At 36.9% G+C, this 72089-nt stretch overlaps 1 protein-coding gene across 5 annotated transcripts; it reads right to left on the reverse strand.

Moving 5' to 3' along the window:
- Positions 1–13214: 13214 nt before the first annotated feature.
- Positions 13215–51348, reverse strand: SREK1 (splicing regulatory glutamic acid and lysine rich protein 1). 5 transcript variants are annotated; one of them, XM_079703323.1, is made up of 10 exons: positions 51256–51348; positions 40669–40833; positions 40347–40525; positions 39029–39159; positions 38039–38153; positions 32835–32954; positions 32086–32466; positions 27650–27745; positions 14803–14944; positions 13236–13713 (listed from the first exon to the last, which is right to left on the reverse strand). In XM_079703323.1, exons 1-10 carry the CDS (start codon positions 51316–51318, stop codon positions 13564–13566), a joined length of 1542 nt encoding a protein of 513 aa, XP_079559449.1. In that variant the 5' UTR covers positions 51319–51348; the 3' UTR covers positions 13236–13563. The 5 variants fall into 5 exon arrangements, with proteins under 5 accessions (XP_079559450.1, XP_079559449.1, XP_079559448.1 ...); XM_079703322.1 differs by having other exon boundaries at positions 13244–13713; positions 14803–14947; XM_079703324.1 differs by lacking the exon at positions 14803–14944 and having other exon boundaries at positions 13215–13713.
- Positions 51349–72089: the final 20741 nt, after the last annotated feature.

Raw genomic sequence — 72089 nt, forward strand, 5'->3', positions numbered from 1 at the left:
ATCATGATCTTTTGTATTTCTGCAGTGTCAGTTGTTACCTCTCCTTTTTCATTTCTAATTCTATTGATTTGAGTCTTCTCCTTTTTTTTCTTGATGAGTCTGGCTAATGGTTTATCAATTTTGTTTATCTTCTCAAAGAACCAGCTTTTAGTTTTATTGATCTTTGCTATCATTTCCTTGATTTCTTTTTCACTTATTTCTGATCTAATATTTATGATTTCTTTCCTTCTGCTAACTTTGGGATGTTTTCGTTCTTCTTTCTCTAATTGCTTTAGGTGCAAGGTTAGGTTGTTTATTCGAGATGTTTCCTGTTTCTTAAGGTAGGATTGTATTGCTATAAACTTCCCTCTTAGAACTGCTTTTGCTGCATCCCATAGGTTTTGGGTCATCGTGTCTCCATTGTCATTTGTTTCTAGGTATTTTTTAATATCCATTTTGATTTCTTCAGTGATCACTTCGTTATTAAGTAGTGTATTGTTTAGCCTCCATGTGTTTGTATTTTTTACAGCTCTTTTCTTGTAATTGATATCTAGTCTCATAGCATTGTGGTCAGAAAAGATACTTGATACAATTTCAATTTTCTTAAATTTACCAAGGTTTGATTTGTGACCCAAGATATGATCTATCCTGGAGGATGTTCCATGAGCACTTGAGAAAAATGTGTATTCTGTTGTTTTTGGATGGAATGTCCTATAAATATCAATTAAGTCCATCTTGTTTAATGTATCATTTAAAGCTTGTGTTTCCTTATTTATTTTCATTTTGGATGATCTGTCCATTGGTGAAAATGGGGTGTTAAAGTCCCCTACTATGATTGTGTTACTCTCGATTTCTCCTTTTATGGCTGTTGGTATTTGCCTTATGTATTGAGGTGCTCCTATGTTGCGTGCATAAATATTTACAATTGTAATATCTTCTTCTTGGATCGATCCCTTGATCATTATGTAGTGTCCTTCATTGTCTCTTCTAGTAGTCTTTATTTTAAAGTCTATTTTGTCTGATATGAGAATTGCTACTCCAGCTTTCTTTTGGTTTCCATTTGCATGGAATATCTTTTTCCATCCCCTTACTTTCAGTCTGTATGTGTCTCTAGGTCTGAAGTGGGTCTCTTGTAGACAGCATATATATGGGTCTTGTTTTTGTATCCATTCAGCCAATCTGTGTCTTTTGGTGGGAGCATTTAGTCCATTTACATTTAAGGTAATTATCGATATGTATGTTCCTATTCCCATTTTCTTAATTGTTTTGGGTTCTTTATTGTAGGTCTTTTCCTTCTCTTGTGTTTCTTGCCTGGAGAAGTTCCTTTAGCATTTGTTGTAAAGCTGGTTTGGTGGTGCTGAACTCTCTCAGCTTTTGCTTGTCTGTAAACGTTTTAATTTCTCCATCAAAACTGAATGAGATCCTTGCTGGGCAGAGTAATCTTGGTTGCAGGTTTTTCTCCTTCATCACTTTAATTATGTCCTGCCACTCCCTTCTGGCTTGTAGAGTTTCTGCTGAGAGATCAGCTGTTATCCTGATGGGGATTCCCTTGTGTGTTACCTGTTGTTTTTCCCTTGCTGCTTTCAATATGATCTCTTTGTGTTTAATTTTTGACAGTTTGATTAATATGTGTCTTGGCGTATTTCTCCTTGGATTTATTCTGTATGGGACTCTCTGTGCCTCCTGGACTTGATTAACTATTTCCTTTTCCATATTAGGGAAGTTTTCAACTATAATCTCTTCAAATATTTTCTCAGTCCCTTTCTTTTTCTCTTCTTCTTCTGGAACCCCTATAATTCGAATGTTGGTGCGTTTAATGTTGTCCCAGAGGTCTCTGAGACTGTCCTCTGTTCTTTTCATTCTTTTTTCTTTATTTTGCTCTGCACTAGTTATTTCCACTATTTTATCTTCCACCTCACTTATCCGTTCTTCTGCCTCAGTTATTCTATTGATCCCATCTAGAGTACTTTTCATTTCACTTATTGTGTTTTTAATCGATGCTTGATTCATCTTTAGTTCTTCTAGGTCCTTGTTAACTGTTTCTTGCATTTTGTCTATTCTATTTTCAAGATTTTGCATCTGGGAAATAGAATCTTGGATCATCTTTACTATCATTATTCTGCATTCTTTTTCAGGTAGACTGCCTATTTCCTCTTCATTTGTTAGGTCTGGTGGGTTTTTAATCTTGCTCCTTCTCCTGCTGTGTGTTTTTCTGTCTTCTCATTTTGCTTATGTTACTGTGTTTGGGGTCTCCTTTTTGCAGGCTGCAGGTTCGTAGTTCCTGTTGTTTTTGGTGTCTGTCCCCAGTGGCTAAGGTTGGTTTAGTGGGTTGTGTAGGCTTCCTGGTGGAGGGGACTAGTGCCTGTGTTCTGGTGGATGGGGCTGGATCTTGTCTTTCTGGTGGGCAGGTCCACGTCTGGTGGTGTGTTTTCGGGTGTCTGCGGACTTTTTATGATTTTAGGCAGCCTCTCTGTTAATGGGTGGCATTGTGTTCCTGTCTTGCTGGTTGTTTGGCATAGGGTGTCCAGCACTGTAGCTTGCTGGTCGTTGAGTGAAGCTGGGTGCTGGTGTTGAGATGGAGATCTCTGGAAGATTTTTGCCGTTTGATATTATGTGGAGCTGGGAGGTCTCTTGTGGACCAGTGTCCTGAAGTTGGCTCTCCCACCTCAGAGGCACAGCACTGACTCCTGGCTCCTCAATTTGGGATGATTTGTTGTCTATTCATGTATTCCACAGATGCAGGGTACATCAAGTTGATTGTGGAGCTTTAATCTGCTGCTTCTGAGGCTGCTGGGAGAGATTTCCCTTTCTCTTCTTTGTTCTCACAGCTCCCGGGTCTCAGCTTTGGATTTGGCCCCGCCTCTGCGTGTAGGTCGCCGGAGGGCATCTGTTCTTCGCTCAGACAGGACAGGGTTAAAGGAGCAGCCTCTTCGGGGACTCTGGCTCACTCAGGCCGGGGGGAGGGAGGGGCACAGAGTGCGGGGCGAGCCTGCAGCGGCAGAGGCCGGCGTGACGTTGCACCAGCCCGAGGCATGCCGTGCGTTCTCCCAGGGAAGCCGTCCCTGGATCCTGGGACCCCGGAAGTGACGGGCTGCACAGGATCCCCAGAAAGGGGGCGTGGACAGTGACCTGCGCTCACACACAGGCCTCTTGGCGGCGGCGGCAGCAGCCCCAGCGTCCCACGCCCGTCACTGGGCTCCGCGCTTTCAGTCGTGACTTGCGCCCGTCTCTGGAGCTCCTTTAAGCAGCGCTCTTAATCCCCTCTCCTCGCGCACCAGGAAACCAAGAGGGAAGAAAAAGTCTCTTGCCTCTTCGGCAGCTCCAGAGTTTTCCCAGACTCCCTCCTGGCTAGCTGTGGTGCATTAGCCCCCTTTAGGCTGAGTTCTCATCGCCAGCCCCAGTCCTCTCCCTGCGCTCTGACTGAAGCCCGAGCCTCAGTTCCCAGCGCCGCCCGCCCCGGCGGGCGAGCAGACAAGCCTCTCGGGCTGGTGAGTGCCGGTTGGCACTGATCCTCTGTGCAGGAATCTCTCCGCTTTGCCCTACCCAGGTACGTGGGGGAGTTTCTTGCCTTTTGGGAAATCTGTGGGGAGCAATAATAAAGTTTAAGCTTCAGGAGCCATCACTTGCACCAGTCCTAAGACTCTGGTCATTTCTCTGTGTGTGTGTGTGTGTGTGTGTGTGTGTGTGTGTGTGTGTGTGTGTGTAGAGTAATATAATATAGATTATCAGCAAAAAGTATGTAGCCAAAAAATGTAGGTTGAAAAATATTACAGCAGACGTCCACTTTTGGCCAAGATGGAATAACAGAAATGTGTTTACCATCTCACTTGAAACACGAGAAAAACAAATATACATAACCATGGTTTTCAGATATTGGACATCAGACAACAATCAGATCAGGCCGGTGGTCTCTGATCAACAAATGAGGTGAGCCCTATGATTTCCCCCAGCTTACTGCCTGAGGGAAGTCTACAGGCTGAAGCAAAAGAAGGGGAAACCAAGGCAAAACCCAGTGGTCTGAGTTGAGGAGATGCTGGGAGCCCACTGAGGACAAGATAGCCGCAGATCACAAGAGCAGAGTATGGATTAAAGAGCTGCACAGAGGAACAGCTCTGAAGATCTGCACACTGGGATGTTTGTGTCTTCAGTTGAGTAATGGTCAGCATATGCATGGGAAGAAACTACCGGAGGCTCAGGAATAAACATCAGAAAGGATCAAAGGGGAAAATCCCCAAAGCTTAAACAGATTGTAAACTGTTGGTGTTCCCATGGGCCAGGATGGGGGTTGGAGTAGAGCATAATTCATAGAGCATCAAGTACACAGAAGAGTATCACTTCAGTAGTAGGGTAAATTAGCCCTAAATGGCTAATCTGATCCTTACAAACAGTTCCTAAGTAACTTAAAAGCATCTCAGAACAAAGCTAAAGAATATCAATAGGATATTCAGAACCAAAAACATTCAGAACCAAAAAAAGGTAATATTCACAAGTTATATTTTATATGCTTGAATTACATTTACATTTTAACATGTAAAATAGACATGGAGGATACAAAAATGACTTAAATTGAACTCCTAGATTTGCAAAACATCTTAGACCTTTTTAAAAAAGATACACTGGATAAGATGAACAGATTAGATTCTACAGAAGAAAATATTAATAAACTCAGATATAGCAATAGAACTATCCAACATGAAACAAAGAAGGTTGAAAAAATGAACACAGCATAAGTCAGTGAGCGGTGGGACTCCAAGTGGCAATATAAATGTAATTGAAGACTATAAAGTGTCGAAGAGAAAGAAAACATATTTGAAGAAATAATGGTTGGAAATTTTCCAAATTTAAAAGAAACTCAAAATACACAGGCCCAAGAAGCTCAAGGAAACAGAAGCACATAAAACAAAAATAAAACAACACCAAGGCACATCATAATCAAATGGATTAAAACCAGTGAATGAAGAGAAAATCTTGAGAGTGGCCACAAGAGAAAGTCTGCATTCTGTATATTGTTGGAACAATGATCAGAATGATAGCAGGCATCTTGATGGAAACAAAGTAAACCAAAGGACACAGACAGGCAAACACATTTGCCACATTTTTAAAGCACTAGGAAAAAAAAAAAAGTCAATGTAGAAGTCTATATCCAGCAAAAATATCTTTAAAATATTAAGTTGAAATAAAATTCAGCATGCAAAAGGTGAAAGATTCCACCACTGACAGGCCTGAACTATTAGAAATGTTAAAGGATGCCTTCAGTCAGAATGAAAATAGTACCAAGTAGAAGTATGAGGACTTCCCTGGTGGTACAGTTGTTAAGAATCCACCTGCCAATGCAGGGGACACGGGTTCGATCCCCGATCCAGGAAGGTCCCACATGCCGCAGAGCAACTAAGCCCACAGGCCACAACTACTGAGCCCGCGTGCTGCAACTACTGAAGCCCACAAACGCACAGCCTGTGTTCCACAACAAGAGAAACCACCGCAATGAGAAGCCCGGGCACTGAAACAAAGAGTAGCCCCTGCTCACCACAACTATACAAAGCCCATGCGCAGCACCAAAGACCCAAAGCAGCCAAAAAATAAAAAAAAGAAATATGAATATACACAAAGGAATGAAAAGCACCATAAATTGTAAATCTGTAGGGAAACAGAAGAGACTTTTTTCTTCTTCTTTAAAATCTCTTTAAAATTGACTGTTTAAAGAAAAAAAAATTACACCATATTGTGGACGTTTTGACACGTTTTAAGTAAAATGCATGACAAAAACAGCACAAACCTGAGAGTGGGAAAATGAAAGAATATTATTGCAAAGTTCTTATACTATACATGAAATGGTATATTAACTTACACATACACTGTGATAAATGAAAATACACACATAGAGTAAACCCTAAAGCCACTCAAAAATTAAAGAATTATAGCTAATAAGCCAACAGAGATGATGATATGGAATAATCAGTACTGAGTCCAAAAGAAGGCAGATCAAGAGGAAAATACAAACAAAAACACAGGAGATAGAGGATAAACAGCAAGATGACAGATTTAAACCCAATGAAATCCATAACCACATTCAATGTAACTGGTCTAAACATTCCCAACTAAAGCGGAGGTCGTCAGACTGGATTTTAAAAAAGCAAGACCAAACTACATGAGGTCCACAAGAAGTACTCTTTAAATATAAAAACAGTGAAAGGATGAAGAAAGATAACACCATGCTAATGGGTTTTTTTTTAATTTTTAAACTAGACTGCTAGCATTAATATAAGAAAAATATTTCAAAGCAAAGAATATTACCAGGAATAAAAAGAGTAATATTAATAATGATAAAAAGGTCAATATGAGAACATAACAACCCCATTTATGAGCCTAATAACAGCTTCAAAATACATAAGAGCCAGATAGAACTGAAATGAGAAATAAACATATCCACAATCTAGTTGGGGATTACAAGACCTCTTACTAATTAATTGACAGATAATGAGTGATGACAGGCAATGGCAGACAGAGAATCAGTAAGAATATAGAAGACTTGAACACCCCCATCAACAAACATGACCTAATTGGCATTATAGATTTTCACCAAACAACTGCCAGAAGATACATTCTTCTCAAGTGCACATGGAACATTTATGAAGCTGTATCATTTGTGGGCCATAAAGCAAGTTTTAGACAATTTAAAAGGAATCAAACCATATGAACTATTTCCTAACCACAATGGAATTAAGTTAGAAATCAGTAACAAAGATCTTGGAAATTCCCAAATATTTGGATACTAAGTAACACACATTTAAAACAACCTGTGGATCAAAGACAATGCCAAATGGAAAATCATGAAGTGTCTTGAACTGAATGAAAATGAAGACACAACCTATCAAAATTTGTTGGAATGCAGCAAAAGCAATGCATAGAGGGAAATTTATAGCACTAAAATACCTCTATTAGGGAAGAAGGTCTCTCAATGTCTTGTAATAACCTAAATGGAAAAGAATCTAAAAAAGATATGTTTATATATGTATAATGAATCACTCTGCTGTATGTCTGAAACTAGTGCATTGTCAATTAACTGTACTTCAATTTTTAAATGGTTAAAAAAAAAAAGGTCTCAAGTCAGTGATGCCAGCTCACACTTTAAACTAAGAAGAAAAAAAAAAAGAGCAAACTAAGTGGAAATAAGCAGAAGAAAGAAATGAGTAGAAATCAGTGAAATAAAAAGCAGAAAAAAAGAGAAAATCTGATGAAAACAAAATCTGATTACTGGAGAAAATAAAGCTGATAAATCTCTAGCCAAACTCATCAGGATAAAAAGAGAAAGACGTTAACAATATTAGGAATGAGAGAGGCTATCACTATAGATCTCATATATATTGAAATAATAAGAGAATGTCATAACTTTATGTTGACAAATTCAACAACTTAGATAAAACGGACACATTCCTTAGAAGACAAAGGACACCAAAACTCACTCAAGAATAATAGCCCTAAATCTATTTTTAATGTTGAATTTGTATCGTGAAAAGGAAATTCCAGGCTCAGGTTGGTCTTCCTGAGGAATTCTACCTAATATTTCTGAAAGAAACAGTGAACATGACACAAATTTCTTCAGAAAATTCAAGAGGGAACAATGTCCAACTCATTCTCTCAGGCCAGCATGACCTGTATACTAAAACAAGAAAGACATTCCAAAATTACAGACCAATGGAAAGGAAATTAATCAAGTAACAAGTTTATGTTGAATAGAATTTGGAAAAAAGCCTGAAGTGAAAAGATGTCAGCGCTGGCGAAAAACAATAAGGAGCAGAGGCATAGATAGACCTGGTATTGGAAATTGAATGTTTTGTTTGGAACAGGATAAATGGTGCTAGTAAGATATCCAGTAATGTAATAGCTAATAATCAGTGACTTCTTTGTGTCAGGTGCTACACTAAACAGAAGGACTGGAGCTCAGTAGAAGGAAAAATAGTACTAGAAGTCATGCCTGTATAACTGATACCATTTACCACCTCTGATTTTCATACTGTGGCTATTACTACATTAAACAGAGTGGCATACTTTTTTTTTTTTTTTGCGGTACGCGGGCCTCTCACTGTTGTGGCCTCTCCCGTTGCGGAGCACAGGATCTGGACGCGCAGGCTCAGCGGCCATGGCTCACGGTCCCAGCTGCTCCATGGCACGTGGTATCTTCCTAGACCGGGGTACAAACCCGCGTCCCCTGCATCGGCAGGCGGACCCTCAACCACTGCGCCACCAGGGAAGTCCCAGAGTGGCATACTTTTTAAGAGACTTTATTTTTCAGTGAATCTTATTTTTCCCAAGGTAAGAAAATCATCATTATAAAAACTAAATGTACTCTAATTATACTCCTTAATTACTATTTAGAAATCATTCATAACAAAAATAATACAACATGAGACATTTTGTCTGGAAGTCTACTGTCAAATGTGACTGCCACTCCAATCTGGCATTCCTTTAGGAAGTCCTGTGGAGGTCACACCTGGAGAAGTTCAAACTCATTATTGGCAAGGATCTCTCCTCTCTCACCCCCAACTCATCCGGAAACCAAAATGGCTCATGGTTTAACCACAGAAGGCAGCTAAAACAGGGGGCCTACACAGAGAAATCAGTGTGTACAGCCTCACCATCTCTGCACCAGCTAAACCACCAGGTCATACAGGGTTCTAAATTTACATATCTGATAGCCAATGTTGTTTTTTTTTGAGACACTTCGAATAGGCTGTCTCACTTAAATGACCACCCCAAATACACAGCTCATTCACCAAATGGAGAGTTATACTTTTGATATACTGGAGAAGGCATTCCACTTGCTGTTAAAAGACAAGTAGTGGCAATTTTCATTGTGCAAATACCATAGTAAGAAGTTGATTCTGAAAACAAAAGGGAGATTTAAAGGGCTGCTATCACTTACTGGAACACTACAGAATGCTGGAGATGCAAAGCTCTGACTAGAGTTATTGCCACAACATGAAGTACGCCCAACGATGAAAAACCTCTATTTTGGTGGTAATTTTGAACCCTAAAGAGGCTGTTACCAAACCTTTCAGTTATAAAAATAAGCTGTAAATATGCAAATACATGTCTTAGAATTTGGTGAAATTACTACTCAACAGTGGAAAGATTTTAAGATTTTCATTTTATTAAAAATATAGCAACACAATAGCAGCAGCATCTGATGTTTACTAGTACCATATGGAAGTAGTCCTACTCACATAATATACACCACCTATGCAGCACCTTTTTGTTTACATTTTGAACCCTTCCCTTGATAATCCATTGCATTATGTAAAGAATAGCACTACTGTATTAACCTAATTAAGATGGAGAGTAATATTTAACTATTAAATTAAACTACCTATACAACTACACAGTACACCCAAATGTAACCTTCTGTGGAAATCAGAGAATTCTGTAGCGTGTTTCCTAACAGTATTTTGCCTACCAGTAACCTTAAACTGGTGGAACTCAATCTCTTCAACTCTAATTCAGCATGAATTTCATGAGTTTGAACTTACATATACAGTTAAGAAATTATCTATCTAGCAAATAAAAGTTAATCAAGAATGGAGAGAACTATTATTCTACTCCAATCCTTGGAAAATAAATCTTAATGGTAAAATTAGTGAAGTTTTACAAAAGTTGGCAATTCTCAAAATTAAAATGTTAGCTAGATACAAAGTAAATTTAAAAATCAGGCAACAGGCTAAAAATCTGCTTTTAAGAACAGTATGTTAAGAAATGTATTATATATAAACTAACAATTGTAATAAATTAATTGCTAGAAACTGTAAAAGTACCTTAAATGGAATAGAAAGAAATCTAGTTATTAGTTACTAAATCCAACCTAGCTTGAGCTTTAGCTTTTATTTTTAAAATAATGTACCACTCTTTGGCAGAATCACCAATAAAAGTGTATTTAAGAAAAACAAATTCACCCACAAACCCAAGTTTAAGTAGGGAAGTGAATTTTATTTTAAAAGATTATTTTATTACATTTATGCTCAACTCCTGCTTCCAGAAATATCATTTAGCCCTTTGAGAGCACTAACTTCTGAAATTTGAAAATAAACAATTTAATTTTAAATGACTATTACAATAGTAAATAAACATGAGAACATCTAAGTATATAGGTAGTGAAATTTTTAAAAAAAATATTTAAAACACATAAGGAACATAATTACTTTGTGGAAACAGCTCTACTTCATAACTTACCCAGTTAAAACCAGACACTATCTTTCAGTGAAAATATAAGAAATGTCCCACTGAAGTGTTACTTAATGCATCCCTCAAAAAGAATTCATTTTAACTGCTAATTAACTACTAAAGATTTAAATCAAATCATACTATTTCAAATAGGTTTTAAAAAAACTTTAAAAAGCCGTTAGTATATATTATAATCCTTAAATTTGAATAATATCTTCAGTTGAGACCAGATTTGGCTCAAGGTTTTTTTTTTCCTTAATTTCAAAGGTAGCAACCTATATATAGGAATGAATGAGAATCCTGAAGATGACTAATACCACAAAAGAAATTATTTTGACCAAAAAAAAAAAAAATTGATTCTAAATGCCGTTTTTTACTTTTAATTGAGGCATGTCAAAATTTAAGTCTCTATGATACTTCTGAAGATCAACATAGCATATACTGAACCCCTTGGAAAAAAAGATTCTAAACAGAAAAATCACAAGCTGACTAGTGTGTTCGTAACTATAAGTTAATTAGATTCAATGGAAAATAATAAGGAGATAGCTGTGGAAGTTAAGGGTTTTATACTTGTTTCCTCAAATGAAACTGGCTAGCTTATGAAGGACCACCTTTTATTACCAGTTAAGTGCACACTGCTGAAAAGCAAGAACAAGAGGACCAAGAGAATTTGTCCAGAATGATGAATAGCAACTACAATTTAAGGAACAGAATGTACTCGCTACATAATCAAGATGAAAAAGATAATTTACAGAAGGTATTAAGTGTAAAATGGTTGTCTTCTTGGCCTTACCTCAAGTTTTCCTGACAATATCTACCTGGGATGAAAAAGACCGTTTTAAAGAAATAAAAAAATACCTTACAAGAAAAAAATAAATGAAAACATATCAGCTCTTAAAAGTGAACAAAAAGATCTCTCTCTCTCTGTCTCACACACAACACACACACACACTCACACACTCCCTCCTTCCCTCCAGTACCTCTAGACCCTAGAAAGCTTTGCTTCCATAAGCCTGTTTAAGAAAATGATTTCAATTTCTCTGGACCTCTTGTATTCCTATTCATGCCCAATTTTTATAAATCAGTGTCTGTCAAGATTAGTATGGTTGTTTTAAAGATGAATAAACCTCATCAAGAAAAATAACTGGCAGCAGGAACCAAATAACTATGTTAATTACCAACATAAAAAACATTTAATAGCGTCCAGAGTACAAGAAAATAAACTTTAAATGATGGCTTTAGACACCACACAAACATGCACTCTCCATATCAAAACAATTTCTATGCCAGCTAAAACAGAACAGGACAAACCTAAGATGCTGTTTTGAAATGCATGAACAAATACTTTCCTCTAAAATACTTAGCTTTATTAGAGAAATAGCACTAAAAATAAAGATTCAAACAACATTTGCTCTATTCTACTTACATATCATAAATAATAAGCTTTGATGCAAGACACACACACTCCTTCACAATCTTTCCATATACACCCAAGCATTCTTATATCAAAATAAGCTGTTTACCAGCCAACCGTATGTGGTTGAATGATTAAAATGACCATCTATACTTTACATAGTAAAGCATTTTCAAAAATTTTAATGTACACAGTGAAAAAAAGGAAAAAAAAAACACAGTAATTCTGAACACATGAGGAGTAATTAAGCAGCTTCATAATCAAACCAGGCTTCATTACTTGCAATAAGGGCAATTCTTTCCATTCTTCACCAAATACTTAAATTTCAATAGTATTAAAAGAAAACTCAAGTTGAAACCAAGTAACTGATGTGTTACTCAGCTTTTTAAATCTATAAGTAACTCTTCCCATGAGGTAAGGCAACTGAGTAATTTGATTGTATTAGACTGCATTAAACTAATTATACTTGATTTTTTTAATAACATGCTAATTAAAAGGTATAACTTTTGGAAATACAACAATGAAAAGAGTTCTGAAACTATGAGTTGTGGTCTGGGGGAAAATATTAGCAATGTTGTCATTTTACTACTTGCATACTTTCTGCAAAAAGCGTGCCTAACAATGTCGGATGACCTATATTTTAAGCTTAAGTAAACATATCCTTACACATAAGACAAACTCATATGTTCTCCTTTAAGTACAATTTCTGCACATCATTTATGAGAAGATGATTGAGAGGTAATAATTAAGGCCATCCAATGTAGACAACTAAAGCGTTTTGCTTTAAGTAAAATAAGAACATGCTGCTTCATTTTCAATTATCACAGTATGAAACTGATGGTCCCAAAACTGCATTGCTGTTTTAAGCTCTAAAGTCATTCTTGAAAACAGACTTCCCTCTCATATTAAGTGAACCAAGTAAGAAGCTCTTCTGACATAACACTTTCACACTTCTCTATGGGAGGGAATGGAATATCCACCTAAATTCCATATGAATTGAGAATGACTAGTCCATATAAAATTCTAGAAAACAGTATACCACATTGTAGAAGGCACTAAAGCTTCAGCTTGTGCTCCCATAGCCCATTTTGAAAACCCAGTTTTCTTATTATAAATGGCACCTTTGCCACCTACAACTGACAACACACACTGCGATACTGTTCATAATAAGCTTGGAAGTGTCAAGAGAGTTCAAAAAGAAATGCTTACTTTGTGGGGAGACCCAATGATTCTGAACACTGAATACTAATATATTATTAGTATTCAACACAGTTGTTCTTCCTTTTGAAAAAGAACAGTAGCATGCATTGTCAGTTGGTTTTTAATCCACTTATTTAAGCAACTTTAATCTGTAAAACTATTTTAAAGAAAAACTGCTGTCCTAAACAGTGAGCAAAAGAAAACACAATAGTGAGAATTTAACACAATCACTGTAAATCCTGTGAAGTCAATGTTAAAACTTCTTACATACTCCGCACTTACAAGGGTGTGTATATATTTGCACCAATTTCAAGCAAATCATCAATCTGTAATATACTGAAATTAAAAAAAAAGTAAAACAATACAAAATCAGTTACTAGCATTTTTTAAAAGAGCCTCCAATGCTTATCTCCAGTCTTTAATGGATAGTACAAATTTAGATCTTTAATGTCCCATTTATTTTAATGGTTCTTCGCAAACACTTAACAAACCACATGACAAGTGTGTCAGCCACCATGGAAATGCACAGCTTTTAGAAGATGAGGAGTTTGGGTAACACCTGTTATTTTCACGATGTCCATGCTTTATTTTCTTACTCAGTAACAAGATGGCCACAAAGTCACCTAACAACTAAAAAAGCTGTTAGCTCATATCTTTATGCTCTACTGGATTTCTTCACTGTTTAACATCTTGTTGAGAGAATTAAAAGCTTTGGATTCCATTCCAGCGTGTGTTTAGAGGTGCATTTGTAGGTCCTATACTGCTTCTGTTTTGGTAGAGAGGTTTTCTTCATTTGGTTGACAATTCCCATTTTGCTGTACTTTGTTTTCCTCAGTCCTTTGTGCATCCTTGTCATCTACTTCTTTTCCCACACTTGAATCTGGTTCTTTATTGTGCTCCTTCTCCTACAATGAATATTTAGGTATACATTTAATATTTTTCTCAAGAGTTGTCTGCTATTACATCTAGTTCTGGCTAAAACTTTATCTTTTGTGAATTAGTCAAACTGGGTATTATCTCCCATTACATTTTCATATAAATAGTATATACGAACATGTATCACTATGCCCTTTGTACTTCTACTAAAAGATAGGACAATCTATGGAGATTAAGTTAGAACAAAATAGGTAAATAGAAACTCTTGGGAAGAATTCAACAAACGTTGCTGACTGACTTGAAAGGTGGAACTGATCGGCTGAAAGTAAAATAGTTCCCATAGATGTCAGGATAGATTTGTAATCTGGACACCAAAGAAGCAAAAACAAGGGAATGTAGAAAAGGAAATCACGATTCCTCCTACCAAAGACTGTTTAAGAACAGTCCAAATTCAGCTCTCAACTTAATGGAGAATTAAATGAGAACATGTGGAACAGTGCCTGGAATGTATTAAGTGCTCAGGAGATATTATCAATGTTACTGACAATGATGATAAACCTCTATCAGTATGGGAATAAATAAGACTGTAAGATAAAAGCTTCAGAACTCATAATTGATTTCTAAACACAAATATACTTACCAGTATAATAAGGGAATTAACCTAATTCACAAGTACTTAAAATATTTTATCAAAAAAAAATGAAGGAAAACAAAACAAAAACCCTTACCTGGCGGAATTTGGTTTTCCCTTAATTATTCTAATTCAACAAACCTAACTTTGGTATATATTACAAAACCAGTGATAACATCACCTGTCAAATTTGCTAAAACAAATATAGTGAGGAAAATGGCAACAAGTAAAAATATTCCAATACAGTTAAAATTTTTATTGTATGCCATTCTGTGATTCTCTAAAATAAGGAATGCAATTGTTTATACTAGTAAACATTACATTAATTAGTTCTTGTCTTCAAAAATTAGGTTAAAAAACTACCAATTTAACAAATAGTACCAAAAACACACAAGGCACTGGTAGTATAAAATTACCTCTATGCAATAAAGAAGAACAATCTCAAACATTAATTATTCAAACCCTAAACACTGAACGACTTTCTTACTTTAAGTGAAGTATTGTTCTTCTCTACCTTTTCCTTCCCATCTCTGTCATTAGAACTCTTTCTTGTAGAGGCTGAACGTTCTCTCTCTCTTCTTTCACTGATGTGGTCCCTTTCTTTTTCTCTCTTTTTATCCTTCTTATTTCTGCTATAAGAACATTAATAACATGTCATTAACTTCTAAAAAAGTAAACACCCACTATATTGTTGACAAAATATTCTTACCTAACATTAATGCACTGTAAACAAGCGTATCAGTAACCTGGTGGACCAAATAACATAAATGAGTCCTGTAGCCCACCTAACTCCACCCCACACCCAGTTAATTTTTTAAAGACACACAAGTCATTACTGCAGAGGCCACCAAGTGTTCACATAAAACACAATTCTGTATTATCAATTTCTTAGTTTTGAAACATTCAAGGTTTATTTATCTACTGTAATCAGGATAAAACAAAACCAAATATATAATTTTTTTTTACCCACCTTTTCAAAGTAAAAAATGAATAAGCAGAAAAGAATAAAAACGATAAAGAATCAGATATGGCTCTCAGGTAAGGCTGAATGACTTCTAGGAAAATGTGGAACTTCAAATAACCAATTATGCCATGTGCCCTCCCCTCTCATTCACAATTACAAAAAAGTCCCATCCACCAATTCAAGAGCAAACATTATGCAGAAGATGGAATGAACAAGTTCCATTTGTAAAAATTACATATCCTTAAAATTAGAGGGGAAAAAATGACGCATTTCCTATCAGAAGCATAACAGACACCTTCTATTCAAAATAATTAGCCTTAATATGGAATTCTAAACTTTTTTGTCTTAATTATGAATATTTTAAAAATAAACACAAAGACCAGGGGGGACAAATAACACTTAGGAAACAGACCCAAGTACCTAAGTAAATTCAATAAAACAAAGGGGTGGCATCTCAAATCACTGGGGCAAAGTTCGTCTTTTATAAATAAAAGACTTGGGGACAACTGGATTATTATTTGGAAAGAGACAAAACTGGGTCCATATCTCATTCACATAAATAAATAAATCCAAATGGATTAGAGACCTAAATTTTTTACATGAAACAATACAAGTACTAGAAGAAAACATAAATAAGTTTTTTTCTAACTTAAGTGAAGGGAAAGATTTTTTTAGCCCTAAATAAAATTCCAGGTACGATAAAATAAAAGATTCATTAGTATGTCTACATAAACTTTTGCAAAGCAAAAAAAACAAAACAAAAACCACTACTAGCATATTCAAAAGAAAAACGACAAAGAAAAATACATTTGCAACATTATTTATGTATGTATATCTTTATATACAACTCTTAAAGCCAAGGAAACAACTACATCAAAAAGAATGAGATTCTTGAGACCTTCCTAGTGGTACAGTGGTTAAGAATCCACCTGCCAATGCAGGGGTCACAGGTTCAAGCCCTGGTCTGAAAAGATCCCACATGCCACAGAGCAACTAAGCCCGTGCACCACAACTACTGAGCCTGAGCTCTAGAACCCGTGCTCCACAACAGGAGAAGCCACCGCAATGAAAAGCTCGCACACCGCAACAAAGCGTACCCCCCACTCGCCACAACTAGAGAAAGCCCACGTGCAGCAACGAAGACCCAAAGCAGCCAAAAATAAATAAATAAATTTATTAAAAAAAAAAAAAAGAATGAGATTCTTAGGAGTAAGTTTAACCAAAAAGGCAAAAAATTTGCTGAAAAGAAATAAAGACATAAATAAATGGAAAAACATCCCATGTTCTTGGATCAGAAGACTTAGAGTTAAGATAACAATAGTATCCAAAGTGATCTACAAATTCAATGCAATCCCATTGGCACTGTTGGCAGAAAAAGCAAAACCCATCCTAAAAATCACAGGATCTCCAGGGACATCAAAATAGCCAAAACAATCTTTAAAATAACAACAAAATTGGAAGACACACCATCCCTGGTTTTAAAACTTCCTACAAAACTACAGTAATCAGAACAGAGTAGTACTGGCATAAGGAGAGACTTACAGACCAATGGAAAAGACAGAAATATACGGCCACATGTATGGTCAAATGATTTTTGATAAGGGTGCCAAGACCCATTCAACAGGGAAAGGACAAGCTTTTCAACAAATGTTGCTAGGAAAACTGGACATCCGCATGCAAAAGAATGAAGTTTTAGACTCTTACCTTACACCATATGTAAAAATTATCTCATAATGGATCAAGACCTAAATATATAAACTAAAACTGTAAAACCCTTAGAAGAAAACACAGGGGAAAATCTTCATGACACTGGTTTTGGCAATGATTTCTTGGATATGACAGCAAAAAGCAATGAAAGGAAAAAAACAGATAAATTTGAATTCATCAAAATTAAAAAACTTTTGTGCATCAAAGGATACTTACTCAAAGAAAGTAAAAACACAACCCACAGTATAGGAAAAAAATACATGGAAATCATATTAGCTGGTAAGGGATTAACAACCAGAATATAAAGAACTACAACTTAAAAAACCAAATTATCTAATTCAAAATGGGCAAAAGACTAGAATAGACATTTCTCCAAAGTAGATACACAAAAGGTCAATAAGCACACGAAAAGATGCCCAACATCACTAATCATTAGAGAAATGCAAATCAAAACCTTAACAAGATACCATTACACACTTACTAGAATGGCTATAATCAGAGAGAGACAATAACAAGTGTCAGTGAGCATGTGGAGAAATTGGAACACTTGTACATTGCCGATGGGAATATAGAATAGTGCAACCACTTCAGAAAAGTTTGGCAGTTTCTCAAGAAGATAGAGAGGATTACTATATGACTCAGCAATTACAACTCCTAGGTATAGAAACAAAAACATGTCCACATCAAAACCTGTACACAAATGTTCATAGCAGCGTTATTTATAACAGCAAAAAAATGGAAACAATACTAAATGTCCATCAAGTAATGAATGGTTAAACAACAAAACCTGGTTTTATCCATAGTGGAATATTATTTACCCCTAAAAAGGAATGAAGTACTGATTAATGCTACAATATGCACGAACCTTGAAAATGTTACATTTAGTCAAAGAAGTCAGATACAAAAGACCGCACAGGGCCTGCCCTGGTGGCGCAGTGGATAAGACTCCATGCTCCCAATGCAGGGGGCCTGGGTTTGATCCCTGGTCAGGGAACTAGATCCCACATGCATGCTGCAACTAAGAGTTCACATGCCACAACTAAGGAGCTGGTGAGCTGCAACTAAGGAACCCTGGAGCCGCAATTAAGGAGCCCACCTCCCGCAACTAAGACCTAGTGCAACCAAATAAATAAATAAATAAATATTGGGGGGGGAAAAGAAAGGCCACACATATTATATGACTCTATATGAAATGTCCATAACAGGCAAATTCAGAGAGACAGTAAGTAGATTAGTAGCTGTAAGGAGCCATGGGGAGTAACTGCTAATGGGTACAGGCTTTCTTTCAAAGTGACAAAAAATGTTCTGGAACTAAGTAGCAGCAATGGTTGCACAGAACTGTGAACTCTTAAGAAAAATGCAATGAAAATTACTAAAAATCACTGAAATGCACTAAGGGTGAATTTTATTTTACATAAACTACTTCTCAACTTAAAAAATAACCCAGAGGGCACCTGCCAGCCACTGGTGGGGGACTCTGACGCCCAAGAAGACGGGAAGAACCCCAAAGTGAACCGGTAGGATGTAGGGGGACTGAGCGGGGAGGAGAAGAGGAGGGCAGACAGGATCGGCACCCCTGAGGCCGGGGAGATGAGGAGAGGCAGCGGGGAGGGACCCTCCAGAAAGAGCAGAAGAGGACGGAGGGTGATCGCCTGGCCCACTTGGGCCGCAGAGCCTGCGGAGCTCTCAGGCTGGTGCCTCCTCTCCAAACTGTGTGGGTCCTGGGGGCATAGGAGGGAGGCCGGGAGATCAGGAGAGGCAGCCAGGAGGAGCCCTCTGGGAGCAGCAGGTGACTGCCACGCCCACTCAGGCCCAGGGAGCCTACTGAGCTCCCAGGCCAATCCCATCCTCCAAACCCCCCTCCAGGATGCATGGGTCCTTGGGGGCACAGGAGGGAGGCTGAGGACATCAGGAGAGGCAGGCGGGAGGGGCCCTCCCAGACTGTAGGAGCGGGAAAGGAGAGGAGGGTGTTTGCCCTGCCCACTCGAGCCCAGGAAGCCTGCTGGGCTCCCAGGTGAAGTTCCCTGCCCTCTGAGACCAGGGGTGGGGGGCACTCCTGGGCCCCTTCAGTTCCTTGAGCCTAAACGCCAGCTCCCCACAGCCCCCAGGGCCTCTTCCAGCCCTGGGGGTCCTGAGCATTGGTCCTGCCCACCACCCAAACCTCGCCTTTGCTTAGGCCCCGCCCTCCACAGCCAAGACCTCTCCCCCCGCCTTTTTTTCTTTTTCTTTTCCCTCCTCCTCTTTTTTACTATTGTGGTACTGATGTACCTTCCGGTTGTTGATTCATCTGTATTTTTATTTTTATATTCTTCCGAACATATCTGTTAGTTTCCTAGTCTAATTTTATTTTTTCCTTTGTTATTTTTATTCTTATTTTTGGGGCCCCACAGGCAGCTTGTGGGATCTTGGTCCATGAGCCCGGGGTCAGGCCAAAGCTCCTGCGGTGGGAGCTCCGAGTCCAAACCACTGCACTAACAGAATCTCAGACCCCAGGGAATATTCATCAGAGTGAGGTCTCATGGGGTTCCTCATCTCAGCACCAAGACCCAGCTCTACCCAATAGCCTACGAACTCGAGTGTTGGAAGCCTCAGGCCAAGCAACCAGTAAGACAGGAATACAATCCCACTCATAAAAAAAAAAAAGAAAAAAAAAAAGAGACGGCAAAAAAATATGTCACAGATGAAGGACCAAAGCAAAAACCTACAAGACAAAATAAATGAAGAGGAAATAGGCAATATACCTGAAAAAGAATTCAGAGTAATGAGAGTAAAGATGATCCAGAATCTTGGAAATAGAATGGAAGCACGGACTGAGAAAATACAAAAAATGTTTAACAAAGACCTAGAAGAAATAAAGAACAAACAAACAGAGATGAACAACACAGTAATTGAAACGAAAAATACACTAGAAGGAATCAATAACAGAATAACTGAGGCAGAAGAATGAATAGAGCAGGAAGACAAAATGGTGGAAATAACTGCTGAGGAGGAAAATAAAGAAAAAAGAATGAAAAGAAGTGAAGACAATCTCAGAGACCTCTGGGACAACACTAAACACATCAACATTTGAATTATAGGTGTCCCAGAAGAAGAAGAAAAAAAGAAAGGGTCTGAGAAAATATTTTAAGAGATTATAGTGGAAAACTTCCCTAACATGGGACTGGAAATAGTCACCCAAGTCCAGGAAGCACAGAGTCCCATACAGGATAAACCCTAGGAAAAACACACCAAGATACATATTACTCAAACTAACAAAAATTAAATTCAAAGAAAAAATATTAAAAGCAGCAAGGGAAAAACAAAAAATAACATACAAAGGAATCCCCATAAGGTTATCAGCTGATTCTGCAGTGGAAACTGTGCAGGCCAAAGGGAGTGGCAGGATATACTTAAAGTGATGAAAGAGAAAAACCTACAACCAAGATTACTCTACCCAGCAAGGATCTCATTCAGATTCGATGGAGAAATTAAAACCTTTACAGACAAGCAAAAGCTAAGAGAATTCAGAACCACCAGACCAGCTTTACAACAAATGCTAAAGAAACTTCTCTAAGTGGGAAACATAAAAGAAAAAGACCCACAAAAACAAACCCAAAACAATTAAGAAAACGGTAAAAGGAACATACATACCGATTATAACCTTGAATGTAAATGGATTAAATGACCTAACCAAAAGACACAGACTGGCTGAATGGATGCAAAAACAAGACCCATATATATGCTGTCTATAAGAGACCCACTTCAGACCTAGGGACACATACAGAATGAAAGTGAAGGGATGAAAACAGATATTCCATGCAAATGGAAATCAAAAGAAAGCCGAAGTAGCAATACTCACACCAGATAAAATAGACTTTAAAATAAAGATTAGGGCCTCCCTGGTGGCGCAGTGGCTGAGAGTCCGCGGGCCGATGCAGGGGACACGGGTTCGTGCCCCGGTCTGGGAGGATCCCATATGCCGCGGAGCGGCTGGGCCCGTGAGCCATGGCCGCTGGGCCTGCGCGTCCGGAGCCTGTGCTCCGCAAAGGGAGAGGCCACAACAGTGAGAGGCCCATGAACAGCAACAAAACAAAAAAAAAACAAACAAACAAACAAAAAAAAAGTAAAATAAAGATTATTACAGAGATAAGGAGGGACACTACATAATGATCAAAGGATCAATCCAAGAAGAAGACATAACAATTATAAATGTTCATGCACCCAACAGAGGAGCACCTCAACACATGGGGCAAATGCTAACAACCATGAAAGGAGAAATTGACATGAACACAATAACAGTAGGGGACTTTAACACACACTTACACCAATGGACAGATCATCCAAACAGAAAATAAACAAGGAAACACAAGCTTTAAATGACACAATAAACCACATAGATCTAATTGATATTTATAAAACATTCCACCCCAAAGTGGCAGAATACACTTTCTTCTCAATTGCACATGGAACATTCTCCAGGATAGATCACATTTTGGGTCACAAATCAAGCCTCAGAAAATTTAAGAAAATTGAAATCCTACCAAGCATCTCTTCTGATCACAACGCTATGAGATCAGAAATCAATTACAGGGAAAAAAAAACTGTAAAAAACACAAAAACATGGAGGCTAAACAGTGTGCTACTAAATAACCAAGAGATCACTGAAGAAATCAAAGAAGAAATAAAAAAACACATAGAGGGCTTCCGTGGTGGCGCAGTGGTTGAGAGTCTGCCTGCCGATGCAGGGGACGCGGGTTCGTGCCCCGGTCCGGGAAGATCCCACATGCCGCGGAGCAGCTGGGCCCGTGAGCCATGGCCGCTGAGCCTGCGCGTCCGGAGCCTGTGCTCCGCAACGGGAGAGGCCACAACAGTGAGAGGCCCGCGTACCGCAAAAAAAAAAAACACATAGAAACAAATTACAACGAAAACACGACGACCCAAAACCTGTGGGACGCAGCAAAAGCAATTTTAAGAGGGAAGTATATAGCAATACAATCTCACCTCAAGAAACAAGAAAAATCTCAAACAATCTAACCCTACACTTAAAACAACTAGAGAAAGTAGAAGAAAGAAAACCCGAAGTCAGTAGAAGGAAAGAAATCATAAGAAAAGTGCAGAAATAAATGAAATAGAAACGAAGAAAACAATAGCAAAGATCAATGAAACTAAAAGCTGGTTCTTTGAGAAGATAAACAAAATTGATAAATCCTTAGCGAGATTCATCAAGAAAAAAGGAGAGGACGCAAATCAATGAAATTTGAAAAAGGAGAAACACAATGATGCTGCAGAAATACAAAGGATTATAAAAGACTACTACAAACAACTGTATGCCAATAAAATGGACAACCATGAAGAAATGGACAAATTCTTGGAAAGGAACAATTTACCAAGACTGAACCAGGAAAATTTAGAAAATATAAACAGACCTATCACAAGTAATGAAATTGAAACTGTAATTAAAAATCTTCCAACAAAAGTACAGGTCCAGATGGCTTCACAGGCGAATTCTATCAAACACTTAGAGAACAGTTAACACTGATCCTTCTCAAACTCTTCCAAAAAACTGCAGAGGGAGAAACACTCCCAAATTCATTCTACAAAGCCATCATCACCCTGATACCAAAACCAGAAAAAGATATCACAAAAAAATAAAATTATAGACCAATATCACCGATGAACATACATGCAAAAAACCTGAACAAAATACTAGCAAACAGAATCCAACAGCACATTAAAAGGATCATACACCATGATCAAGTGGGATTTATCCCAGGGATGCAAGGATCCTTCAATATACGTGAATCAATCAATATGATACACCACATTAACAAATTAAGGAATAAAAACTGTATGATCATCTCAGTAGATGCAGAAAAAGCTTCTGACAAAATTCAACACCTATTTATGATAAAAACTCTCCAGAAAATGGACATAGAGGGAACCTGCCTCAACATAATAAAGGCCACCTATGACAAACCCACAGCAAGCATCATACTCAATGGTGAAAAACTGAAAGCATTTCCACTAAGACCAGGAACAAGACAAGGATGTACACTCTCGCCACTCTTATTCGACATAGTTTTGGAAGTCTTAGCCATGGCAATCAGAGAAGAAAAAGAAATAAAAGGAATACAAATTGGAAAAGAAGTAAGACTGTCACTGTTTGTTGATGACATGACACTATACACAGAAAATCCTAAAGATGCCCCCAGAAAACTACTAGAACTAATCAATGAATTTGGTAAGGTTGCAGGATACAAAATTAATGCACAGAAATCTCTGGCATTCCTATACACCAACAATGAAAAATCAGAAAGAGAAATTAAAGAAACACTCCCATTTACCATTGCAACAAAAAAAATAAAATACCTAGGAATAAACCTGCCTAAGGAGGCAAAAGACTTGTACTCATAAAACTGTAAAACACTGGTGAAAGAAATCAAAGATGACAAACACATGGAGAAATACACTATGTTCCTGGATTGGAAGAATCAATACTGTGAAAATGACTATACTACCCAAAGCAATCTACAGATTCAATGCAATCCCTATCAAACTACCAATGGCATTTTTCACAGAACTAGAACAAAAAATTTCACAATTCGTATGGAAACACAAGAGACCCTAAACAGCCAAAGCAATCTTGAGAAAGAAAAACGCAGTTGTAGAAATCAGGCTCCATGACTTGAAACTATACCACAAAGCCACAGTAATCAAGACAGTATGGTACTGGCACAAAAACAGAAATATAGGTCAATGGTACAGGATAGAATGCCCATAGATAAACCCACGCACATATGGGCATGTAATTTACGACAAAGGAGGCAAGAACATATACAGTGGAGAAGACAGCCTCTTCAGTAAGTGGTGCTGGGAAAACTGGACAGCTACACGTAAAAGAATGAAATTAGAACACTCCCTAACACCATACACAAAAATAAACTCCAAATGGATCAAAGACTTAAATGTAAGGCCAGACACTATAAAACTCTTAGAGGAAAACATAGGAAAAACACTCTTTGACATAAACCACAGCAAGATCTTTTTTGACCCACCTCCTAGAGTAATAAACAAATGGGATTCAATTAAACTTAAAAGCTTTTGCACAGCAGAGGAAACCATAAACAAGATAACCCTCAGATTGGGGGAAAATATTTGCAAACGAAACAACAGACAAAGGATTAATCTCCAAAATATACAAACAGCTCATGGAGTTCAATAGCAAAAAAATAAACAACCCAATTAAAAAATGGGCGGAAGACCTAAATAGACATTTCACCAAGGAAGACATACAGATGGCCAAGAGGCACATGAAAAGCTGCTCAACATCACTAATTACTAGAGAAATGCAAATCAAAACTACAACGAGGTATCGCCTCATGCTGGTCAGAATGGCCATTATCAAAAAATCTAGAAACAATAAATGCTGGAAAGGGTGTGGTGAAAAGGGAACCCTCCTGCACCGTTGGTGGGAATGTAAATTATACAGCCACTATGGAGGTTCCTTAAAAAACTAAAAATAGAACTACCATATGACCCAGCAATCCCACTACTGGGCAGATACCCTGAGAAAACCATAATTCAAAAAGACACATGTACCACAATGTTCACTGCAGCACTATTTGCAATAGCCAGGACATGGAACCAACCTAAATGTCCATCAATAGGTGAATGGATAAAGAAGATGTGGCACATATATACAATGGAATATTACTCAGCCATAAAATGAAATGAAATTGAATTATTTGTAGTGAGGTGGACAGACCTAGTCTGTCATACAGAGTGAAGTAAGTCAGAAAGAGAAAAACAAACACCGTATGCTAACACATATATACGGAATCTAAAAAAAAAAAAAAAAAAAAAAAATGGTACTGATGGGCAGGAATAAAGAGGTAGGCATAGAAAATGGACTTGAGGACATGGGGTGGGAAGGCAAAGCTGGGGCAAAGTGAGAGTAGCATCAACATATATACACTACCGAATGTAAAACAGTTGGCTGCTGGGAAGCAGCAGCGTAGCACAGGGAGATTGGCTCGGTGCTTTGCAATAACCTAGAGGGGTGGGATAGAGAGGATGGGAGGGAGGCTCAAGAGGGAGGGAATACTGGGACATGTGTATGCATATGGCTGATTCGCTTTGTTGTGCAACAGAAACTAACACAGTATTGTGAAGGAATTATACTCCAATAAAGATCTATTTTAAAAAATTAAATTAAATTAAATTAAAAAATAAAATAAAATAAAAAATAACTCAGGATGGAAGTGGGGCTGGGTATAGTCATTGACCATACACACACACACACACACACACACACAGTGTATATAGTGATAGTGAATGCTATCTTTTGTGACGAAAAGGAGAAATTCAAATACATGTATCTGCTTAATTTTGCAAAAAGAAACACAAGGAAAGATAAACAATTGATCACTTACAGAGGGTGGATGCAGACTAAAGTAAAAGGAATGGGGAAGGAAGTGACACTTTGCAAATATAAATACACCTTTTTGTCTATTTTGAGTTCACAACTGAGAAAAGTTTTGACCTTCATGAGCAAAGTATTAAAAAAAAAAAATTGGCCTACCTCCTAAATATCCTATGCCTTCCTTTATTCTCACCTAAAAATAATAACCCACAAACAAATAAACAAAAGAGCCCTGCTGGGAAACATACTCCTTCTACCCTGGGAAAGCTTTGTAAAAGTTTCTCTTCTATACCTAGAAAACCACAGAAAACCAACTGAAAACTTAGGACCCATCAGTTAGATAGTGGGATGAAAATATATACATACAGAAATCAATATCCTTCCTATGTACAAACCCAATCTCCAATTACATAATGAAAGAAAAGACCTCATTTACAAGAACAAAGAAGTAAAACATACCTAAAAATAAACTGAAAATGCATAAAATCTGTATGAAATAAACACTGAAACATTCATGAAAAAACACTAAGGATGGCCTGAATAAGCAGGCCATCCATGTTCCTGGATAGAAAGACTCACCTTTGTAAAGCTTTATTTTTTAATAATCTATTCATCAATTTCCCTAATTAATAAATGTAATGCAACTATAATACAAATTATCAGTAGGTTTTATTCCTAGAGCCTAGACAACTAACTCAAGTTCAAATAGAAAAATAAACACACAAGAATGGTCAAGAAAGCTCATAAAAAGAGCAATGAGGAGTATGGGGAAGAACGGGCCTTACTAAATATTTAAAAATGCTATACAATCTGAATCATTAAAAGCATGGGGCACTACTGGTACACAAATCATCAGTCAAACCAATCCAACAGCAGAGAAGCGCCAGAAATAGACTCCAACACAGACAGAAAAATTTAGTATATGACAAAGGAAATATATCAAATTAGTGTTAGGAAAATTTAGTTTTTAATAACGATATTGGAAGAACAAAGAAGCATTTAGAAAGATAAAATAAGATTGAATCAATGTACCATATGGCAAACAAGGATAAACTCCTAATGGATCAAAGACGTAAATGCAAAAATTAAAAGCATAAAGTACAAGAAGAAGCAATGGGGGAATTTTATTATAACCTTGGAATAAGAAATACTTTTATACCTTTAAGACTCATAATGTAGAAGTCACAAAAGAAAAAACTTGAGGAATTAAACTATATAAAAATCAAAAATCTCTTTAATATCAAGTCTCATAAACAATTTCTAAGAAGAAATGACAAAGTAGGAATGATACTTGAAACCAAATCACTAAAGAATAATCTCCCTAATACAAAAAGAACTCCTGGAAATAGGAAAAAATAAACCAAAAAAACCCCCCACAAAAACAGACTCCATGAAAAATCGGCAACGTATACAACTCGCAGAAAAGGAAATACAAATGGCCTTCAAATATATGAAGAGATGGTCACCTTCACTCTTAAGAAAAATGCAACGGAAATTACTATATACTGGTACCACTTCTCATCTATCAGATGGACAGAAATACACAACTGGTAACAATCTGCAGTAGCTATAGGGAAACAGGGATTCTCATACAAAGCTGGTTAAAGTACAAGCTGCTGCCAATCTTTATGAAGGACAATAGGGAAGGAAATCTCTCAAAACTACAAACACACTCACCCTCTGACCCAACAATAAATACCATTTATGAAAATTTTCTCTGCATACTTGCACATTACAAAATTATGTACGTACAAAGCTGTTCATTACAGACTTATATAATTTATAAAAGGAAAATTAAGAAAACCCATTCTACTGCAGGCTGGTTACATAAACCAGGTACTGACAGATAATGGAAGTTCATGAAGTTGTAAAAAGGAATGAAGCAGTACTTTCTGATGAATACAGAAAGTTCTCCTGGTAGTTAAGTGACAGAAGCAAATTGTACAACCGTGTATATTTTGTTTTACCTTTTGTAGAAGATGAAAATAAAAATTATATATTTTCCTCTGTACCTATATACAAAACTGGAAGGATATACCAAAAAAAGCTAATAAAGTCATTACTCGTGGGAACAGGGTAGATGGACACCTGGGTGGAAGTTAAGACCTATCATTATATAACTTTTTATACTTTCTGGATTTCTAAACCATGTAAATACATTACATATTACTCATTCAAAATATAAAGTTAAAAAAAATAGACTGGAAAGAGAAAATTTTCCCCCTGCTTCCTCCTCAGTTTTAGCACATGCTTTCAACCTACCTCCTAGGGGATGGAGACCTAGAAGATTTCCGTTTTATGGTTTTTGATGTCCTTGGCGATCTGGAAGAACTCCTGCTCCTCCTCCTACGCCTTTCCCTGGAAGTCAAAAATATGTCATTGTAAAAAACAGTAATTTAAATAAAAGATAATACAAATACACAAAATCAAAAGGGTCCTTAATGCTCTCAAGTGAATAGTATTCTTTACAGGCCAGTTTAAACTAATGTCTTTCATGAAAATGTTCTGTTATCTAATTCTAGTACAGGTCAAATTATGAACTGTAAATTTTACAAACCAATGAAAATATCTTCTAAGATTTCATATCAGAAAGGGTAGACGACCTCCTCTTCACCTGATTTCTTGAGTAGAAAAAATAGTAATGGATGTTTCTTTCACATTCTCTCTCAAGTCAAACATGTTCTTCCTCAGCACCTAAAGCATGTGTTGCTTATCAGATCCTTTGTCATGCATCTAGCTCCTTGCTGCCCCACTGTGGATTATTTTTTAACAAGGTAACAGGCCCTTTTCAAGAAGTGAAAGGTAAATGGGCTTGCAAAATGTGAACTTTTTAAACCCAAGTATGTAGAATGTCTCTAAACATTAATTCATTTGACAGGGAAATTGCTTTTACCCCCTTAACCTACCATTTCATTATTGTTCTATTCATTTAAAATTGAGCACACAAGTTGCTTAGATGTAAGGAAATTACTTAAAACCTGAGATTTAAATATGATGAAGTCAAAAATAATTATTAAATAGATTAATAGATTAACAGTTTTATTATTATTAAAAACTATTTTGCTTAACACATTACCAAATGATGCATACTCTAATAAAACTACTTCAGGGCCTCCCTGGTGGCGTGGTGGTTGAGAGTCCGCCTGCCGATGCAGGGGACGCGGGTTCGTGCCCCGGTCCAGGAGGATCCCACATGCCGCGGAGCGGTTGGGCCTGTGAGCCATGGTCACTGGGCCTGCGCGTCCGGAGCCTGTGCTCCGCAACGGGAGAGGCCACAGCAGTGAGAGGCCCGGGTACCGCAAAAAAAAAAAAAAAAAAAAAAAACTACTTCATTTGTAAGGGTGGTCAACTTAGAAACAATGAATTTCAAGATGTCTATTATTCAGGTGATGAGGTATAAGGGTCCATTTATTAAATGATTAATGTAACCAATGACCTATCTCACAAGAAGCTCTGATAATTAGTGGCCACATAGCTGAAACAACCAAATCCTCTAGAATTCAAGTTCTCCTTATCACTTCAGTAAGCTGATTCTAGGCTAATGAAACATTTTGTGTACATTTTTCATCTGTAAAATAAAAAACTAGACAATGCTCATATGTGGTATACACAGTAGATGTTACGACCAAAAGAGCTCAAGAACTTTGAGAACACAAATAAATCAATTCCAACTCTACCTAAGGTTCTCTCCTCCTTTACCCAATTTTATTTCCAAGTCACCCCAAAATTATACTTCCTAATATGGAAATTAGATGACGTTATTCCATTTAATCAATGCCATTCTGTAACAGCACCTCCCCACCCCACACAAGAACCAGAAGTACTTTTTTCATAGCATGAGAATATCAGTGTATTCCAGACTTTAAGTTTACACAAAATGGCTCCATCTTCGTCAGTGTAACTCTTTACCTGTATGTTCAGGGAGCACTATGTACAGGTGGACATCTAATAATTACCAGTTAGTGATAATGAGAGCTAAGGCTGGACAGACAGGAAGCTAGAATGTCAGTTAGTCGAGAAAGAAGCTGTCAGCTCTAGTATGCAGAATTGGAGTTGATTAGGCTTCCATTTAAATTTTAGTTCCACATCTTAACCAACTGCACGACTGGGGTCATATTACTTTATCTGAGTCTCAGTTTTTCCAATTGAAAAATGGAGATAATAACTCAAGCCTTGTGGTTTTGAGGATCAGGATAATACCTGTGAAGTACCAAGCCTAGTGTCTGGTGCACAGCAGGTGCCCAGTAAATATGTTCTCCTTCACTTTGATGGTCTCATCCTTATTAATTGTAATTCCAAGCATTAAAAGTTTTTAAATACCAAAATTTTTCCTTAAAAATGTAGCTCAGAAGACAATGTTGGAAATAAAAACATTAAGTAGACTATTATTCTGGGCAGTTAAGAGGTTTCCCATTCACTAAACAAATCAGAGCACCTTAAAGGAAGAAAAATGCTAAAAGACAAGAAATGGTAACTCTTCAGCAAGCTCTTCTGAAAGCATGAAACATTCCAAACTGCTGAACCTTTAGGAACTAACATTAGTCAGCATTTATTCTCCAGGCCCCAGAGGTTATCTAAGAACTGAATGTGAACATCTACACTTTTTAAAACATCAAGTGACTTAAAATGATGCATGTAAAAATTATAAACATTTCAAAGTCATCAGAAAAAATAAATTCAACTGAATTTAAAAGGAATCGAGGGGACTTCCCTGGTGGCGCAGCGGTTAAGAATCCGCCTGCCAGGGCTTTCCTGGTGGCGCAGTGGTTGAGAGTCCGCCTGCCGATGCAGGGGAAACGGGTTCGTGCCCCGGTCTGGGAAGATCCCACATGCCACGGAGCGGCTGGGCCCGTGAGCCATGGCCGCTGGGCCTGTGCGTCCGGAGCCTGTGCTCCGCAACGGGAGAGGCCACAACAGTGAGAGGCCCACATACCGCAAAAAAAAACCCCCAAAAAAACAAACAAACAAAAAAAAAGAATCCGCCTGCCAATGCAGGGGACATGGGTTCGATCCCTGGCCCGGAAAGATGCCGCAGGGCAACTACCTATGTGCCACAACTACTGAGCCTGCATTCTAGAGCCCACATGCCACAACTACTGAAGCCCGTGGTGCCAAAACTACTGAAGCCCGCTCACCTACAGCCCATACTCCACAACAAGAGAAGCCACCGCAATGAGAAGTCCACGCACCGCAACAAAGAGTAGCCCCCACTATCCACAACTAGAGAAAGCTCACCTGTAGCAATGGAGACCCAAGGCAGCCAAAAATAAAAATTAATTTTTTAAAAAGGAATCGAAATATTATTTGGTGTTGTGAAGGGCAATGTCTAAACAATCACACAAACACAAAGGAATGTGTGAAACACAACCAATAAAATAACTGCAATAAAGATGCAGTCTTCAAGGCTCAACTGATACCCACAGCAAATGAGTTAATTTCTTCAGGTTTTGGTTCAATGTGTTGAAATATGGCAATGACCTACTGATTTGAAGTCACATTTTAACATATACTGTTGCTTTCAACTGTATACTTCTGACACATTTTTTAAAAGCCAGTACTAAGTACTGGTTAGAGTCCTCAATTAAACAATCTCTAAAAAGAGGAGAAAGAGCTACTATACTACTATACTTCTAACTAAAGTGCAGACAGATGGAAAATTTCCTCTGAGCTTTGGTTTCCTCATGTTTTAAAACCATAACAGTCTTCTCACAGGCTTACGGTGAGGATTAAGTAAGATCAGTCATGAAAAACTCTGCTGAGACACAAAACCTGGCATATGGTAAAGCACTCAATAAATGCTTGCAATTATCTACTATTAACTAGCCAAAGACTAATATTAAGAATAAGCTGTTAAAACACAAAGTTAAAAAATTAGGAAATATATAGTCCATTGACTCAGAAATTATGTTCTATGAAAAAACATTTTAAAATATCTTTAAAACTTGCAAGAATATATTTTTAAGTATTTTTAAGATATAGTTTAACACAACTTAGGAACTTCCATTTATTTATAGTCACAATATCATCTGGAGCAATGGATGTAGGCTGAGATAATCTTGAATTAAGGAAGGTCCTCATTTTGCTGATGTTACTATGGCAACCTGCTGCCACCTGGTGGCAGTGTACCTATCAATAAACAGTCCTAAGAAAAAAGCAAATCCTTAACAACAAATTAATAAATGAAAACCAAAATTTAAACGTCATGTATTCAACAAAGTAGAGCAGTAAAAATGAACTTAGATGACGAAAAGGACTAATACTGTAACTTTAGAAATAATTTTATATATTAAAATTTACCACATCATTCCAAAGAAATACAGACACCTAAGTCAATTTCTCTACATAATTTAAAAAAAAAAAAAAAAAAAAAAACTTGCCCCTGCCATCCCACCCTCCAAGAAAATAATAAGCAGCAGCAACAGCAGCCACTGACACCACTGCCAGGTTAAAACAGTGGATTATAAAGGACAGTTAACTTTTCAAGTAATTCTGGCCAATATTCTCTCTTCCTCCTCAGAGATTCAATACTGTAGCAATCCCTCTGCTAGAGAAATGTTTACTCTGCTATCAGAGGGAAATGTTCTGATATTATTGTACTGATTCCACTTGTGCACAATTATCTTTTCCCCCCAGTTAAAATTTATGTTTTCATTTGTCATCAGTAAGCCCTTTGGTAAAAACTTTAAGCATTATCAAACCTGCTGGAACTACGAGATCTTCTTGATGCATTGTAACTTCTGGGTGGTGTTCTGGACTTTTTATCCTTCTTTCTTTTCTCATCTATCTCTTTGGATCTGTCCTTTTCTCGTTCCTTTTCTTTGTCCTGTTCCTTCTCCTTCTCTTTGTCTCGTTCCTTTTCATGCTCTTTTTCCCGCTCTCTCTCTCTGTCCTTCTCCTTGTCTTTATCTCGGTCCTTTTCCCGTTCTTTATCCCGGTCTTTATCTTTGTTTTTACCCCGTTCCTTTTCTTTTTCACGTTCCTTTTCCCTGTCTCTCTCTTTTTCCCTTTCCTTTTCTCTATCTTTTTCTTTCACTCTTTCCTTTTCCTTGATTTTTTCTCGGTTGTCTTTTCTTTTGTCCCTTTAAAAACAAAAGTAAATAAATAAATTCACAACTAAAATAATTCTACTCCCCAACAAGGACCTCATTCTCTTTCCTCAACAATTATCAACACAAAACAATGTATAATAGCTGTAAGACATTACATATAAATTTCTAAATAATTTATGTGTACATGAAGCTGCTAAATGAAATAATTATCAGGCTGAATTTAGTCTGGAAATCTCATGAGTCATACTAACCATCAGATTCAAATCAATGACAATCAATATTAAATCATTACTGAAACAATCAGAAAAAAGTTTAATTTCTTTCATTAAAAATTTAAACAACAGATTTTTAACATATGACATCATGAGAAAACTACCCTTAATTTCCAAAAAACTCACCGTGAACGCGAACGACTCCTTGACTTCCGCCTCTCCCTTGATTTAGAGCGTTTTTTATGAGGGCTCTTAGATCTACGTCTATCTTTTTGTCTTGAACGTGATCTATTATGGGATCTACTCCTAAAGAAAAACAAATTGTTAGAATATCAAAACTTATTCTTAGAATTTCAATTTATAAATATTTAAGATCTTTCAAATAAGAGAATTTTAAAACCAATCCTGACAGTATTTATCAATATTTTTAAATTCTCTATTACATAATGCTTCAAAATTAGATTATCTGCATAAATTTATTTATTGGAAACTTCACCAGTTCATTGTCCAGAACACAAAGACAGAAACAGAAAAAGAATTTAAGTTATTTCCTATGTCAGACTTAGGTTGACAGTTTCAGGTGTGGCTTTCTTTTGCTAAATATTACATGGCTCAATTAGAACAGACAACTTCTCCCATGGTCCAAGTTTTCATACCAAAAATTGTCAGTAACTCTTGACTTGCATGTAATATTACTGCTTGTGGCTATAACTTATCTTTGACAGGGAGTAGTGGTTATATGGTTCAATGGTTTCTATAAATGACTGTGTGCTATTTGTCATAACACATACTAAGAAGAATGCATAGGGAAGCACAGTACTAATGATGGTACTAGTGTGACAGGAAACCAAACATCTTACTCATGAGTTAAAGCTAAATATAATCAAATGTTGAATTTGCAAAGCCTTGATTTTATTACATAAACAAAGCTATTAAAAGAAACTTTTATTACTGGAATTCCTGGAGGAAAAATAACTGTTTTTTAAATTCTGAAATTCTCTAGGCTCCTTTCCCAACTGAAATAATAGCTTATATAATGTGACATTTTTCATAATGAGGTATCCTAGGAACTATTTATTTAAACGTAACCAAATTGAAGGCATACAACTTAAACAACAAAGTGATGGGACTCACCGGCTTTGGAGTTAAACAATCTGGCTCTGACACTCAGTTCTGCCACACAATAGCTGTGAGAACTCTGGCTAATCACTTAACCTCTCTAAGCCTGAGTTTCTTCATCTAAAAAGTGGAGTAAGAATCATACCTATACCTCCTAGAACTGTCATGAGAATTAAAACAGATGATATATGGAAAACTGCCTAACAGTTTTGAGTGCAGAGTAAATGATTAAAAATCCTATCTCAATATCTGCATCATCATCATTATTAACAATTAACATAAATGAAAACTTTAAATTATATCTCTATTTATTCCAAGGGGTCACTTGAATGTCTACAAGTATGCCTTATATAATTAAAACTCATCTTGATAATAATATCTTCATGAATTAAGTTAAAACAAATATCTATAAAAGAAATACATATAGTTAAATGCTTGTGCTATGCCATGAAACCAGAAAAGTCTCCAGACAATCCTCAATTAAGTAATGATCTTGTTCTTAAAACACATTTTTCAGTTAGTTAAAATTTGTTTTCCAACAGCTAATTTTCAACTGAACCACTCATCTATTATACACTTATCTTCATACCTCATTTTTAATATATGAAGATAATTCGTAGTTTGTTGAAACCTTTATCACTAATAACCTAAGAGACACAAGGGCCAAGCAGTAGCTATTAGGGGAAAACTTTAAAACTTGTAACATTTTTAGTCCATTTACAGACATCCACATGAGTGTAATAATGTTTTAAAGGGCCTTTGCTTCTATGTACTTAATAAGTCTTAAGATTTCTATTCTAGTCAACCTTGCTAAAAATAATAATAATTTTGTTTTCTTAAAATAGCACTTTCCAATCTTAATAAACTCCTTTAAGAAAATTAACCATAGCCATAACAAATAAAAGTTAATAAAAAAGCACTGACCACTTGGCTTCCCACCTTATCCTGTGGGTCCTCAGAGTTTGAAAGTCACTGCTCAAGAGTAATTATTGTATTTCAATTTTGACATTAAATATTTCATGTCTGTCTCATCCACTAGTTGCCTACAAGTTTTCTATTAGGAAAGCTAAAAGCTTCAAGTCAAGAGCAAATCTAATCCAACCAAAGATAAAGATTTGAGCTATCATTAGCAGCTGTCATTTTAACATGATGTACAAAACTGCATTGATAAGTTAAATTGTAAATAAAGGGCAACTTACCATTATGTTGCATCAAAGTTCATTTGTAAGTCAGTTGTTTCCCAGTAAAATATTATAAAATGTCTTATAGTTCCTATGCTGATCTGTAAAGGTTACTTAACTTTAAAATATAATAGAGTACTACTACCCACCTTTTCTAACACTGTCCCTATGAAAAAAACACATATAAAAATTTGGACAGAGTGGAAACACATCTTCCCAGTTCTAGCCAAGGTCATAGTAACAAATAACTATTTCCTCCCTCCTACAGAAAGAAGAAGGAACAGGGAAAGAGTCAGGGGAAAGTTCTAGAAGTATCAGAACACTAAGAAGGTAGAAGAAGGTAGGGCTTCAAGAACAAGGGCTCCTGCAACCCACACTCCTGCTAGGTCTAGTGGGTCAGAGCCAGAGCTGAGGGTATCCAATCCCACTAGAAGGGGAGGGGAAACCGAGAAATGCTTGCCATCCCCTACCGGTGGAGAGGGGGAGGGAGTTCCATAAGTCAAATGTTTTTGGGTGAGGAATTTCTTTTCTTTTCAACAAAACTCATCCTCTTTTTTATTTCTTTATGACCTTAGTAAAGGCTTCTTGTGTTTATATACACCATGTATAAAAACAGTATATGCTGACAAAAAAGATATACAGGCATACCTCAGAGTTATTGTGGGTTTGGTTCCAGACCACCGCAAAAAAGGGAATATCACAATAAAGTGAGTCAGGAATTTTTTGGCTTCCCAGTGCATATACAATTTATATTTACTCTATACTGTAGTGTATTAAGTGTGCAACAGCATTATGTCTTAAATAAAAACAATGTACATACCTTAATTAAAAATACTTTATTGCTAAAAAATGCTAATTGTCATCTGACAATGCAGGGCTGCCACAAACTTTCAATTTGTTAAAAAAACACAATATCTGTGAAGCACAATAAAGCAGAGTAAAATAAAACGAGGTGTGCCTGTGCGTATGTGTGTGTTTGGGTGTGCAGGCCAGCCAAGAACAATTAATTTCTAATGCTACATAATTAGATAGACCTCCATGAAATCACTCCCATGAATAAGAATAATAAACAAATTTCATTTTAGACAGAATAACCCTTCCTCCACTAACCCTTGGAAAGGGAAAATATCCCAATATACTGAAAATGATAAGAGTAAAAACCTTAGTTAAATTATTTGTCCCAACAGAGAAAGCTCCACAGAAATTATCAAGGAAAAAATATTAATAATCAAATTTTGCTTTTTTTTCGCCTTAGAAAACCACTAAGGTATTAGATTTGGAGCATGGCTCTTATAACACAAAGTAAGATTTAAGTCATTGCTCTTTTTCTTCCTCAGAAAAGTTATTACTCTTCAGCTCAATTCCGTATTTTCTTGATCTCCTTTACCTTCACCACCCTGTTGACCTATAGAAATATCCATAATCTAGAACCACTGATTCTATAACACTTTCCTTCTCCAATTCTGGCTTTGCTACAGTCTTATTCCTTGTACATGAAACAACTTCCTTCTCTTGGACATGAATTTGCCTTACTGTAAGGCCTTGGATAGAGACAGAGATTAAAACCATATTCCAAAAGGAATTCTGCAAGCTAATAGTAGAGAAGTATACACCAGTAGAGAGCTGAAAGTATAGTTTGCTAGAGTCTAATTAAGAATATCTGCAACTAGGGATTATCATACTAAGTGAAGTCAGTCAGAAAGAGATGATGAATACCATATGGTATCACATGTGGAATCTAAAATATGATACAAATGAACCTATCTATGAAACAGAAACAAAATCAGGGACATAGAGAATAGACTGCTGGTTGCCAAGGGGAAGAGGGATGGGAGAGGGGAGACGTGAGCGTTTGGGATTGGCAGATGCAAACTGGTGTACATAGAATGGATAAACAAGGTCCTACTGTATAGCACAGGGAACTACATTCAGTATCCTGTGATAAATCATAATGGAAAAGAATATGAAAAAGAACATATATATATATGTGTAACTGAGCCACTCTGCTGTACAACATTGTAATTCAAGTATACTTCAATAAAAAATAAATTAAAAAAAAGAAGATCATATTTTCCTATCTCACTGCCTCAATCTCCTTGATTAGCACAGAAAATCAAGACTAAACTGAGCTTGCTGGTGAGGTTCAACATAGAGCATACTGATTGCTTTTTTCCCTCCCCTCAAATCCTCCTCCTTCTCTAATACTCCCAACAAACATGCACACTCACACGCACACACACTTTTCTCTGCCTCTTCTCTTTAGAGAGTATGCGTACGTATGTACATGTAACATGCAATTAAGATCCACTGCATACATGTTCACATTTCAGTAACAGCCCCCTCCACATCTTAAAGAAGACAATAAAACTTATTTTAGACATGACTCTTAGGTTACTTCCAATCAAGATGGTGTTGCAAGTTTATATCTTGAGATCCCCTTTGCACCAAACACAAAAGATTTTAAAAGAACTTCAAAATGACAAAGCCACGCTCAAAAATAAGATAAACAGAACAGAAATAGAGCTTAAGCACAACAGTTGCAATTAAAGCTGCAAGTTACTCCTATGTTTCAGGTCCCAAAGTGGGTGGAAGAGGCTCTTATCACCAAGAGTACAAAGACTTAAAGTACCCCACTTGACGCACAGTATTTGAGAAAGGTAACTACCTGAAATCAAGATCTGGGGTGGTGCTCCCCAGACCTTGAGGGAGGTGAGGGAAGAAAAAAACAAAAAAGCTGCAACAACTTCAGCAATATTTTCAGCATCAGATGTTCCTTTTTCCAAATATGAAGAATGAAAAATTTCTGCCAGTTCTGTATAAAGACTAGTTTACTCTTAGAAAAGTCAGGAATAGAACATCTTAAGATAGAAAACCAACTTCTAAAACTAAAAATTAGTTGAAATTATATATTAATTACATAAAACTTCATTCTTTAGCATTACAATTAAAGCAATATCTACTGGTAACCATACTCCCTGGTGAACACCAGTGAAATTTCTACACTCTGATACTTGGACAAAAACTCAGAAAATCTTAACCACTGTAAATACAAAACCGAAAAAATTTAAATATGACAGTAGAAATTCTCACCTGTGTTTTGACTGTGATCTTTTCCTTCTAGAACGGGATTTTGAGCTAGACCTGGATTTTGAACGAGTGTGGGAACGAGATCGACCGCCTTTTCTTTCATTGTTCTTTCCAGACTCTGGGAGGAAAAAACCACTTTGCAGTGTAAGCTCAGAACAATTAAAGATCCCAGTTAATAATCAGGCACAAGTGGAATGTACCACATATAGTGCAAGGGGCCTACTCTCTGTACATCCTCCTCCTGTGCAATTATCCTTCAGAAACATCCAAGAAAGTCATTGCATAAACTCGTTGAGTGCAGCCACCCTGCAGCAGTACATATAAACCAGATGATTATAAACAGCTGTTCGTAGTATTTTGTTGCTGCCATAATGTACGATTATAACATGTCTGTAATTCCTATGACAGTGATTTTAAATCCTTTTTCCATTTATTTTCCTAGAATTGAAGCTTAAATTCTAATTTAGAAAATTTGCTCAAATGTAAAAAACCATCTAGACATTTTTAGGTTGGATTTCTAATTTTAGTTAGCAACACAAAAGTTTGAAAGGGTGTTCCTTTACCATGCTAAAACAGACTCTGTAGTTTTCCTAACTCATGGGCTCTCTTTTCTATTTTTAAAATTAAAACTTTGAAGGAAAAGTGAATCTGCTTAATCATAACATTTCAAATATATTTATTCTTGTCTTTAGCCTCACAATAATATTTACACTTTGCTTTAAGCAAATCAGTTCTGCGTACTGATTTTGATATTATAATATAAAGAACTGATTAACTCAAGCTAATGTACCTCAATTCAGTATCATGGAAAAAGATATTTGTGCTAAATAGTTCTTCAACCTTTAACACTAGTTAAGTCACTTACTCTTTCTTGAGTTTCAGTCTTCTTGTTTGTAAAATGAAGGGACTGAACAGATAATTTCTAAAATTCCTTCCAGTTCTAAGATTCTATGATCTTCAACCATGACCTATGTAACAACACCATGGCCTTACCTGGTTCGATAGCTGCTGAGATAAAGGACTGAGCCTCTCGCACTCGCTTCATTACTTCTTCTAACTCCTTAGCTGCAGCCTGAGGTGTCATCTCAGGGGGTTTTACTATTGCATTGTTGGAGTGATTTATTCTAAATTAAAAATATTAGCATATCACAAATACACACCATATTTTACAAAACATGAAACAACTAATTGTTTATATGATACACATATTTACAAATCTGAGGACATCTCAAAAGCACATTTAGAATAATATAGCTAAACAAAGAATAACCAAAACCAACCTCAAAACCATGATTTATCTCATTCCCATCTGCCATCATCTCTTGCTAACCAAGGCAAAAAGCAAGGGAAAAAAAGAAAAACTGAACCCTAGCTAACTTCTTTAACAACCTAAATAGGCCAGGACAACGGCTTCTCCTCACAGCTTAGAGTTATAATAAATTAAAATGGTAACACCAATACTAAAATGAATCACTTCTATTCTTAGATTATAAAATTTTGTTCATAACCTCTGCACCCCGGAAGGATGAAAGGGAACCTATATATCATGTGCACCATTTTAATCGACCCTGGCCTAGTCATACAGCTTCAAATATGGGAGGAATCTGATAAAACTCTTCCTTTATGGGTAACAGTGGTTTCTCTGATGCACATAAATGAATTTGGTGTGTCTCACTTTACCATGGTGAAAACACAGCATTCGCTAAGAACAGTTTCTTATCCCTTAATAGCAGACTCCTGATCAAACTGTATAATTAAGGCAATTATCTACAAAATTCAGATAAAATTGGTGCCTCAATAATGTGCATGAAATAGTATTTCTGGTCTTGAGTACCTGAAAGGCTACATCAATTTTTCATTTTGCAAACAAGGATGTGAGCAAACCTTAAAATGTATAATTTAAAACATTTCTGGGTACTTTCTTCCTAAAATTTTGGATTTACCAAAATTCTTATTACTATATTACTGTAAGTTCTACCCATATGTTAAACTGCCCATTAGTCTAGTGTAATAATGCAAAACCAACCTAACTTGTTAAAGCTTATGGAAAAAGACCTACAATCAATATGTACGGTATAAAAATGTTAACTTTAAATTAGACCTTTGAAATAGAAAATAAGATGTCTTCAAATGTAACTTTAATTTAAAGGCTAAAATGGTAAATATCTCATGTGTTTCATTTATACTTAACACAAAGTCTTCCTTTCCACAAATTGCCAATTACTATTAAAAAGAAAAAAAAAACTGCATTACATCAAAACCACAAAATTTTTTCAAAATCATTAAAATTTCTTTGTTTAGTGTTTCTTACTTCAGTGGCCTGTCTCCAAACATAACTCCATTAAAAGCAAGGGCCCTTGGTACAGAATTTTGGTCTGCAAATTCCACAAAAGCAAACCGAGTTGGCTGAGTCTCATCACCTGCCATCCGCACAAACTTCACTTCTCCAACTTGTTTAAAAAATTCAAGTAGCTGATCAGCTGTTGTTGTCTGAAGAAACAAAGTAACACTTTAATAAAGTATATTCTTCTTTAAAAAAATCAGGTAAATACTACTTTATCAATTGATACGATTTTTAAGAAAGGGAAAGGAATAAGAGGTCCCACCACTCAATTTCTTCTTATATTAGTTACCTGGGAATTCAAATTGCCAACATAGACTGTTCTCCTAATTTCATCAATTTTGGAAGGATCCACATTTCCCATAAGTGGTGGCTGTGGTATCTCTCCAAGTGTTGCAATATTGGGGTCTAGTGCTGCTGCTGGTATAGCTCCCAAACTGCTAAGGGAAACACCCAGCTATAAAAAAATTAAAAAAAAAAAACAGAGCAGATATTTTCTATTAGTGTCAAAAATTACCATTCTCTAATCTTGAAGAATATTGATCAACTCAGTAAGAATGGGAAGAGACTAGGGACTCCTAATTTAAGCCAGGTATATATCTGAATTATTCAGAGTAAGGTCACAGTAGTTTTCAATGTAATTAGAAATACAACATATTTCTTAACTATCTGGGTACTTTACTTACTTCTAAACTAGACACTAAAAGCAAACAGTCCATTCTCATTATCTGTAGTACTTATGTCCAATAAAGTTTGCCATGAAGACTGAATTATTAAATACTGAAATCGCTGCTCCTAGGGAAAAAACACAGGGCTAGGTTCCTATGAGCCTCTGGTCATAACACTTTCATCAAGTGATAAATATATGACCTTGTTTTATGTGTGCTTCTGTTTAAAAATACCTTAGTTAGTATATATTATTGATTCATTAACATTAAACTCATGACCAGCAGCATGATCAACTCATGCCTGAATGAACCTTATCTTATGTAAGAATTTTCTCTGTAAGGTACATCACAGGCTTACAACACTTAGGAACACTAGACAGAACTTTAGCACTATGCTGGGGACCAATTTAAAGAGCAAAACCACCAACATAAAGCACAAAAATGCAAAAAACATGACACTCGACACACCACACACAAAAAAGGTATTTACACCATTAGAGCTGAAATAAGAAGGCAGAGTGTTGCTCTGTTTGAACTCATCTGGGAATGAACATATCAAGCAACTCAATTTTTTCCTCATTCTATTTGTGTTGATGAATAACCACAAAAGCACCACAAGTACTGATTTTGAGATTTCAAATAAATTTTAGCTAGTATGTGAATTCACAAATACAGAATTCACAAATAATGAGAATCAACTGTACCTCGGGCATTCAACAACACTGTGAATTCCTAATGCTTAACAATAATCAAAGCACCTAATTTTTGCTAGGTTATTAACTCAATTCTCAGAACAGCCCTAAGAGATAGATATTACTATTACACCAATTTCACAGATAAAGACAAAGTCTTACAGAAAATAATTTTCCCAAAGATACTCAGCTAACAAGTGGTAAAACCAGGGTACCACCATGCACAGACTAAAATTAAAACAGGGACAAAGTTTACCTAAGAAAAGAAACCTAAAATATTAAACCCTTACTTACACTATGGTAGGAAAAACATAAAAACCTTTGAATGATCTTTCATAACGTTACTAAAATCAGTTTTTAGTTCAAGCATTAAGAAACACATTTTTAATGTGAATTTAAACTTGAAAAGATAGATCTCAGAATTTAAAAATGGAAAATTTTGCAGGATTCACATGACTTTTCAAGGAAAAAAAAAACTGCAACTTTCATTTCCAATTTTGCAATTTAAGGCAAATAAGTTAACTGACTATATATTGTTATATTGTCACAAAACTACTAAAATTTAACAAATGTTAAGTAATAACACTTCCTAAAGGTGAAAATACTAGTTTATGAAATGAGTATCACTTATGCTTATCATAGCAACCCATGTGTGATCTTTTCAAAACATGTCAAATCAAGTTTTACCCCCGCTTAAAACCCTTTAGAATAAAATTCAAACTTCCTTCTGTGGCCTAAATAGCCCTACATCATCAGTGCCCTATCTATCCCTCCAATCTCAAAACACCTACTACCCTGCCGCCCCCCCACCCCGCCACCCTGCCTTCACAACTATTCTGCACCTGGAACACACAAGTCTTTCTCACTTTAGGGTTTCTCACTTGGCATTCCTTCTGCCCTAGAAAGCTCTTCCCCTAGCTTCTGCTGGCTGAATCCTTCAACCGCCAGGTCAATCACCCTCTCCAGGAGGCTTTCCCTCACCTTATGTAGAGCCTCATTTACCCTCTACTACATCACTCTGTTTTTTTTCTTCATAGTATTTATTACCATCTGTGGTATCTTGCTACTGACAGATCTTATATTTTTTGCTGTCACCATTTCAAGTTATCATAATGTTGTAGAAAATACCTTAGTTCAAAACAGGTGAATGACCTAGCCTCTCTCCACATGTTGCGTCTAATCACACTCCTTTTTCCCCTACCATGTCTTTGATAGTCTAACATTCACAGATGATTGAGGGTCATACCTTAAATTTTTTTCTACTGTGCAAGAGAATTATTATATACAATTAAGCTATATCACAAATATGAGTATTATTATTTGTCAGTTTTGCATGGATTTAAAACAGGCCTCTCCTGGTATTCCCAGCTGTCAATCCCTTTGACCTACAAATCTCTCCACTGGGACATACAATTATAGATCTCTAATGGGCCTTTCCAAATCATCTAATCCAACTCCTTTGTTTCTCAGATTTAAAGATCATTCAGTCCTGTTTTTAGAAGCTTTTCCTGTCTCTCTCTCTCTCTCTTCTTTGCACTATACCATTCTTCGACACTTGTGTCATTTAACATGGTAATCACCAATCACATATGGCTATTTGAATTTTAATTAAAATTCAGTGCCTCAGTCACACTAGCCACATTTCAAGTGCTCAAGAACCACATATTGCTAGTAGCTTCTATACTAGATAGTAGAGATACAGACATCTCCATCATAGCACAAAGTTCTACTGGATGTGGTTGCACTATAACAATACAACTACCCTTCTTTAGATTAGCCTATTTTCTAGCCCTGGTCTAAAGGACCTAAATACTTAAGTTGCCCTTTCAGTCTTTGAGGAGGTAAAGATGACCTGACTCCCGATATAAAACTTTTGCCTTCTGACATAGAAACCTTGGCCTCCCTGGAGATGTGATTTTTAAATAGAAAGAAACCTCATGAAAGGTTTCACTCTTATGAAAGAGTAAACCTTTTCAATGTCTGGAAAAGAAATGTTCTAGGCAGAGGATAAATAAGTACAACAGCCCTAAGACAGAAATATGTTTGGCATATCCAAAGATCAACAAAGCCAGTAAGACTAAAATAGAGGGGAGCCAGGAAAACAAGTAGGAAAAAAAAGGTCAGAGAGGTAGCTAGGAGCCAAATCACGGGCCACCTTTCCCCTGTTTTCTACCTAAAATTATTCTTCATGAATTAAGTTTTATAAAAATACATAACTACAGCTGAATTAAAAGGAATAATTTCCCCTCACAGCAACAAATTAAATAATAAAAACTTTCTATTCTTGATGAATAAAACCTAAAAATTTTCAACATAGCAAGACAATATTTTCTGAGGAGGGGGAAAAAAAGATGATGATCCAGGAATTAATCTTAAAATATACCAAAACATACCCAAAATAAAATTTTTAGAAAGCCCAATTCAAATGATCAGATGTTAAATTAAAAACCATTTACAGATCAGGACCTTCCAGATGGTGGAGGAGTAAGCCCTGGAGATCACCTTCCTACCCACAAATACATCAAAAATAAATTTACATGTGGGAACAACTCCTACAGAACACCTACTAAACACTGGGAGAAGACCTCACACTTCGCAAAAGACAAGAGACTCCGCACATACCAGGCCATGTGGCTGACAGGGTGCTCTGACCAGGTATCAGGCCTGAGCCTCTGAGATGGGAGAGCCGCACTCAGGACACTGGACCACTTTCACCTCCCAGCCCTATGTAACATCAATCGGTGAGAGCTCTCCCAGAGATCTCTGTCTCAACGCTAAGACCCAGCTCCACTTAACTACGAGCAAACTCCAGTTCTGGACATCCTATGCAAAACAACTAGCAAGACAGGAACACAACCCCACTCATTAGTAGAGAGGCTACCTAAAATCATAAGTTCATAGACACCCCAAAACACACCACTGGATACACTCCTGCCCACCAGAAAGACAAGATCCAGCCTCATCCTCCAGAACACAGGCACCACTCCCCTCCACCAGGAAGCCTACACAACCCACTGAACCAACCTTACCCACTGGGGGCAGACACCAAAAACAACAGGAACTACAAACCTGCAGCCTGCAAAAAGGAGACCCCAAACACAGTAAGTTAAGCAAAATGAGAAGACAGAGAAATACACAGATGAAGGAGCAAGGTAAAAACCCATCAGACCAAACAAATGAAGAAAAAATAGGCAATCTACCTGAAAAAGAATTCAGAGTAATGACAGTAAAGATGATCCAAAATCTTGGAAACAGAATGAAGAAAATACAAGAAACATTTTAAAAGAACCTAGAACAAACAAACAAACAATGATGAACAACTCAATAAGTGAAATTAAAAACTCTCTAGGAGTCAACAGCAGAATAATTGGGGCAGAAGAACAGATAAGTGACCTGGAGAATAAAATAGTGGAAATAACTACCACACAGCAGAATAAAGAAAAAAGAATGAAAAGAATTGAGGACAGTCTCAGAGACCTCTGGGACAACATTAAACACACGAACATTTTAATTATAGGGGTCCCAGAAGAAGAAGAGAAAAAGAAAGGGACTGAGAAAATATTTGAAGAGATTATAGTTGAAAACTTCCCTAATATGGGAAAGGAACGAGTCAATCAAGTTGAGGAAGCACAGAGTCCCATACAGGAAAACCCAAGGAGAAACACATCAAGACACATATTAATCAAACTATCAAAAATTAAATACAAATAAAAAATATTAAAAGTAGCAAGGGAAAATCAACAATTAACATACAAAGGAATCCCCATAAGGTTAACAGCTGATCTTTTAGCAGAAATTCTGCTAGCCAGAAGGGAGTGGCAGGACATATTTAAAGTGACAAAAGGGAAAAACCTACAACCAAGATTACTCTACCCAGCAAGGATCTAGTTCAGATTCGACAGAGAAATTAAAAACTTTACAGACAAGCAAAAGCTAAGAGAATTCAACACCACCAAACCAGCTTTACAACAAATGCTAAAGGAACTTCTCTAGGCAGGAAACACAAGAGACGGAAAAGCCCTAAAATAAAAAACCCAAAACAATTAAGAAAATGGTAACAAGAACATACATATTGAAAATTACCTTGAATGTAAAATGCATCAAATACTCCAACCAAAAGACACACACTGGCTGAATGGGTACAAAAACAAGACCCGTATATATGCTGTCTACAAGAGACCCACTTCAGACCTAGGGACACATACAGACTGAAAGTGAGGGGATAGAAAAAGATATTCCATGCAAATGGAAATCAAAACAAAGCTGGAGTAGCAATTCTCATATCAGACAAAATAGACTTTAAAATGAAGGCTATTACAAGAGACAAAGAAGGACACTACATAATGATCAAGGGATCAATCCAAGATGATGATATAACAATTGTAAATATTTATGCATCCAACATAGGAGCACCTCAAAACATAAGACAAATGCTAACAGCCATAAAAGGGGAAATCTACAGTAACACAATCATAGTAGGGGACTTCAACACCCCACTTTCACTAATGGACAGATCATCCAAAATGAAAATAAATAAGGAAACACAAGCTTTAAATGACACATTAAACAAGATGGACTTAATTGATATTTATAGGACATTCCATCCAAAAACAACAGAATACACCTTCTTCTCAAGTGCTCATGGAACATCCTCCAAGATAGACCATATCTTGGGTCACAAATCAAGCCTTGGTAAATTTAAGGAAATTGAAATCATATCAAGCATCTTTTCCAACCACAACGCTATGAGACTAGATATCAATTACAGGAAAAAACAACTGTAAAAACTGCAAACACATGGAGCCTAAACAATACACTACTAAATAACCAAGAGATCACTGAAGAAATCAAAGAGGAAATTTTTAAAAACCTAGAAACAGGGTTACCCTGGTGGCGCAGTGGTTGAGAGTCTGCCTGCCGATGCAGGGGACAAGGGTGCGTGCCCCAGTCCGATAGGATCCCACATACCGCTGAGCGGCTGGGCCCATGAGCCATGGCCGCTGAGCCTGCGCGTCCAGGGCCTGTGCTCCGCAACAGGAGAGACAACAACAGTGAGAGGCCCGCGTACCACAAAAAAAAAAAAAAAAAAAAACCTAGAAACAAATGACAATGAAAACAAGACAGCCCAAAACTTATGGGATGTAGCAAATGCAGTTCTAGAGGGAAGTTTATAGCAATACAATCCTACCTCAAGAAACAAGAAAAATCTCAAATAAACAACTTTACCTAACACCTAAAGCAATTAGAGAAAGAAGAACAGAAAAAAACCCAAAGTTAGCAGAAGGAAAGAAATCATAAAGATCAGATCAGAAATAAATGAAAAAGAAATGAAGGAAACAATAGCAAAGATCAGTAAAACTAAAAGCTGGTTCTTTGAGAAGATAAACAAAATTGATAAACCATTAGCAAAACTCATCAAGAAAAAAAGGGAGAAGACTCAAATCAACAGAATTAGAAATGAAAAAGGAGAAATAACAACTGACACTGCAGAAATACAAAGGATCATGAGAGATTACTACAAGCAGCTATACGCCAATAAAGTGGACAACATGGAAGAAATGGACATATTCTTAGAAAAACACAACCTTCCGAGACTGAACCAGGAAGAAATAGAAAATACAAACAGACCAATCACAAGCACTGAAATTGAAACTGTGATTAAAAATCTTCCAACAAACAAAAGCCCAGGACCAGATGGCTTCACAGGCAAATTCTACCAAATATTTAGAGACATGCCAACACCTATCCTTCTGAAACTCTTCCAAAAATAGGAGAGGGAAAAACACTCCCAAACTCATTCTACGAGGCCACCATCACCCTGATACCAAAACCAGACTAAAATGTCACAAAAAAAGAGAAATACAGGCCAATATCACTGATGACCATAGTTGCAAAAATCCTCAACAAAATACTAGCAAACAGAATCCAACAGCACATTAAAAGGATCATACACCATGATCAAGTGGGGTTTATCCCAGGAATGCAAGGATTCTTCAATATACACAAATCAATCAATGTGATAAACCATATAAACAAAGTGAAGGATAAAAACCATATGATCATCTCAACAGGTGCAGAAAAAGCTTTCAACATAATTCAACACCCATTTAGGATAAAAACCCTCCAGAAAGTAGGCATAGAGGGAACTTACCTCAATATAATAAAGGCCATATATGACCAACCCACAGCCAGCATTGTCCTCAATGGTGAAAAACTGAAACCATTTCCACTAAGATCAGGAACAAGACAAGGTTGCCCACTCTAACCACTATTATTCAACATAGTTTTGGAAGTTATAGCCACGTCAATCAGAGAAGAAAACGAAATAAAAGGAATCCAAATTGGAAAAGAAGTAAAACTGTCACTGTTTGCAGATGACATGATACTATACATAGAGAATCCTAAAGATGCTACCAGGAAGCTACTAGAGCTAATCAATGAATTTGGTAAGTAGCAGGGTACAAAATTAATGCACAGAAATCTCTTGCATTCTTATACACTAATGATGAAAAATCTGAAAGAGAAATTAAGGGAACACTCCCACTTACCACTGCAACAAAAAGAATAAAATACCTAGGAATAAACCTACCTAAGGAGACAAAAGACCTGTATGCAGAAAACTATAAGACACTGATAAAAGAAATTAAAGATGATACAAACAGATGGAGAGATATACCATGTTCTTGGATTGGAAAAATCAACATTGTGAAAATGACTATACTACCCAAAGCAATCTATAGATTCAATGCAATCCCTATCAAACTACCAATGGCATTTTTCACAAAACTAGAACAAAAAATTTCACAGTTTGTATGGAAACAGAAAAGACCCGGAAAAGCTAAAGCAATCTTGAGAAAGAAAAATGGAGCTGGAGGAATCGGGCTCCCTGACTTCAGGCTATACTACAAAGCTACAGTAATCAAGACAGTATAGTACTGGCACAAAAACAGAAATATAGATCAACGGAACAGGAAGGAAGCGCAGAGCTAAACCCACACACATACGGTCACCTTATCTTTCATAAAAGAGGCAAGAATATATAGTGGAGAAAACACAGCCTCTTCAATAAGTGGTGCTGGGAAAACTGGACAGGGACATGTAAAAGAATGAAATTAGAACACTCCCCTAACACCATACACAAAAATGAACTCAAAATGGATTAAAGACCTAAATGTAAGGCCAGTCACTATAGAACTCTTAGAGGAAAACATAGGCAGACACTATGACATAAATCACAGCAAGATCCTTTTTGACACACCTCCTAGAGAGATGGAAATAAAAACAAAAATAAACGGGACCTAATGAAATTTAAAAGCTTTTGCATAGCAAAGGAAACCAAAACAAGACGACAAGACAACACTCAAACTGGGAGAAAATATTTGCAAATGAAGCAACTGACAAAGGATTAACCTCCAAAATATACAAGCAGCTCATGCAGCTCAATAACAAAAAAACAAACAACCCAAAACAAAAATGGGCAGAAGACCTAAATAGACATTTCTCCAAAGAAGATACACAGATTGCCAACAAACACATGAAAGGATGCTCTACACCACTAATCATCAAAGAAATGCAAATCTAAACTACAATGAGGTATCACCCCACACCAGTTAGAATGGCCATCGTCAAAAAATCTACAAACAGGGCTTCCCTGGTGGCGCAGTGGTTGAGAGTCTGCCTGCCGATGCAGGGGATGCGGGTTCATGCCCCAGTCCGGGAAGATCCCACATGCCGCAGAGCAGCTGGGCCCGTGAGCCATGGCCGCTGAGCCTGCGTGTCCGGAGTCTGTGCTCCGCAAAGGGAGAGGCCACAACAGTGAGAAGCCCGCGTACCGCAAAAAAAAAAAAAACTACAAACAATAAATGCTGGAGAGGGTGTGGAGAAAAGGGAACCCTTTTGCACTGTTGGTCGGAATGTAAATTGATACAACCACTATGGAGTACAGTATGGAGGTTCCTTCAAAAACTAAAAACAGAGCTACCATACGACCCAGCAATCCTACTACTGAGCATATACCCTGAGAAAACCATAATTTAAAAAGAGTCATGTACAAAATGTTCACTGCAGCACTATGTACAATAGCCAGGACATGGAAGTAACCTAACTGTCCATCAACAGATGAATGGATAAAGAAGATGTGGCACATATATACAATGGAATATTACTCAGCCATAAAAAGAAATGAAATTGAGTTATCTGTAGTGAGGTGGATGGACCCAGAGTCTGTCATACAAAGTGAAGTAAATCAGAAACTGAAAAACAAATACCGTATGCTAACACATATATATGGAATGTAAAAAAGCAAAAAAATGGTTCTGAAGAACCTAGGGGCAGGACAGGAATAAAGATGCAGACGTAGAGAATGGACTTAAGGACACGGGGAGGGGGAAGGGTAAGCTGGGACGAAGTGAGAGAGTGGCATTGACATATATAACACTACCAAATGTAAAACAGATAGCTAGTGGGAAGCAGACGCATAGCACAGGGAGATCAGCTCGGTTCTTTGTGACCACCTAGAGGGGTAGGATAGGGAAGGTGGAAGGGAGATGCAAGAGGGAGGGGATATGGGGATATATGTATACGTATAGCTAATTCAGCAGAAACTAACACAACTTTGTTATATGGCAGAAACTAACAGAACATTGTAAAGCAATTATACTCCAATAAAGATATTAAAATAAAATAAAAAATAAAAGGCAGTTTCCTCCCATGGATCACAATACAGGTCTCCAGCAGAACAGTGCCGTGTGAAAATCCTAATATTTTGCACTTCCAAGTTTCAAAAACCACTTTTATAACTTGGATAAACTATAATCATAAAGTTTACTGGTTCACTCCCTAAGAACCCAGTACCACAAAGTAAAACACAGCTTTCAATTAATGTGAGTTCTGTATTTGTCTTGGGTTTATTTTTGAAGAAAAATAACTCTTATTTAAAATAAATGACCAGAATCTTTTATATAAACCAAGAACCCAGCAACAGCAAATCTTTTTTTGACACCACTTGGAAATCACAAATGAGGCATTAAATTACTATTTAATTCTGCTAATGAAAAATATTTTTGCCATGTTTTTACCATGTTACGTTTTCTCAGTATCAGACAAATGCTTCTCTGAGATATTTTTCCCATTACCAACGGTGTAAATTATTTCAAATTTTTCAAATGGATTTAGTCCTCCTGAACTGGGAAATATAGTTACCTAGATTCTCCAATTCCCTATGCTATCTAAAATGCTGAATTTCGATAACTGATTTTCTAATGAATAATATATTTCAGTTCTCAAATTTAAATGAATCCCCAATTACTTCATAAGCAATTCCAAAAGGCAGTTCAAGTCAGTAACATGGGGAAAAAATTAAGCAGACATTTCGAATCCTCTCCATTTAAAAACACAAATACTTAAAATAGAAATAGCTTTCTAAGCTCTTAAAAAAAAAAAAAACTTTCTAAGCTCTTTATTCAACCAATTACACAGTTAAATGATCACTCCCTTTAGAAGAGGGTGTATCATACTTACTGTAGTTAAGGGATTTGGAGTTGGTATGGGAAGCAAGCCTGCACCAGGCATCAGACTTGTCATGGTTGGAGCAGGAGCCAATAGAGAGAGAGCTTTGGCTTCCTCTGGGATTTTACCTGCAGAGGCAAGTTCCAAACATTACGGAAAGCAGAAACACCACACAAACTTTATACTATGATTTTACAATTACCCTTGCACTTAAAAAATAATAATAATAAATGAATCTATCTATCAGATCCGTATAAAGAAATAAATAAGAACTTAAGTCTTTCCTTTTACCCTGCTCTACTAGGAAAAATAAAAGTGAGCAAAACTTCAAAGACTAACAATCTCATTAATGGAATATTATTTTAAAAATTGAATAATGTAGACAATTATTTAACACTTTGAGCTATGGGTCACCTGTACTGGAAACTTAATGTTCATGAACCAAACGATATCAAGCATGGACGCTTTCCCAGGACGGTGTTTTCGCGGTGATCGAAAGTTGTGTTACACATGACAACCGTTCGTGTTGGCTGCATCACTAATAGCACACAGAACATCAGATACAGAAAAGAAGAACATTTTTTAAAGTTTAATCCCCAGAAATGGCAAATAACCAAATTAGTCAAAAAAAAGAAAAAGAAAAAAACAAATATGTGCGAATTGAAATCTGTTCCTGAGTGTCCCTATCCTGGTAACTGAAACTACCTACTTGTGATGCAAACAATTTTGATAACCTTCCAAAAGATCCCATTTAATTTCAAGTAGACAGAAAAAAACAAAAGCCTACCACATGTAATCAGCTTCAATTGGAAAGGAAGCCTACACCCATTCAGTTAATAAGGCATCTCACCAACAATGACAGAGATGACTAAAAGAATCCAGTTCCACAAAGAATATGCCTTGGGAAACTGCTAACATTTTTGAAAATGACTAACAAAAAAAAGTTCCCTAGTCTCAGGAAACTTCTTAAATTACTGACTTTTAGAACCGATTTATGTATACTTATCTGAAGAGGGGTGGTTAATGCCTAAATGTCTTGCTTATAAGCGTCCTAAGTGCCTAATAATAACAACAATAATATTAAAATAACCCTAGACACTAAGAAAAAGAAATCCCTATGACTAAAAAAATGAAAATTTACTCTGAATTAAGTCTATCAATTTGCCACATTTAATTACTGAATTCTAATCAATTAATTTTGATAAGGACTGTGACTTTCACACATTTTTTCTGGTCCTTTCTCTCAACTTTCCCAAAAAGAAAATTTCTAAAAAGTTGACTACGTATAGCAATTTCAGAACTACTCATAATTATGTGGTATTTGGCTACACGTTTCCATTATGAATTCTTCAAAAGTAATTTAAAGTACAAAGTCACGCCAAACTGAAAATAGCATATGGAGTAAATTTTCAAAAAAGCACCACGTGGGGTTTCAGTGGTAAAAATTCTACTTAACACAACCACATGTGCAGGGATAAATCTCTAAAAAAATTATCTGAATATATTTCTAAACATGGATGGAATTCAAGACGAATTTTAAAACTTGCTTTAAGTAGTGGTTACACCTTATTTATACAAATACAGAAATCACATTTTATTAGCTTTAGCAAATGCCTACTTACTTCTAAGCTTTGCAACATCTAAGTCTATATTACCTTAATTTACTAATTTCAAAAACAAAGTCATTTTATTATTTCAGTAAATTCTGCATAAGCACTGATTTTAACATGCATAAAGATTAAAAGGTGGGAAGGCCTTACTGAAGACATCAAATAACAATAATTTATTTTGTATTTATTAGTTATTAGCATTAAGACATTTATCTGTATACTCACATATACTATTTACATCACTATCAGACCTGCTTTATCTGTTAAAAATAAGTATTACTTTTTTAATATTTGTAAAACCTGTACACATCTTGATAAGTCAACTGAGGTCCTAAGGTACAAACCCTATGCTTCACTACCCTAATTTATGCACCTAAAAAACAAATAAAGAGTTCCAATCTAGTAATGTCCCCAATTTAATATTACCTGTCCATTAAATAAGCAAAACTATCCACATGAAAGACCACATAAACAAAACGGGTATTCAATACAGGCCAAAAGTTGATTACTTAACATGATAAAGTCATTCAGTGTTGGCTTAAAAATAGTATCAGGAGGTTGTCTGCCTCTCACTGTCTCTCACAGTATAATAAACTATTATAAGTATTAAGTCTAACTAAAAGCACAATATTTTTTACTTATTCTAATTACCATTAAAGATACTTTAAGAAAAAAGTTCCATTGCTTAATTTCCAAGATAGAATTCTACCAAATATACCCTCCAAATACTATGAGTGTATAAAAGTATAAAACAAATAAGCATTTAGCATTTTTCCCAAACTGTACTCATCAAAGACAACTGAGAGAAAAAACAATGTCTCTCACTCATCCTAATCTCAGAATCCATTTAGAAACGAGTAATCTCTGAACATTTTTCAACAAAAAAATTCAAGCAAAAAAATACACACAAGTGTAAGTATTCAACAGTTTCTCAAATATCCATTCCCCACGTAGGCAATTAAAAGTGTTTTCAAATCAAAGAAATGCTATTTTCTATAAAAAATATCATAAAAGTGAAAAGTCTCCTCTTGTCCTCTACCCCCAGAATGTTATAAGAAATTTACTTATTTTCCTTGATGATTTTGTATGCCTAAAATTCTAAGGGAGGAGGACGAAAATTTGAAGCTATCAGTTGGTCTTTATGAGAGATGCAGACTTGGGAGAAAACTGCAAAAATGTTACACTGAGATCAAAACGTGTTCCTAAGAATCTCATCAGTGTTTTAGTGTTTTGGGAACAAAATGTACCTAATCAGTTTATAAACACCAATTAAGACTAGCATTGAGCTTCAGGAAACCATATCCTAATTTACTGTGAAAATTTATTTTATGTTAAGGATGAGCTCTACTAATCATCTCCCAATATAATTTGCAATGCAATGTTATGAACCCTTAATGGAATACCATTTACAAAGAACTGGAAAACCAGCTCACAAGTTAAAGTGAAAGAGATTTAACAAAACAAAAACAAAAACAAAAACAAAAAAAAAAGGGACAAAATAAAGAAAAAGAAATGAAATTAAAGTAAAACAATAAAAAACAGAGACAGGGCGTCCATCTTCTGCGGTTCAGACTCCGATCTCATTTCCCCAATGAAGGTTTCACTTGACGGCAGGTTTAGTGGCATGGCAAACAATGCCTAACTCAGGCAAGTGTAACAGGTCTGCCTTGGCCAGTCTAGTCATCTAATAATGCACAAATATCACATAGAGAAAACATACAAAACCAAATTAATAGTCAAAATCCATCTACCAGAAAATGTGGACATAAACTTATGACTGATGATTAGGCTGACACCCTTATTATGTTTGACCTTATCTTTTTCTAAGTGTTAACATTTATAAAAAGAAATCTGAGATGCACGCAACAACAAAAAGAGGTCATATTTGGACGAGTATAATGAAAGTATATTTTATTTTGAAGTGGCATGTTTTATCAACAATAGCTAATGCTTAATATGTACGAAACTATTACACATCAAACATTACTTAAACGGCTTAGGATCTCACAGTACTACTGTCTGCATTAAAAAAGAAACAGCAAATTGAAAGAAACTGAAAAAAACTTCTTACAATTTTTTTCTATGGTTTTCTCACTTCTTTCATAATGCTGTTTCTATAACATCAAGGAAAGAATACAATCAGTGAAGTAAACAGAAGACTGCTTACAGCACCACAGCACATCTCCTCTTACAGAACTTACTCCACTGGAACTCTTTCCTTTGATTTATTTCAAAGTCACTTTGCTATCTTTTTTAACACAACAATACATTATTACTTTGCTTGCAGTGCATAATCAGATCTTTTAACAGCTCACTGTGACATTCTTCAGGTTCTATAAATTCATTTTTGTTGTATTTAATGAAAAATGTGTATCTGAATGTTTTTCCAATACAAATTATTTTATAGGTTAGTGTTCTAAAATACTTACAACTAAACTGGAATAAAAATATGCTTGAATTTTCACGTTCAAAAATAGTGAAATTTTGTGTTTGTTAATACTAAAAATATTCAAAAGCCATTATAATAAATGTGCATTTATTTATTTCTATCAAGTAAAACAAACAAACAAAAAGGAACCTCTACATGCCCATAATCTTGAACATTTATGACAAACCATGGTCACTTCTCAATATATGAAAAATTTTATGGGAATATAGCAAGGTTCCAACAGAGCGACACTAACAAAATTTTTCCTTCCAGTTCAATAATAAGCTAAAATCACACAAGATACTGTGCTGCTGGTGGCATAATTTTTTGATACAATTAACACTCCCATTTAGTAAGACTTCTACCTGATTTATTTTTTCCCATGCAGTTTACTTGGTATGAAATTGGTATGAACTTGGTATACAGAACTAAATCATTACCAGCTCTTTTCTCACCTTGTTCTCCAATTTTGGGGTCACTGTCCCCTTACAGATTAGTAGATAAAGACAGATTTAGCAAATAATTAACTTTAATTCATTTTTTATTTATTCTACTATATTCATTATCATTTATTTTATTCTCCCTACCCCACTCTAACCCCTAGACATGGGAAAAATACTTTCAAATTTATCTGAAAAAATCCAGAATGTCCTATTCTGGGACATCAAAAATAACAGAGTAATACTCACTGTATCTGACTAATGTTTTTGACATCCCAGAACAGGCATTCTGAAATATGCATAAAACCTTGAACGTGCAGCAAACTGTTTATTATACAGTATTTTAATGTGAGCCTGGTTTCTAAAAAAAGTTTTAAAACATGACGTATGAAAGCTCCTTAAATTGTTTCAGGTAAAATTTTTATGTTGTAAAACAGTTACCACCAGCCACCAGTGAAAATATATTTTAAAGACATTTATATTATAATAACCCAATTCTAAAATCCATGTACACACGTCATAGTCAGTGCTCTGAATAAAAGTTAATTACACACCAGAACTGTCAAATTCAGCACAGCCTAGTATAATGAATCTGAATGGCTCTGCAAATAGAAGTTACTAAAAAAATAGGCATTAATAATAATTAGCTCTTAAAGCAGGTTATGTCATAAAATTTAACGAATTACTATAAGGCCTTTGGCCTTGTTTCCACCTTCAACAACTATTTCCTCGATGGAGGCTTTGGAAATTGCTTTCCATGATTTTTCTTCAATTAATCACCACCACCACCACCCCTCCCCCTCCCCCACAAAAAAAGCCAGCAAAATTAAAAGTAAATTCTAGTTGCACAGCAAATTACACTGAATGTAAAATAATGGTCTCAGTAACAATTAAGGTAAATTACCTTAAGAAGATACTTTAAAGCTTAAATTATGAATATTTTTCTTAAACATAATTACTACCTAACCCCCATTTGGCGAACTGTGTACACTGTTTTTATTTATGTAATATCATTAATAGGTATACACAGGGGCAAATGCTTACTTATTTACACATTTTAAATAATGTCCTCTACCAATTTAATATTTTAATTTCAAAAAGCTTTCTTTACAACTTGCAAACTGAATACAGAAAATCAAAGCAAACCAAAGAAGCCAAGTAATTTATAAATTTTTAAATGTTTAGCTATAAAATCTCAAATATACAAAAGTAATAAATTAACCATTTTAATATATTTTATTATTACGTAAAATCCTTTCCACCTCCAAATTTCATTCTTACACACACACACCATATCTACTTGCCGATTTCTAGGAAAGCCAATGGTAGTAACAGACAGGACAGAGATTAAAATAACTGAAAAAAACATGTGAGATACTAACCTTCTGCACAAGGAACAACTATCAGAGCTCTGTCAATAAAAACCGTGTTAGTTAGATGCTGGGCCACGCCAACACTTGATGGATCACGAAACTTAACATAACATACTTTGGAAGAAAAAGCAAGAGGTGCGTTGCTGCAAGATAAAAAGAAAAACAATTGGACTAATTAACATTTAGTTGGTTTTGTCGTTTTCATTTAAATTTCTTACTTATATCTTTACATAATCTTACAATCAAGACAGGAACTTTTGTTGCTAAGGATCATTAGGACATGAAATAGCAGAATTTAAGTCTTTTAATGGTGATTTGCTGCAACGACTGAAGGCAAATCTAGGCAGGCCTATAGCCTTATTTGTTAAAAACCTGAAATTTAAATTAATGCCTTCTTAATCTGAGTGAAATGTGAAAATAGCTGACTTAACCCAAGGATGTCCAATCAGTGCATCATCATCAATAGGCAAAATCCCATTTCATAAAAAAGCCCCAATCCTCAAGACTTCAAATTTTCTAACTACTTCCAACCCTCCCTAATGTGATTCCTGGCATTTAAATCACTAAAAACTTCACAACGGTCTTAGAAACAATCAGATAACCTGGAATTAAAATTAAGGTCTTTTGCATATACTGGCCGACTTCAGGCTACGCAGCATTGTGATTTTCCAGACAAAAAATTTTACACACAAAATTTTACATATTTTATATGCAAAAGAGCAAAGACTCTTATAAGTCCTACTAGATTTAATCTAGGCTGGACTATAGGAAAAAGAAGCCAGACACAGCACAGATGAAAGCAATTTTTCCACAATATGAATCCATTGTGTTAGATTCCAAAATACACTATCCTCATAAAGGATCATTTTGTCAACCTGCCCATAGTTATGTTCAATTAAAGTCTGTAATTGTCTTTAGCAAGTAAAAAAAGACACTAAATATACAGCTAATGTTTAACAGAAATGTACAATCCTTTAAAATATTAAATTTTTCACACTAAAAAAAGATCATTTGAAAAATACTAAATATGCATTGTGCAGCAACAATAATTTACTTTAGTTTACAAAACAGGTCAAGGAAGTTCACCATAATCCTAGACCTAGTAAGTGGCAAAGATGAGACTTAATGTCTACTCATCTAATTCCAAATCTCATGCAACCTTAATTATTCAATTAATCAAGAATTTTAAAGCCACTTTAATGTACTACTTAATTTGTAATTCCATAAATATTCATTTTTTAATTAAAAAATTACATACAGCAACAAATCCAGCTTGCTAACGGCTAAATATATTTATATTAACCAAACACTAAGATAATAAAATATATTTGCATTTAGAACTTGAAACTGTATACATTATTATTAACATAACTAGTCAGGCTAATTAAAGTAGCAAAAATAAAAGTAAAACTCTACCTCTTTCTCACCCAACCCAATTCAATTCTTTCCTGCCTAAGGCCATCTGATTCAGGCTTCAAGCCAGTCCTCTCCAACAACCTCCCCCTACTCAACACGTAAGTCAAGCACTTGTACTTGCCATGAGGTAAACACATCTGCAACCAGACTTAACTCACCTATACATTACCAAGTCACCAATTTAGGCCTCTCCAGAGCTCTAGATTCCCAGATCCAAGTGCCTGCTGGCATACTGCACAGTGATAGTCAGTCACAGGACCCACCCCTGAACTTATTCTTAAATTCATTACCCTCCTTCTGCACCAATCCTGCCCTTTGTCCTAATTTCATATCTCAGTTAAAGATACTACCACATTATCTAAGTCAGAAATCTGGAAGTCGTTAATGTGACCATCATTAGTGCTGTTCACCAAATATTTCCAAATCTCCTTCGGGCTACGTAATAAAATTCTATTTCTTTTTTCCTTGAAGTTAGGTGTGGCCGTGCAATTTGCTTTGGCCAATTAAATGTGAGCATAATTGACATGTGTTCCTATTCAGTAGCCTTAAGGGCCACTGCTCCGTCTTTTTCTCTGCCACAGTGACCAGCAACATCAAAGAGTTGGGTGGCTGATATATCAGCTTCATCCCAGAATGAGTGACTACAACGAGTAGAGTCCCCAACCCCACCAGTTTAGTATAAGAAATAAACTTGGTTTTGTCAAACTACTGAGATTTGTGGGTTGTTTCCATCCGTGACCCTTCCTTCTTTTTCATCCTATTGATCTTTAAATCCTCTGAAGACTGCCTCCTAAATAGTTGTCACACTAATTCTTTCAACACTCTCAGCATCAATGCCTTCATTCAGGCCCTTATCATTTCTCACCTGGATTACTACAATGGCTCCTAACTAATCACACTGCCTCCAATCTCAACTCCTCCTTATTAACAATCTTCCACAAAAGCTGTTACAGAGTAATCTTTCTAAACCCTAAATCTCTTCATGTCATGCAACTACTTAAATTTCCTCAGACACCCTTCTCTTCTTGCTTCCATTTAAAAAATCCAGGCATAAAAATACTTGTGGTTCCCAGAGCACATCCTGAACCATCTGGGCCATCTTTGTACATGTTGTTTCATTTGGCTATGATGAGCTCTCTTACTCCCTTTTTGAACAGTAACTCCACTTTTCTTCAAGGCTCAAGTTTCGAAGTCTTCTGGAAAGCCATTTTAAAATATCAAAGTGACTAGGTCCCCCCTCCTGTATGTGCTACCAATACATCCTATATACTTTCACCACAGTTTCCTTATGTGAAACCCTCAACAGATCTTGCAAGCTCTCAAACACAACTGATCAGCTACATGACACAAGAGCTTATTTCACTGGCTAACCTGAAACCTGTCATTTGGGTGGCCTGACCAAATGAACTTGAAAGTCACTTAGAGTAAGGGCTTGAGCCAGAAGCCACATGAGTACAGAATAGGTCTGAAAAGAAATTGAGCAGATACACAGAAACAAACTGAGCTGACAATAAAGCCTGACAGGAAGAGGCAGATAGTTGCCTTGGATGTTGATACCCTTCTGGTTCCCAGTCCCAGTTCCCACGAGGCCTAGTCTTTATTCTTCTACTCAGGGAAATCTCTTCCTTTTAATAATGTCTCTTCTTGAGCTAGATTAGGTAACACTGTTTCTGTCCTTTGCAACAACAACAAAAAAACTATGATTACAACTAAAGCTACTAAAGCCCTAGCAATTTCAACAAGAATACTCTCTTTTAGCACTTGAAGAACCTGACAAGCCACCACTGAAACTGTATTTCCTAAATTGACAGATCCTTTTGTGAAAGGATGGAAACCTAAATCATCGCTGTTGAAAACTACAAACATTTCCAAATATCCCTACTTGAAAACCACATCATTTCAAAGTTAAAACATCCACAGGAATAAGAAATGTGAGCCTGGGTAGTAAACCACACACTACTTAGATTTGAGAAGCCCAAAAACTGGTTAAAAGATGCTGATCTGTTCTGAACAGCATTATAGTAAGAGCATGGATCCTAGTGCTATAAGCACTTTTTTTCACCTTCATCTCCAATTACCTTCCTTAAAATAGACAGTAAAAGCAACACAGTATTTACTTTATAAAAAATGTAAACATATGACCTTTTCAGGAGAGGCAGTAACACTTTTATTTTGAATATTATAGGCTAAAATAATACAGTGGCAAGCCTGAATACAGATATCTCAGCAAACGAATGTGTATTTACAGATTTATAAATCAGTATATTACCAAATCTTATATTTAGATCTTCCTCTCTAGTTTATCTAGGCTATTAAATAACATTTACTTTTAAAAAAATTAAATAGGACTATCATGTTCAAATTTAACTCTGACCTACACTTTTAATTTTTAAAAGGGGTTACATATTCCATTTGTTCTAAATGTATGCCGCTAAAGAAAGTAACAGTACTCAAACATAGATTTTACTTTGACCTCATTTGTTAATTCAAGTTTTGTTTTGTTTCTTTAAATATAAAACCTTCTACAATCACTTTCCAAACAAATCAGAATTTCTCACTGGGAGTTTAATGGAGAAATCACAGAACCAACTTTTTGAGCACCAGTTAAATTTCTTAGACCCTAACTGGTTATCTTATTTTTCATTAAACATGGTGATGGCACTGTACAATCTTTTAAAAAATCAATGTGGTAATACTATGTCCAATACTTCATTATATTAATATACATCTCTTGAGGATCTATCAAAAAAGATACAATGCAAAACGTGGACAAAGTATATAGCTTTATGTATGAAAATATTAACTGACACAATGTATAACAGGGTTTCTCAGTAGAGCTCCAGTGATTGTCTGGATGCCACAATTCTCCTTTCTGTAAGACTTCCTTATGAATTATTGACACTTACCCACCAATGCCAGAGGCCCTCCAATCACTGTGGACAATCAAAAATACACATTTTTCAAATACTTCTAGCTAAAATTCAATGACAGAATGTCAAACACACATATACACTTGAGACATCAGCCTTTAAATATTACAATAAATAAAACACAACAATATGAAAAATGCTTACCAGAGGCTGAGTGAAAAAAGTTTACAGTAACAGTGTATAAATCCTTTGATTACACTATATTAAAATAAATGCATGTAAAAAGGACTGGAGAGAGGTTTTGATAGGGTGGTAGGATCACTGGCAGTGTACCTTTTTCTCTATTTCTCCTGATGTGACTATATAGGTTATATTAATTTTAGCTAGTTGACAGCTTTTACCTTATTAGTACTTTTAAAGACCAGAGAAGTGAAGAAAACCAGCAAGCAAAAAAACACAAAACAGGGCTTCCCTGGTGGCGCAGTGGTTGAGAGTCCGCCTGCCGATGCAGGGGACACGGGTTCGTGCCCCAGTCCGGGAAGATCCCACATGCTGCGAAGCGGCTGGGCCCGTGAGCCATGGCCACTGAGCCTGCGCGTCCGGAGCCTGTGTTCCGCAACGGGAGAGGCCACAACAGTGAGAGGCCCGCGTACCCCCAAAAAAAAAAAAAAAAAAACAAAACACACAAAACAAAAAACCCCCACAGGTGTCGATGTTAGAAATCAGGCCAGGATTACCCTAGGGGTATTATGCACTTGAGAGGGGAGAGGACAACTCCTAGGGCACAGAGAATCCTATCCGGGTGCTGGATGTGTTCACTTTGTGAAAATGCAACAAGCTGTATACACTTATCCCTGCACTTTTCTGCTCCTTATACCTCCATGAAAAGCTTACTGAAAAAACAACAAAGACTTCTTACCATTGTAAAAAGGTTTTCATGATGTATGAGATTCCCTTATTGAGTAAAAAGTTAAAACAGAAATTCTGGATATTTATCATCTGGCAGCACTAATAAGAATTTTTAATATTTACAGTGAATGTTTACACCAATTCTTAATGTTTAAAAAGAAACTGAATCATGGCCTCATGCCAAAAAAAATTAAATTTAAAAATGTGAATTTTCATATTAGCAACCAAATTCTTAAAATGTTAATGAGAAACTATTCTCATATTCTATTAAAGAAACATCGTTCCAAATTTAAAACAAATGAGTTGCTACCCAGCTTCCAAAGATTAATCATAAAATACTGTCTCCACACACTGCAAAATAGAAGTATCTGTCTTCAATACAACTACTACTATTGCATTTTTATGCATTTCGGCCCAAATCTACAAACACATCTTTAATATAAGGACCAGGTTATGACAACTTCATTACAGAGCAAGCAGAAAACATGCTATTAGAAAAGCATGTCAATACTTATGAAAAACAGGAATAGGGACTGACTGCCTTTAAGAAGAACTGGTCAAGGGTTTTGCCTGGCCTATATGTGTTATATTTATGTTACAATTTTGCAAAATGTATTACAGTTTGTGACACAATAATTCTATATTAATGCACTGTTTAAGTAAAGAGCTTTTTTATTCTCTGACTTTTAAACTCCAAGCAACTAACACTTGATTTCAAAAAACAGCCCATTACTAAATGTCAGATGATAACTGGCAGCATATTGCCACCCAAGTGCATTTTTCAACTATGTAAGTGGTGTTATGTTGGCAATGAAGAATATTCTGTGATATACTTCGTCTGCCCATGAGACACCTTATTATGACAACCTTGAAAGCAAGGTTAGTTTACAATCGTGTACAAAATATTTTACTATTTGATTCCAATTCCTTCAGAATACAGCACTCCTCCAAACAGTTCTCAATCATTAAGAAATGTTCTGAGCGCTTAAATGAAGAGATAGCTGAAAGCACTTTCAAAGTTATAAGATATTCAAAGCTATACATGAGATGCCTAGTCAGTAAAGATACATGTGCATGCCCTTATGAAGCATCTCTGACAAAACTGTATTACCGAATCTATTCATGTAAAACCAATTTATATAAACCCAGATGAGTCATTCTACAACACAAACTACAAGACAAAATATTAATGTCATGAAAAACTTTTAAAAAGGTGACTGGGAAAAAAAATAAAAGGTGACTGGGAGGGTGGAGGGGTGGCTGTCCTAGATTAGAGATAACCAAATGCATTGAGTGATCTGATTATATTCTAGATCAGAAAAAGAAAATGGAAAAAAGGCATTATCAGTATAACTGAAGAAATTCGGATGTTATATTTTAATCAATGTTAAACTTCTTGGATGTGTTCATAGTATTGTGGTAATGCAGGAGAATGTACTTCTTAAGAAGAGATTCACATTTAAGTGTTGAGGAATGAATAGTCATGGTGTCTGCAACTACTTTTAAAAGCATGGGAGACGGGAGGGTTGTAGGGGTGTCTGTGTGTGTAGGTGGGGAGAGGGAGAGGGAGATACAAAGACAGAAATCAACGGTGGCAAACTATAAATGCAGATGAAGGGAACATGGGAGTTATTCTTTAGCTTTTCTGTATACATGAAATATTTCAAAACAAAAATGAGAAGAAAAAAGTAAAATTTAAAAATCCAAACACCAACTTTTATCAATATCTATGCAGTAGCAATGCAATATACTTACAGAGAGAAAACCGAAGAAAAATAGGTCTACATGCATCACTATGAAACAAACCAAAAAGTCAAATACAAATTTTTTTAAAAAGGAGAAAAATCCTGGGGAACTACTATCCCTTCCTTCAAAGGATTTTGATAAAATGAACAAAATACGGAGAATTTTCATATTCTAAGCTCTAGCTTTAAGAAGTTTATGCCTGTAAGAAAGTAAACAACCTTCAAACCCCTTACAAATTTTGTGAGTAGACGGTACTGTACAAGGGAAATGTTACTTCAAAATACACTACTTGGGAAGTGTCTGAGAACTGTGAATGCCAGTCCAGATCTGGACTTTTAAAAGTATACAGCAGGAGTAATCATGTACGGACTATTACTTTTTCTGAAAGGTTTAGGACGGTGTGACCTTCTAGGAGGAAATTTTAATCCGTTGCCAAAAGGGTGAACAGACGTGATCTTTAACAACATGGATGGGCTCGGTTAAATGAACCAAGAAGATGCTAAATTTGTGAACACAGGCCTAGGGACAAATATAGGCCTAATTCCATCTGTCATCAGCTGCACACTTCCCCGTCAGCAACAACGGTCCGACACTGAGGCACTAAGAACTGGACAGTTTATCAGGCGCAGTCTCCGCGATTTGCCATTGCAAAAACGCTATCAGGAGCTTGCCATGAGGACTACCCCGGGCCCACCTGCGGCCATCTTAAGTTCGGGAAAAAAAAAGAAGGGGAGGAAGGGCACTGAATTCGAGGAGCCGGCGGCGACCATAGCCCGGAAAGAACGAAAAAGGCAACCTCTCTAACTCCTCTGTAAGGGTTCTGCGAAGAGGTTAACCCACCAAATACGACTAACAAGGAAAGCAGGAGAGTGGGGTCCGGGCCGCGGTGCCCTAATCAAACATGGGCACCAAGGTAAACCCAGCGGTCACGTGACTGACACCGCGCGCCCCCGTCCGCGCTCTCCCCCATGCCTCGGTTCCCGAGGTCTCTCTGGCGCCCGCGCCCCTCCCCCAGCCGAGCTTGAGCACTTACTCCGGTGGGTAGAGCCGCAGCTCCTCGATTTCTCCTAGGAAGGAAAAAAGCGTCCGCATCTGCTCGCTGGTCACCGCCGACGACAGATTCGTCACCTGAATCACCGCCGTAGGGGTGAGGCCGAAGCCTAAGCCCAACCCGAAGCCGCCGCTGTTCATCCCGATACCGCTGCAGCTGCCTGCCTCCCCAACGTCTACGACGCGTCAGCGACGAAGCCGGGAAAGCGGAGAACGCGCGGCCGCGAGCGCGCTCCCGCTAGCGAATTCACGGCAGCGGGCAGGTCTAGCCGTCCATTTCACAACTCCCCTGCTCCCAGGGCTGCGCGCGCCAGCCGGAAGCGTCGCCCCGGCAACCCGGCGGATCTCGCGGGGCTTCGGCCTGGAGCTCCCGGGTACCTGAGGCTGTTTCTCCCGCTGTGCTTCTCCCTGGCAAGGTTTTGATCGAGTTTTTTCCCGGCCTCCACTCGATCAGTTTCTTGTGCTCCTGTAAACATGGGAGACCCACCTCTTTCCAGTCTTTACACTAGATAGGAATGGGGAACCAAGAGGCCTGGCCTGCTGGTGCGGAGCTGTGAAGAAGGAATGACTCGAGCATCGCAGATCAATACTTGACCGAATTATAACGTGTCATTATTATATACAGGCAGCTCCCTCGCCCCGACTATTTTAAAAAATTGGCCGGCGTCCTAACTGTGAAACAACTTGGGAAATTTTACAAAACCTGTAAATTTTGACGGAATTAATGAAGGAAGCAGTTAAGATGAAGGCTATGCCGTTGTCGTTTAAAACATTTATTCGCTCACTACGCAGGTATTAATATTTGAGTGTTATGTACCAGACACTGTTAGACAAGAGCACATAAAAGACAGTTACGGAAGGTCCACATAGACCTTGCAACCTAATGAGAGACAAGTAACAGTAGTATGGAAAACTAGGGCAGCTGTTGCCAAAATTCCATTCACAGAACCTGGAGGGTCCTCGAAGCCTTTTGAGTGATTATGCAAGGTCAAAACCGTTTCCATAATACTAAGACTCTGTTGATCTTTTTCACTTTGTTGACAATTGCACTGATGGTGTAAAAGCAATAGTGAGTGTGACTCCTGGCACCTCAGCAGGAATCAAGGAAGTGGTGTCAAACTGCGCTACTGGTATTTTGTATTCCTCACCTCCTGGCACTCATAGCATACAAAAATTATGATTTTTAAAATAAGCTAGTTTAAGAATGTCCTTGACAAAGGAGTAAAAATTATTAATTTTATTAAATCTTCACCCTAGCATACACCTCTTTTTAATGTGTGAAGAAACGGTAAGTACTTCTTCTGCATGCCCAAGTAGGAGGAACATCTCCAGAAAAATCACTCGTGTGATTGTTCGAGTTTTCACACAAAGATCCAAAATTTTAAAAATTTGTATCCACCACCTTGAGCTTGACAGCTTTCCAGTATTTAGACTTTTCTGCTAAAAACACCAGTGATATTAACAAACGTATTTTTTCACATTATATATTGAAATAAGTGACTATTTGAAAATCTCGACAACTCAATGAACCACTGTTTTCAAGATAATCAATGCATGCTATTACAGAGTCAAAAAGAGTCATCAAAGTGGATGGACCCATGGATTTTAATCTAGCAGAATACAAAAAGTTAATTGATGTGGTTTCAGATTCAGTCCACATTGAAATTGCACTCTTAGAAACTCACATGTCCAGTTTGGTATAGTATCAAACAAGAATATCTAGAATTATCTAGAAAGACTATGAAAATAGTTTCCCCTTTTCCAGCTCCTTATCTATGTAAGACCAGATTTTCTTCATATGTTTCAACAAAAACATATCACAACAGATTGAATGCACAGATAGGGAAATCCAGCTGTCCTCTATTTAAGCCAGACATCAAAGAGCTTTGAAAAATGTAACGCAATACCACTCTTCTCAAAATTCTTTTTTGGGAAATATCACTTTATCATAAAAATACATCATTTACCCCCCCATAGCCATTGGGAGCAGGCTGAAAAAATGCATCATTTATATAAGTACATAACAGGTTTATAATTATTTTTACATGGGTTTTTAAAATCTTAAACTTCACAGATTTAATTTCTTTTTTTTTTTGATATGTTTATTTATTGTGTTGAGTCTTTGTCGCTGCACACGGGCTTTCTCTAGTTGCAGCAAGCGGGGGCTACTCTTCCTTGCGGTGCAAGGGCTTCTCATTGTGGTGGCTTTCCTTGTTGCAGAGCACAGGCTCTAGGCGCGCGGGCTTCCGTGGTTGTGGCACACAGGCTTAGCTGCTCCACAGCATGTGGGATCTTCCTGGACCAGGGCTCAAACCCGTGTCCCCTGCATCGGCAGGGGGATTCTTAACCACTGCGCCACCAGGGAAGTCCCAGGTTTAATTTCTAATATGATAAATATAGATAGATATCCCATAAATCTCTTAGGGTCCTTGATAATTTTTAAGAGTAAAAGGGTCCTAAGACCAAAATGTTTGAGAACTGCTACCAGAGGGATAAGCACAGGGAGAATTGGGAGCATATAGGAAGACCACTTAAACTTAGTGCCAGTGGAAGTCTTCCCAGGAGAGATGTTGCTTGCACTGAATCTTGAACAAATAGGAATTAGCCAGACAAGGAGGGAGGGAGGAGCAGTGAAGGGCATTCCAGACTGAGCTTGAAGAATATACAAAAGCAGAAAGGTATGAGAGCCCAAGTGAGGTCCAGAATATTCAAAGTTTAGTATTGCTAGACCAAAGGCTGAGAATGACTAGAGATACACACGAAAGAATAAGCCTTGATGAAAGATGCTGTTTGTCATGCTAAGAGGTTACTTCATCACAAATTGTTGGGAGCTGTTAAAGATGTTTGAGCAGGAGAGTGACTATGTCAAGATTCCTAGAATGACAGTTGTCACTGCAACATGGAGATACATTGAAAAGGGTGGAAACTAGAGGCAAAGGACTGGTTCGAAGGGTAAGTGGTGGTAGTAGTGGAAAGCAAGAAACAGTCCCAAATTTAGGGTCATTGAACCCATTTAAGAATAAAAGGAATAAAAACTATCCATTCGGGAAAATATATATGGACATACACTTTGTTTTAGATACAATTACAAGTGTTTTTCAGTCTTCCTCAAGCCCAACCATAGATCCCAGGATTAACTTCCACTTGTTTAGAACACTGGTCTTCAGACTTTTATGTGCATCAAAATCACCTGGAGGGCACATTAAAACAGATTGCTGGCTCCATCCCCAGATATTCTGATTCATTAGATCTGGAAGAGGAGCCTGAAATTTTCAATTTCTAACAAGTTCCCAGGTGATGGTGCTGCTGGTGATCCAAGAACTCCATTTTTTTAAATAAATAAATTTATTTATTTATTTTTGGCTGCGTTGGGTCTTCGTTGCTGCGCGTGGGCTTTCTTTGGTTGCGACGAGCGGGGGCTACTCTTCATTGTGGTGCGCGGGCTTCTCATTGCAGTGGCTTCTGTTGTTGCGGAGCACAGGCTCTAGGCGCACGGGCATCAGCAGTTGTGGCGCACGGGCATCAGCAGTTGTGGCGCACGGGCTTAGTTGCTCCGCGGCATGTGGGATCTTCCCCGACCAGGGTTCGAACCTGTGTCCCCTGCATTGGCAGGCAGATTCTTAACCGCTGTGCCACCAGGGAAGCCCCCAAGAACCCCAATTTGAGCACCACTGGTTAAGAAGTTTGTAAAGCGGTACTTAGTAGATTTAGTAATCTACTGTTGATGGTAAAGCAGAGGGAGGAATTTGTTTCTGGCCTGAGGGACCGTGTAATAGTGCCATAGTTTAGGACCAAAAATAAGAACAAAGAGCAAATTTGTAAAGAAGGAGCAAAAAATATTGAAATCCATTATGGACAAGTTCCTGAAATGAAATTTAAGGAAAATGTCCAGACCTAAGATAAAGTATGTGATTTAAGCTTCAAAGTAGATACAGTTATGCCAGGTACATGTGTAGCATGAGAAATGCATTGGGTAATATTAAAGGGACAAATACAACAAACAGCCAAAAATAAAAACATAAATAAAACCAAGCCAGGAGGAAAATTAGGAGGGAGGTTAGTCACAAAAGTTGAGGGAGGAAAAGTTTTAATGGGAAAAAATGAAGAGTAGGGAGGAAAGAATGATAAAAAGTGTCAAAGTCTGCAAAGATGACAAAATCAGGAATAAAATGTACCCATTGGTAGATATACTGTGACTACTGAGACAAAAGCTACATGAACCAGTTTAGAGAAGCAAAGGTCACAGTGTCATTGTCACTTCCACTGATTCCTCTATGAATCTCTCACCCAAATTTCCCACCCCTTGGCATGTTCTAGCTCTGCCACTCTGACCAATCTCAGACTGATCCACCCTGGCCCTCTGAGATTCATTTTAGAATTCCAGCCTCCATGCTAGTATGTTCTGTCTCCAATCTCTGTAATCATTTTCATGGCCCCAATTTGCAGATATTTCTTCATCACGAGGCCCCTTGTTTTCGTCTGCCTACTGACCCAACATCTTCTAAATAAGACAAGCAGTGACAAAGTTGCAGTGCAGGAAAAAAGGTCTCCTCATAAGTAAAACAGGCCCATAAGAGCAAGCCAGAAACCAAAAATAAGAATGATAAACTCTAGCAAGTAAATTAACAACAAAAAGAGAAAGATATACATTAAAATTTTATGCATGTACAGTATTGGATTTAGAACCAAGAGGTGACATTGGAGAGTACAGTGACAGGAAGAGAACGCTTGAGCTGGGAAGGGGCGCAGATGAGTGTGGACTGTACTTATAAGAATAGATCTTGGTGCCTTTGTTCAGTCTTGTTTTGCTTTTCAAACAAGCGAGATCTGCAGCAAACCTACTCTATGGAATTTTAAAGGAAATTTGACAGTAGAGAATAATTTAGAAGTAATTTTAGGTAAGGAAGGATCTGTAAGTAGCCCTATCTTTGAAGGAGGAGTGCAGATTGTAGTCCTAAGACAGCAAGAACACACTGGAAGGAAGGTTAATCAGTTGTACTAGAAAGAATCAGAAAAAGAGTGAGAACTGTGCATGCATGAGTGCCCCTGTGTGTGTACAGGAAGTTCCCTATATGTGAATGAGTTCTATTTGGAGAGCACATTCATGAGCCCAATTTGTTCATAAGTCCAACAAAGTTAGCCTAGGTACTCAACTAACACAATCAGCTATATAGTACTGTACTGTAATAGGTTTATAATACTTTTCACACAAATAATACGTACATAAAAAAACAAACACAAAAAAGAAGAAAACATTTTTAATCTTACAGTACGGTACCTTGAAAAGTAGAGTAGTACAGTACAACAGCTGGCATACAGGGGCTGGCACACATGTTCGCATCTTTGAAAGTTTGCAACTTGAAGTTTCATACGTAGGGGACTTACTGTATTGTGTAGGGTGTTTTTTTTTGTTTTTGTTTTTGTTTTTTGTGGTACGCGGGCCTCTCACTGTTGTGGCCTCTCCCGTTGCGGAGCACAGGCTCCGGACGTGCCGGCTCAGCGGCCATGGCTCGCGGGCCCAGCCACTTCGCGGCATGTGGGATCCTCCCAGACCAGGGCACGAACCCGTGTCCCCTACATTGGCAGGCGGACTCTCAACCACTGCGCCACCAGGGAAGCCCTGTGTGGGGTGTTTTGAAATAGAACTTTTTCAGAAATGAAGCAGAAACTTTTTTTTTTTGGCCATTCGGCTTGCAGGATCTAAGTTCCCCAACGAGGGATAGAACCAGGGCCCCCGGCAGTGGAAGCGCAGAGTCCTAACCACTGGACTGCCAGGTAATTCCCTTTTGGCTGTGTTGCACAGCTTGAGGGATCTCTAGGCCACCAGGGAACTCCCCAAAGCAGAAACTCTCTTAGTCTTTTTAGTCTTTTCCTGTGCTAAACCACATGACCCTCTTCTTTCAATACCCAGAAGTCTCAATTAGTTCATGATGTCTCTAGTGGGCTAGTTCTGGAACCCTATCATTGGCATAATTTTTTTAAATTACTAACAAATTATTCTTGCTAGCTTCAACAGAGAGGAAAGTGTAGACAGTAATAGAGTAAAAGAAATAATCACACAACCAAACTTGAGAAGGGATGTAAATAGGGCATATTTAGAACAGGCTTTGGCTACTCTAAATAAAGTAGAAAATATGTAAGAAGATGACTAAGGTATTTAATGGACTTGCAGGAAGAACAGAACAAATAAATCTTAGGAAGGGAAGTGACCAGGGCAGCTCTGAGAACTTTGACAGCAGATATTCATAGACCATCTCAAGAGTGTTGCCAATAAGGTAAATCAACTCCAATAATTCCCAGCTCCTGGCAACCACTGATCTGCTTTCTCTTTCTTTACATTTGCCTTTTTTGGAAATATATATAAATTTAGTTATACAATACATAGTCTTTAGTGTCTGGCTTCTACCATTGAGCATAATGTTTTTGAGGTTCATTCATGTTGGAAAGTGTTTCAGTAGTTTATTCCTTTTTAGTGCTGAACGGTAGACCATTGTATGAATTTTCAACATTGTGTTTACTTGTTCAACATTTGATGGACATTTGGATTGTTTCTAGTTTGGGGCTATTATGAGTAATGCTACTATGAGCATTCATGTAAAAGTGTAATTTCTCTTTAGTAGATACCTAAGAGTGGGATTGCTGGGTCATGTGGTAAGTTTGTTTAACTTCTTAAGAAATTGCCCAACTGTTTTCTAAAGAGGCTATACCATTTTACATTTCCACCAGCAATGATGAGAGTTATGTAAGTAATGATATATCATTAGAGTTTTAATTCCCTTTTCCCTAATAGCTAATAATGTTGAGCAACTTTTCATGTACTCATTAGCCATTCATATATATTCTCTGATGGTATGTCTATTCAAATATTCAAATCTTTTGTCATGTTTTAATTGGGCTGTTTCTCTTTTCATACAATTGTAAGAGTTCTTTAATTCTGGATATGAATCTGTTATCAGATGTATGACTTGCAAATATTTCTTCCCAGTCCATCACTTGTCTTTTCA

Source organism: Hyperoodon ampullatus, assembly GCF_949752795.1.
Source record: "Hyperoodon ampullatus genome assembly, chromosome: 4".
NCBI lineage: Eukaryota > Metazoa > Chordata > Mammalia > Artiodactyla > Ziphiidae > Hyperoodon > Hyperoodon ampullatus.

Coding starts and splice junctions, on each gene's coding strand:
- SREK1 (XM_079703322.1), bottom strand. CDS start 51,318: ATGACAAGTCTGATGCCTGGTGCAGGCTTGCTTCCCATACCAACTCCA. Junction 32,467..32,834: donor AGGAGTCGTTCGCGTTCACG/GTGAGTTTTTTG, acceptor TTGTTTTTAAAG/GGACAAAAGAAAAGACAACC. Junction 14,948..27,649: donor AGGTCTCCATCCCCTAGGAG/GTAGGTTGAAAG, acceptor ATGTTCTTATAG/CAGAAATAAGAAGGATAAAA.